Source organism: Neolamprologus brichardi, chromosome 13 (genome assembly GCF_056152115.1).
Source record: "Neolamprologus brichardi isolate AB-2024 chromosome 13, ASM5615211v1, whole genome shotgun sequence".
Taxonomy (NCBI): domain Eukaryota; kingdom Metazoa; phylum Chordata; class Actinopteri; order Cichliformes; family Cichlidae; genus Neolamprologus; species Neolamprologus brichardi.
The window spans coordinates 5,543,461-5,615,549 of NC_142116.1; the positions used below are offsets into that span (position 1 = coordinate 5,543,461).

Here is a 72,089-nt window from a genome sequence, read left to right on the forward strand (position 1 = left end):
TGCGAATCTGCTAAGAAATGTCTAAAAATGTCTGGAACTGTTAAACACACAATCCAATGCTTTTATCAATTTATTATATATATATATATTAGAATAATCACTAATTCAAGTGGTTCATAGTAACTTCAAATTAATACCCAGGCAAAAACAGGGATAAAATCCATTGTGGTGGTATAGACTAAAAATGAACTGTGTTATTTTTATTTTTACAGATAATTGTGTTCATCGTCCTTTCAGCGTCTCTGTATTTGTCTACCCATCTGGTTGTCCATCTGTCATCCACCTATAGTATGTGTGAGCTATGCAAACCTCAATGTGTGAATAAGGATGGATTTTTCACGCTACATTTTTTAACAGTCAGTTTTTCATACCTATTCTGTAACTCTCTCTCTTCTTGCAGGAAACCTCCACCAATGTTAGGTGATAGCTATTTGTTGTTTTTTTAAATCAGCAGACTTTTAAACGGGAGTAATGTTGGATTAAAATGGGCAGCTAATCGTGAGGTCTTGAATGTAAGAGATCTCTATTTTAACTGAAGAGTTGTCACTAGGCTTGTAATATGTCTTAGACCACAAGAGAAGGAGCAGGTTGGCACTATTGCCATTGGAGAATGAAGTTACAAATGTTGGGAAAGAACAAAACTGGTGCTTGGTCAAAATAACATCTTCAAAGTTTGACAGTACAGGACTGTTTTGTAATGTAATATGTCAGTTTGGTGAGCTATCCACATAAACGATCTGTAGAGTTATATTCTGTAAGTTATAACGAGAAGCAGAGTTATAGTCTAACTCGGTTCTTTTTTCCTTCATTTGTATTTATTGATATGGCATCATGTATTTTGCAATGAGCCTAAAAGGACACTACTCCATAGACTCTGAAAATGGTACATCTCCTTTGTAAAAATTTCCACAAAACTGATTGAATTACAGGGGAAGTTCTTTGAAAAGAAACATTGGGAATTTAATGTGTGGAGTCTTTTTAACACACTCCCACATAATGCTAGGTGGTTGTATAATGTTTTTTAATGTAGCGGACAGCCCATGTGAATGTGCAAGGAGACAGAAAAGTGTAAGGAGGAGATGAATTGGATTTGGTCCAAAATCAATGTCAGCCAGTCTCTGTTCTTTCTTATATTTCAAAAATATCTGTGTTTATGTCTCTTCTTTTTTTCCACTTGTTTCTTTTCTCAGTTTCGTCTGTATTCTCTGCCCTTTGTGCTCCATCGTTTGTCTTTTTTCTCATTTCTGATGACAACTGCTGCTCACAATCATACAGGTGGGTTAACATGACAATGTGGCTGAGGGATCAAATATTAAACACCTTAATACTTCTGATGATGAAGTATTTTTTTCTTTTATATTAATTTGAGCAACAGTTCAAAAGATTATTCCTATAACTTGTCTACTATAGAATCACCTTCTGGGATTCTAGTGGTCTTTTTCCCTGCTACAGGGGACACTTGGAGTAATTAAATTAAACTTGAATGAGTACAGAAATCATCAAAACAGTAAATTAAGCAATTATGTTTTTTAAATATGGTTATAGATGTGTTCAAAAGAAGACTATTAAAAAGCATTTTCTGATTAAGCTAAACAGTTGACACATTTAGTTGACTTGAGAGAATAATCAGCTATTTTCTTTTTTTAAACACATGCAATTGTACTAGTGTTCAATTTTTCACATCTGACAATGTAAGTTAACAATGTAAGGCCCTTCTTTTTGAATAGCTGGGATGAATCTTGCAGCACTAAAGCACTTTAAGGTGGTATTTTTATACTTTATGTAGTATCCAATAAGAAACAGGCAGAAATCATCTTAAAAGGAACTTTGATGCCACAAGAGCCACTAACTATTAGTCTTTCTAGCTCAAAGCAAGGTATTAAACCCCCAGCTGCTAAGCTGGGAGCAGATGAGGAAAAGCTCTCTTCTAGGAATCTTGCAAAAAGATTGTAATTTAATGAATGTGAAACAAGGTGTTTCTAAATCAGCATGCATGCTCAGTGAACCTATCTGGGGATACACACAACTTAAATAAGTAATGGTCTTTCTCTCACATCTTATATTTTACCACAGTGATTAGTATGTCAGGCAGATATGCTGCATTTTCTTTAAATGTTATTCAGACTGAGCAGTTTGTGTATTTAAAATACTCAAAAGGTGTAGCTCTGCTTTACACCTGCATATCCATCAGGTACATTTCCACAGTTCTGCATCTGTATTAGTACAGTAGTAGTAGTACAGTAAAATGATACTACTCTGTTTTATAGTTTCTAAGAACCCCTTTTCTTTTTGCACACTTTATGCTATAAATAAAGTTTTTTCTTAAAATAAGATTGAATTTTTAAAAATATACACTTAGCAACCCATAATCATGAAAAATGTGGATTTTGTTTTAGCATTCTGTGGATTTATTGAAAATCAAAACACTTCATAATCTCCAGTGACACTGAGAGAAATGACACCTTTGATTTCCATTACAAGATTTCACTACAAGATTTGCAGACCTGGATTTTAACACTCTATTGTATTCTTCCTGTCACATTCCTTGAGATTGGAAGCGTGTGGCACATGAAAGTCTCACCGTATATGTTTTTTGAGGTTTAAGTTTAAACTTGGGCTGGGACACTCATGGATGGAAAAATTCATCCAAGTCTTGGTCATAAGTTTTTCTTGAAGGACCTCTCTGTGTGTGGATACCTAATTGTTCCCTTGACCTTTGATCAGAACTCCACCTCCCCACTGTTTGCACCGTGCTTCATCTTAGGGATGAACAATGTAACTGAGAATCTTTTCCCCATGTGGCAATGGGTAAACTCCAAGCAGACTGCCATGAGACCTTTACCGTGTGCCGTTCTCGCTTCTTTACCATAAAGAACTAATGTGCACCTGGGGATAAGTTTCAGAGATGCTCAAAGCTCCGATCTGTCCCTCACCACAGTTTCATTGTTAGTGCTACATTTTCTTTAATCTTATTGCATTTTTTCTACTACAATTAAATGTGGGATATTAGAGATGCAGGCATATCTTTCTAAACGATAACACATTCTTTCTGATTTAGTTTGTTCTGTTTGTTTTTCAAAGAGTCAAACTCAAAAATTCCGTTTCCTGATACAACTATACTTCTAAATAATAGACAAGTAATACTGTTACATCTCATTATAAAGAATTACAAGCGTATGAGCAACATTCTATTTCTTATTTCAGATCAGCAAATGTGCCTCAGCTATGAATCAACATCAAACTGCTTTTGACATCAAACTTCCATTTTTTTTAACATTTGTTTAATCACTTTGACCTCTGATACAATTTTGGTGTTATATCAACAACAGTTAGAGTCACTTTGCTTTCACATGTAATCTCTTACACCTGCAAGTCTCTACTTGTCCTATAATATCTCTTTTGGACAATTCTCTGGTTTTTTTAGCCTCCTCTTGTATTTTTCTGGCTTTCAATTTGAACATATGAGGTTTGCCACTGTGGAGCCTAGTGTTGGAGAGACAGCGGTCACAACTTCCTCTGGGGTCTTAACTGAGGTTCAAAAGGTTGGCACAAGCTGGATGACTTATTGGAAATTTTACTGTTTTGGACAGCAATAAGAAGGCAGCTTTTTTTCATTTTTTTTATAGCTCTTTTAACACACTGTTGCACACATGCAAAAACACACACTTGCTCACACATAAAAAGAGTGAGAGAGGGTGAGATGTTGGATCAAACAGACTCATTTGGCCTTGATACTAAAGAGTCCTCTTATCTTAAAACAGCCATTTAGTGTTAATTAATCCTTTTGACTGAAACCTCCCCCTACAACACATTCTCTTTGGTTGTTAGGCTTTTATGCTTAAAGTGCTCACACCACCTCAGAAAGCCAAATTGGGAAAACAAAATCCCAAAATCTGATTGGACCACCACTGCCTTTCCTCTCTGTATCCATCTGGAACACAGACTAGTGTTTATGTCGTTTTGCTTTCGAACTTAAATGAAATAATATATCAGTGATGAAGGGATTTGTGCACTTTCTCTTCAACTTTGCAGCATTATACTTCAAGCTGCCAAGCTGTAAACCTTTAAGATAATTACGCCACAGACAAACACATAAATAGCCAACAGAATTAAGTTTTCCCTGTTGGAACAGCAGTTTATCTACAGCTGAGAAGAAGCAGTTGGATAAGTTCATTAGGAAGTCCAGCTCTGTCCTAGGATGCCCCCTCGCCCCAGTGCAGGTGGTTGGAGACAGAAGAACTTTGGCAAAAGTGACATCACTTGTGGACAATGTCTCCCGCCCCTGGCATGACGCTGTAGAAGAACTCCAGAGCCCCTTTCAACAACAGACTGCTGGATCCTAGGTGCACAAAGCTTTATCGCAGGTCCTTCTTCCCAGCAGCTGTTAGGCTTTATAACCATCACCGCTCCCAACAAACACAATAAGTAGTTTATAGTATAGTAATATTAGTTGTTTATGTCCCTGCTCTTATTTGCACAGTTTTTCCATTTTCTGTTTGTAATAATTTTTTACATGTTTAATAACTTAACAATTGTACAGTATTGTTTTTATTTTTTTAAATCCGCATGTTCCAACTGTCTGTCACTTTCCTCCTGGAATTTCTATTCTATTCTATTCTATTTCCTGGCAGTGCTGCTTCCTTGCTGAAAGCACAAACTGCTCTTCAATAGGTTTCTCTTGCTCTTTCTGTTTTTTTGCTTTTTATACTGTTCACCTTTGCACACCACACCACCCTGTCTGAAAGGCAGTCTTTCTTTTCTAATTTAGCTTTTTCTTCTATAATTGTCATTGCAGCTTTCCTCAAACCCATGCAATCCTTATTGCTTTGACTTAATGTTCTGATGGCCAGCTGGTAAGTTGTTAGACCACTGTTGTTGTCATGATAAAAAGAAATATTTAGCAGTCAATACCCAGAAAAAAAACTACCTTAGTATTTTTTTGTCAATATCACACAGTTTGCACTTATCATCCCTCAAAAAATACAGCTTTGAGTTTGTAGGCTTAAAGTTAATGTTGTGGTTCCAAGGCTGGTAGTGACACAACAGCAAGTGAGTTTGGCTCAGCATCTCTTGATTCTCTCAAAAACGTTAAAGGTTAAAGCATTATAGGAATAAAGACACATACCATATATTTATCTTCCTAATTTACAACTTCCCAAAGCCTTGTATACAATCATAAATAACAATTTGGCTGCCAGTGTTACTCTGTCAATGTCTATTGTAGCATATGTTTTCACTTTGAATATATAAGCTATTTGAAAGTATAAGTAGTTCACCTCCTACTCTACATTTTGGCTTTTCTGCAGCATGTGCTACTGGTTGCCTCTCTGTGTTAGGCTGGTGACCTGTCCAGGGTGTACCCAGAGTACCCTGGACAGATCCCTGGGCCCCTATTGGCCTGGTTCTAAGGCGGGACCCTGGTAACCCTATCCTGGGCAGGGTGTACTGTTCCCTTGGTTGTATACTCATATGTGTATATGGAACACCTCACCCAGGAGGCTCCCTGATTTTTCCTGGGCACCTTCTGCATGAGGTGTTCCGGGCATGTCCCATCAAGAGGAGGCCCCGGGGCAGACCAGGACATGCTGGAGAGATTATATCTCTCGGCTGGCCTGGGAACGCCTTGGTCTTCCCCCAGACAAGCTTGAAGAGGTGGCCGGGGAGAGGGAGGTCTGGGCTTCCCTGCTTAGGCTGCTGCCCCTGCAACCTAGCCCTGGATAAGCGGAAGAAGATGGATGGATGGATAATTTTTTTTTTTTTAAATAGACTGTTGCAAAGTGGTGTGCAAGGAACCTAAATGCTAGACACTGTAGGCAGAATTCTAATCAAGGAGCAAAGTTTTACTGTAATAAAAAAAATAAAAAATACAATAAAACAATGCTAATTTGGGATTAGACATACAAGGGTAATCTGACACAAGTCAAAACTCCTTACACAACTGGGGAGTACAGAGAAGAAAGCAAAACTAATGCAGGATTTGAAAGACAAATAATCTTCAAGGTTAACCTGCAGGACAATTAAAAGAAAAAATAAGGGAATAACTAACACACAGCTGGCAAGAGAACACAGCCGGACCCAAGCACAAACACTGAAAAGACGCAGAGCAAGACTCAAACAAAAATCTCAAAGAAATGACTAAAAATAAGCCTGAACCAAAACACAAAGTGACACAAATTAAGACTAAATAATACCAGAACTCAAACTCACGATATGCTAGACCAAATAAATCAAAACAGGAATCCCAAAATTTGAACACAAATGTTTTAACTTTAAATAGGACACCCATGAACAACAAATATAAACAATGAGTCCAAATATATACACCAAGAATCCAAAACAAGAAAAAAGGACTGAATCTTGGGACAGGTGACAGACTTTAAGATTCTCCAGTGCAGCTGCATGAAGTTTTTCTTTCAGACCTTAATAAAAAGAGAAAAATAAATAAAGCATTGACATAATCAAATACACGAGAAGGGGTGGGAGTGTTCAAAAAATCAGTTTCATACAAACACAAAGATGTAGCGTTCAAATTCTCTCAGTCTGAAGTTAATATGGAGTGACAATCTAATGATTTTTGAGAGTTCCAATGCTTCAGGAGTCTTGTACAACTTCACCCAAAGACTTACCGGCTGCAGGTCTGTCAGTCACAGAAAACGCACAGAGAACCGGTTCTTTAATCTCAATTTCTTGAACCTTGTGCGGTAACATATTTACTGTCTGTGTCCATCCTGCTGAACATCACTCAAAGAAATGCTGGAATTACAAAGCGGAAACAAATGTGCCTTTTAAAAGGGAATATAACAATGGTTTTCAAACAACCTCTACTACAATAACCTTAAAAAAATAGAAAATGAATCTAAGGATGATGCTAATGTGCAGTTTTGGTAGGAAAACACAGTTTTAAGACTGGACAGAATTAAAATGCTCTGTTATTTAGGCATTAAACCCATTTATGATGGAAATTGCACTAGCATATGTTTGCATCATTTTCTTTTCTTTTTCATTTGACTGATGAGCTCCTATTCCAACAGTGATATACAAAAACTGCATAGAAATTTGTCCATGTGTGAATGTTCATGGATTTGTGGCGTTGCAGGTACTTGGCAAACGTTTTGATACTTTGCAGATGTAGATTTGCCAATCTGTGGGGGCTGTGTGGGATCTCAGTTAGTGGTTTTGACAAGCTTAATATTCCATGGGGACAAATTTGGGGGAGACCGTTCCCAGAACTCAATCTATCTGCACTCCCTCTCTTTACCTTTCCCGTTTTCAGTTGTTTTCTTTTTCCATTCCTCCCCAAGGACGGGAAAATGTCATACTAACTAGTAGTGTCATTGGGTGGGTTTGTCTAAACAAGTGGTTCGTTACCCTTTCAACCATGATGCAAAGTCAAAATAATTAGCCTTTCGTCAGTGCAACCCAGTTTAAGTGACCCATGAAACGTCCATGACCTATTTCAGGATCCTGATATATCGTTTTAGAAATGCTGTCATGCAGGGTGTGTATGTAAAGCTTTAAATATAGCCTCCTACCCTGGGAGCAAGTTTAATGAAAACATTCCCTCGCCATGTTATGACCCAACAGAAACAGACTCACTCTTTTCTTTTAGTTACTGAACCATAAAAAATTCCAGTCAGTGTTTTGTCAAAGTCTGAATCGGTACCAAAACTGGGATATGGGAAGATTAAAACCAGCCTTCAAGTTATTGTCTAAAAGTTAATGTCAGAATTCATCCCCTCATGCTATGTTGCAAGACCCCTGGGTTAGCTCATTGAATGCAAGCTAAAGTTTTCCATATGAAACTACTTGGTGAGTCAGCATGCCATAGTAAGCTCAGGATAAAAATCAATTCATTTCAATTATGCTCTCTATTTTCCTCAAGGGGGGTGGATGGATGGATTGAATTCCCAAAGCCAACAGTTAACAAAAACTCCAATGCATTCATAATAGAACATATGGAAAATTAGATCGGCGTCCTTATTTGACCCGTGTGCTCTACAGTCATAGCCTTAGTTACTCCTTAATTAAATCAAGTCACCACCAGAATTATTTTTAATGCTCTGTTGTCAAACTAACATCTTATAAGCCGTGTTAGTTAATTTATTTACACTTCAAGATAAAAAGCTGCTCCTCAGTAACTGACTAAAGTACAAGACTTAACCCACGATCTACAGAGTCTAAATACCTAAACTGAGGTCCTGCAAAACCACTCACATCATATAAGACAATTTTCTTATATGATGTGAGCGTAAAGATTTCAGCTGTTTAAATCATGACGTCTTTGTATTCTGGGAAGAAGGTAATGTCTTATGGCAGATACAATAATGAGTAAGTATATCAGTCCACTTGGAAGTAATTTTAAAGAGATTTTCTCTCTTGCTCTTAATAAACAAATCCAGTAAGTTAACTGAACCTTTGAACATACCTAACGCACAGTGCACAGTCCACTCAAAACCTTACTCATAGACTGAACAGGATTTAAAAAGTTTTGAAAGAATGGTACTTCGTGTAATGTTTGTCTCAAAAGAAAACATATCTATACACCTCGATATATCACGCGGCCACATACAGAAAAAAAACAAAGGTGACTTATTGTCTGTTTTGTTTCCTCAATTGGGGAAAAAAAAATCTTAGTCTAGTTGAAACTACACCTTTATACCTTCTGAAAGTATTTATAACAGGTAAATGATAATTTAATGTGTAATAGTGCAACTGTTGTGTATTTCTGACTATCCTATAGCTTTATATGCTATACTGCTTTAGATTGCACAGCAAGGGTGTCAGTGGAACCATGTGCTTGTTTTCTGTGTGTGTCCTTGGTGGAATGCTGTTGAGAAATCACAGGAAGAGGTGGAAAGGACATATACAGGCATCTAAATGTGGCACTCAGACACATATGGAGCACATATGCAGCCCTGAGTCACTCAGTCCAGCTCATTGCCCAGTGTCAGTCTGTCTCTGTTTCCTGGTTATTTCACCTCACTTTATGATAATTAAGGGGATTATGATGTGTGAATGTGAGATGACATGTCAAGCTGTGTGAATTCTCAGGTAGACTGGAATCAGATTGTGTTTTAGATATTGACAGTATCACCAAATCAGGAATAAAAGCGCTGTTAAGTATAAAAACTAAAATGTTTCACTTCTCACTGTTCTCCTGTTTTGCTTCAATGAGACTTATTCCCATTTTTATTTTATCCATACTACTCCTTTTCCTATTTCTCCTTCTGTTGCCTCTTGTCCTCCTAACCTTGCCAAGAGTAAGTACAGTTTCAGAGACCAAGATTTTTGCTTCAAGCCACAATCATTCTCCTCCTTCCTTATTTAAGACCCTCCTCTACCTCCTTTTAAAGGGTTTTCCCTCAGAACTTCACACTTCTCTTAGCTCCTTGCCTTCCCACCTCCTCCTTCTCCCTGTATCCCCCTCCCCCCAACCCCTGAGACCTTGGACAGTGATGCCGGGTGTATTTAAGAAGGAAGCCGAGGATTTTCCACAAAGCTTCAATCTTGGTCTTTTACAGAGCAGCACCACATGAACACACACCAGGTTGCCAAACCAAGGTTTATAATGGCTTAAAGTGTCCAGAGGAGGCGGAGTGGATGGCGTGTAAGGGGGATGAGAGAAAAAGTAAAATAAGTGATTCAGACAGAAAGGGACCGACAGGATTGTAGGAAAAAATAAATCAGCGTCTGTCTTCTGTTAGGCTTATTTATAGGCTGAATACTTTGAAAATAACATATGTGTTTTATACTGGAATTTCATTTGCTTGCAGGGTATGTTAGTATTCCATGTCCATAAAAAGCAATTAAGAAAAGAAATGGAAAAGAGGTGAATAACTGGCGAATGGATGGAAATTAAAATGAATAGCAGAGAGTAAAAAAAAGGTTAAATAAAGGACAAAGATGGTGAAAGTGAAGAAAAATAGCAGAAGCAAGAAACTCATAAGAAAGAAAGTCCCCTATTTCCTTCACCCCAGGCTGATCCAGCTGAGCCTGAAACCACACAGCCACGTGGCCACCAAAACCTTCCGCTGTGTGCATGTGCATGAGTGTGTGTGTGTGTGTGACTTTTATTTATAGCCTGTTAAAATGCACTATATGTGTGCAGATGTTAATGGACCATTTCTACCTTTACAATTTGTCTAGGGGGACTGATTTTTGTGTGTGTTTGTGCTTTACAAGTGAGAGCTTTTTTTGTGCCTGGATATTATCTTTAAACTTACCTCAGTGCATCCACTTGCTTGTGCATATGTTTTTTGAGTCTTGATATTGTTTAGCAGGTTTCTAGTGATTGTGCTTTCCCATACATTTAGTATGCATTTTATTTGTGTATGTGCATTTCTTTTTTCCTTTATATGTTTTTACTTTTGTGTAACTCGTGTAGCTCTGTATTCCTGCATGTCTCGAGATGTTTCTATCCTACTCTTTTCTACTTTCTCTTTCCCATGACTCCCCAACTGGTCGTGGCAGATGGCTGCCCCCCCCTGAGTTCTGCTGCAGGTCTTTGCTAATAAAAGGAAGTTTGTCTTCCCCACTGTTGCCAAATTTGGGCACAGTCACATGGGATTGTTTTTAGTTCCCTCTAGCCTTGAAATGATTATTGTTGTGATGTATACTAAAAAAATAAGCTTACCAAATTAAAATGTTATTTCCAGTGCCTTTAGCATCCGTTTTCAACATTTTGGGTATTCCTCCAGCACACTATTTTGCTAGATAAGGATGAGTAACAGCCAACAATAGACTGCATAATGAGGCAGCAGGGTTGGCATTTGGCATGACCACATGACTCCTTACTAGGAGACAGGCGTCTGAGTCCTTTTTTGAATTCAACTTGACATCTCATTTATTGTAGGAAAAGGACTTTGTGCAGGTTAAAATAAAGTCTTTTATGATATTATCTACATATTACAGCTCCATGTCTCACAACAGTGATGAAGCAGCAGATCTCATTTGCTTGCGGGATCAAAACATCCAGTTTAGACACTGAAGGTTCTATTGAAGTCTTTCAGACAACCTTGCATATTGAAACTGAAGCTGAAAGGCTACTCAGCTACTCAGCGCATTCAAATATAATGGCTCCCACAAAGCAGCAGCATGTAACAATCTGGCAGAGGGAATTAGTTGGTTTACCTCTGTGTGACACGGTGTGATGGCAGCATTTTGGAATATGTTTCTGGAGCAACTATTACCACATTAAGTATATTTATGTGATTTACGTCTCTAATACTTGGGCATTAAAACAGATGAACATAAACGTGAGTTGAGAAATTATAAACCCCTGAAACTAAGCATCTAATTTAGCAAACCCTCAATCCACAGTTTAGCATCTGTGTTTCTCATATATCTTCTTACGTCTTAGCATCCATTCATTTTTTTTTGTTTTTATTTTTTGTTTTATTTTTTAATCTGATCTTAATCTAGCAAGTTTGTAACTGTTGTTTATATTAAAATGGGAATAAATGCAATTTGATGTAGGTTTGCATTATTTTACTGAAGTAACTAACATTTGTACCCTCCAATCTGGCAAAATCTACTATGAAGATGTACACTACTACAAATTAAAAATATACTATAAAATAAAATGTATACTTATAAAATAAATAACACTCTTATAGCAGCTGTGTGCTTGGTACTCCAGCATTATCCAAGTATATGTTCTTACTGACTATGCTAAATAGTGCGCTTATTTGCTGTGTTTGTGTGCCACAAAGCTTGTGCGTGGAACAAAGGATATGCAAAGACATGGACATTTCCTTCCCATAACATATACAAAACATATACAAATGCAATGAATTCTCTAGATGAAAGACAGCAGGATGATGTAAGATTTTTTAGGTATGTGTGCTTTCTTGTGAAGCGTTCACGTGTCCTGGTAATGCCCTGCCCCCACCGAAGGTCACATACAAATGTGTGCAAATCAAAAACTGCTGCAGCCACTTTGACTCTATGAAATAATGTGCATAACTGGCAAGACCAGAGCAAAATCAAGAAATAAAAATGAAGGAGTCATTCACATTTGACGCAAGATTGAAAATTACCCAGCTCAGCCATCGTTGAGTCTAAAAAACAATTGTACGACTAACCAAAACTATGTAGAAAGCAGTGTGTAACTGTTTTCAAGTGTTGTACATCCCTGTCTGGATGTGAAACACATATAAACTGACAGCAAGCTTGGACAAAGCAAAGCAAAAGCAGCCATCCATCCATACAGCCTCTTCTGCGTATTCAATTCAGTGTTGCAGTTGGGCTGGAGCCCATCCCAGCTTTCACAGAGCAAAGGGCAGGGTGGACCCTAGATAGTTTACTCAGGGCTCGCAAAATCGCTAGCCCGACATCCCGGAGCTAGTGATATCTCCGGTCGGGCGACCAAACTCTATCTCAGCCCCGCCCGTTGGGTTATCATATAGCCCGACAGGCGGGGTTGAGATAGATTTTGGTCCGGGACATCGGGCTAGCAATTTTGCGAGCCCTGTAATACTGTTTTTGGGCACAGAGACAGACAACCATTCATGCTCACATTTAAACTTACGGTCAAATTAGATTCACCAGTTAACCTAAAGTGCACGTCTTTGTGGTTGGCCAGAAAGCCAGAGTACCTGGAGAAAATGCATGCAGACAAAATGCAAACCTAGGACCTTCTTGCTGTGAGATGACAAGTTAAGATACCTTATGACTCTGCTGCACACAAGTGAAGGCAATTTGGTGGATGACACTGACAAGGTGACCGTTGGCTTTGAGGTGCAGGAAGGATACTTGTCGAAAAAACCTGCTGGTTGAGGGAACTCCAGATGTTATCCTGGGAATGCTGCTCTGCGTCACAGAAATCAACAATGCTGTCTTTAAGGATAACACTTAAGCTGGGATGTCTGAGCTTTCCACACCACCCCCAGCTCCAGGACTGGCTGCAGCTACAGGTGCTACAGCGCCCACTCTTACGCCAGCAGCTGCTGCTGTCCGGCAGCACTCAGGAAGGTGCTCAGGAAGCCTGCTTGCCAGTTGACCTGGCTCTGGTCCTGACTGACACATTAGCAGGGAAGATATTGATAATTTGGTTCCAGTAAAGGCTGCACCTGCTGCTCTAACCCCAAGCCCTACTGCACCAGCTGGTACCTATGAAGACATTTCTATCAGAAACATGCACATAATCATTGCTCAGAGGTTGATACAGTCCATGCAAACAATCCCTCACTATTATGTTTCTGAAGATGTCATCATGAACCAAGTCTTTGTATCCCTGCTGTTTGAGATTCAGAGAAGTCACTGATGGCAGATAACAATAGCCCCTTTTCCATTAGTCAGACCAGCCAATAGGTGGCATGCAGTCTGACAATGTCACATTTTAGTACCTGGTACTATGACCTAATGGAAAACCCTGGAAACTGTGGCAAACCCTGCCAAGTTGGTCCGAGTAGGTATTAATGGAAAAGGGACTAATGAGAAATTTAGACATGTCAGTGATACTGCTCTGGGCCCACCAGGTCATGAACAGGGCGGTTGGTGCACAATTGAATTCCCCAAGTACCTGGAGAAAACGCTCACCATGCTGCTTTCATGAGATTTTACTGCAAAGCTAATTGCATATACAAATGTGTATATATATTCTGCATCATTATGTTTGTTTGTTTTTTAATGGCATTATATGGAACAATATCAGTGTATGTTTAATCACGATGTGTATGGTGTGAACAATTTTGAGGTGCTGGAAATCTGACAGTTATGATTCATACTGTGTATGACTTATTCAGTGGAAAAGTGCCATCATTTTTTTGTAGTTCCAAGAAACTTTAAAAAAATTTTCTTCCACTCTGTCTTCATGGTCTATTTATTTTAAAGTTTTACGGACTGAAAGAAAAAAATGTAAAAATGACATTTTGTTCAAAGGAAGCATGTATTGTTGTCTTTTCTATACTTTAGAGAGAAAAAATATGTATTCATAAAAGGAAATATAACAGTTCTTTCAAATGTAACTTTAATGCAGCCATTGGTGCACAGGTAATAGAGTGGCTTGGTGGTCCTACTGTCACCTCACATCAATGAAGTCCCATTTTCAGGTCCCGGTCCAGGTTCTTTGTGGAGTGTGTGGAGTTTGCATGGTCTCCCATAATTGCCCAGATGTATGAATGTGTCTGTCTGTGTTCCTGGGGCTTGAACTGTCTGGAGAGATTTTCTGGCTAGAGTATATTAAGGCTGAATGCCGCTACATTGTGACCCTGAACAAAAGTAAGAAAACGTGTGAGATCGAGATGGACGGCTGCAGACCATTTAGAGAATGACCTGAATATCTTCACTGTCAATAAACTTTGAGAATGCGTTTTGTAAATGTACTGCATAGTCTTCTACAGCCCACTGTCTGAGTATCAGTTAAAATACAATAGGGATACAATAAAAGCTTGTGTTATAGGAAAAATGTAACCTATACTCAAGTTGAAGGATGTTAAACTGAAACTGTGCTTTGTCAAGTAGAAACTAAAGACAAAATAAGACTCTTTCTTATGGGGATGTTTCATCAGTTTGCCGCTTCAACTAAACAACTACCGACAAACCATTAGGCTTGTGATCAGTTAATTTCACAAACTTCTGAGTCCCCAGAGTTAGCAAAGTATAAAATTGGAGTGTGTCAATGTGACCTCAGAATTGAATATAAAAGGAAATATTATTTTTTACTAACTCCTTTCATTGTCACCTTTTAACATCCTCATTTGTGTCCCTTTGCATTGATCTCTGCTTTACTCGAATCAGTTAATCTGCACTACCATTCTTCTGTCTTTAACCATGTCATCCCATTCCATTTAAAATCATTCAGACAGCCAGTCAGTCACCTTACTATCTGGTTGTTTACAGAAAGAAAGGTCGGGGCAAATTGAGGAGAAGTCTGCCCTTGAGAGCTGGAGTGATGGCTGGTGTGAGCTGTATAAGTGAGCACGGGAGAGGAGAAAGTCTGTCAAAGAAATCTTGAATTTACAATAAGGTGTTTCTTTAGCTATTGATTGTCACCTCTGACTGTTTAAAAAGACATTATAGGCAGTGACCCATCTTTTCTAATGGGTTCCTATTTGAACGCCTAATAGATTTATTATATATTAGAATATCTGCAATTTGTGAAGAATATTTATAGAATATTTGGAATTCTTTCACAATCTGAAATAACACATAGAAACAGATTATACAACAGATTTTTTTACTGTCACGCAAGATTGTATAAACTGGGAACAATGGTGTTTGGGTCCTAATATTGGACTGGCATGTGCACATGGCTTGTATTAACAATGTAGGCTTGTGCAGAATGCACCAGAATCAGGCTATAGACTGTGTATAAAAGATAGATGTAGGCATCATGATGTCACCCAGTGAAGTCTTGTTCAAAACTTTGATTTTAGAATTGCAGCCGTTGTAATCTTCCTTTTTTTCTTTGTTTTTTGAGCTAGAAATCATTGTATTCAGAACAAAGTGTGGAGTGCAAGGTACATTAAAAGATTAATCTTATTGCACCACAAAGAGATAGATACATCATAACAAAACAGGATGTTTCTGTACTAGTATTAGAACACTTTCAGTCATTTTTTGGCACGAATAAAAGCACATTAATGGTTATTATATTTCAAATAACTGCATTCAAATTTCTTTCTTAAAAACCAGCACTTCAGGCAGTGTTATGAAGTCCAGATCTGTGAGCCAATAAGCTGAGTTGAAATCAAGCAAAGAACAACTGTCTCCAACTGTCAGTCACAGCAGCCAAAATGACTGGCTGCTGTGACTGAATGACTGAATGCCTTTCTGCATCATTTTGGCCCACGTTACCACTTTCCATGATGAAAAGCTCCCATACCAACACATTACAAAGGTTCTCTATTGGATTGAGATCTAATGACTGTGGAGGCCGTTTGAATACCATGAAGTTATTGTTATAATCAAGACATGAGATGATTTGAGATTTGTGATTATTATGCTGGAAGCAGCCATGAGAAGATGGATACACTGTGGCCATAAAGGGATGGACATGGTTAGCTTTGTGTAACATTGGTAGTGCAATACTAGTAGTGGGCATGTTAGACCTGTTAGTGCTACTTCTAGCCTTCTTTGCATGTAGTACAGGCAGTATAGTTACCTTTAACCACAGTATGAGGACAGAAGGGAAATATGGGCCAGATCAGACAGGAGCCAAGGGTGTATGACAACAGAGGACTTGTACGCAGTAGGTGTAGAAAACACAGTTGCATTTATTGACAATTATTAAAGTTTATCAGGTTGTGCATATTTAGCTAAAGTAGAGCGCGCTTCTTGAAAACAAAATAACATAAAATAAACTCCACAAATGGTCGACCCAAGGATATATAGTCTTTTGTGTCTTTTTTTAAAGTCAATTTCAGTCTGTCAATGTTCAATAGTCACTCAGTGTGTTTGTAACCAGTTGGGTTACAATCTACCAGTTCATCCGGCTCTTTGGGCTGGGCTCACCATCCAGTACTGGAAAAGGGATCCTCGATTCTTCTCAGGTCCTCAAAACCAATCCAAATAAGCAAAAGGAACAAACCTGACCATGTGAAGCAACAAATGCTACACGGGGCTTCACAGTGCTCACGCTGGCTCACGGCCTCTGGAATACAGTTTCATTCTTACTATTTTCACAGAAAATAGGACTTTTACTATCCAGCTAGCTTCATCACCGCACGGGTAAACGGATCTTTCACCGTCTGTGTCTCTGGCGTGTCTGACTGGCACACGAAGGCACACACAGGTGTCTGAGCAGCGCACACAGACTGGGGGACGGTCAGACCAGCCAATGAGCGCCTTGAGGCGACATTTGTTGTGATTTGGCACTATATAAATAAAATTGAATTGAATTGAATTGAATTGATTGGTTGCTCAGTAGATCTAACAAACACACTCTAAAGGACAAAGTCCTGCCCCCACACCATTTATATATTACATATACATACGTACATATTAATTAAACTTATGTTTACATGCTTTTTATCAGTATTTATTATATTTAACTGTGTTTTTATCAATATTTATTCCCATTGTGAGAGTATGAACATTTATACTTTTAATCTCGTTTATAACACTGGGTTACATTTGGCATTTAAATGATTCTCAGCCGATACTAAGGGAAGCAAAGTGTGGAAAGAAAATACACTTTGCACACTGTTACGCCACCAACAACAACCTGAAACATTGATATGAAGCAGGATCCACCATCGGAAACTCATAGGAAAACTCATCATTTATTGTGTAATTTTGGTAAACCTTTGTGAAATATAGCCTCAGTTTTTCTTACTTAGCTTGGTGGAGAGAAGACCTGAGATGCACTTCTACGTACCCCAGGTGCAATGAGACGTGATTTGAGCTGCTGTTATTTATCAGACCTTTGATGTTCATCTGTATACTGCATAGACTCAATTGCCCAGCCCCTCTTTCTTTGGACAATAAACATCAGTCAAACATACAGGAAGACACCTTGGATATGTTGAAAGCTCTTCTCTTCTGTGGGTGTATGTGCGCTATGCATGCATCCTCACAACATACAATGGTAAAGGAGTGAGAAAGAGAGGGATACTTGCAAAGATGCACATACAGATAGACATCAGCATATTACATGGCAATGAGGATTTCCTTGGATCTCTCAACTTAAGAGACGTGAAAATCAGTATGAAAAAGGACTCTGTTTGAATGTAGAGATCATTAGCAAATTATAATCACCAGATGATTGTCACCAGTTGTGAATTTCTTCCTTCTCACAGTATCTGTGCACGTTGGATCACTCAGAGAATAATAGCAGTTGTATAATCTCACCAGGTGATTCACTATTCTTAACTCTTCAGTCTTGCTCTCTTTAATCTGTCTCTTTACTTTATTTTCAACATAGCATCTTCTTGCCATCCTTTTGCTTTTCTTCATTTTCCTGTTTTGTTTATCTGTTTGTTTTTTAATCCCCTGTTTCCATTTTCTTTTCTGTCTTTCTTGTCTTCTCTCTCTCTCTTCTTTCACCCGCAGCAACACATTGCATGAAGGCAAAATCATCAGCAGCAGTCATTTATCAGAATGTGCTTGAGGTATTTAAGCATTTGTCTGTGACAAAAAAAAGAAGAGAGAGATATTAGGATCTTGCTTTAATCACACTTGTTTGTCACATAACAAAAAAAAAAAACAGTTGTCATGAAGTCGGTTTCATATAATGTTGCATTCAAAGTCTTTTTTCCTCATTTCGTGACAGTTATTAGAACTCTTAAGAAAACTGTACCGGAAAACATCAAAAAATGTGAAAAGTCCAAATTTATTAAAAATACTTGTCTTTTTGTTACACTCTTAAAACTGTGATGGCCAGTGTTTTCAAAAACAAACAAAAAGCATAAAGGAGTCCAACAGTCAGCCTCTTTGAAAGTGATCTGGTTGCATCAGAATGAAGGATTGAACTGTGTCAGTAAATAAATGCATCTTGAAACATTACTGACATTCAACCAGCAAGCATAATTAACATTAACCCCACACAGACAGCAGTACTGTGAAAGTAAAGGCTCCAGGATGGATTTTCGAGGTTAGTCCTTTACATACTTAAACAGATTGTCTAAATTGCATTTCCTATAATACTTGTTTATATACACAGATCGGTATTGCTTACTAATATAACAAAAAGTGTGGACATTTAATTTTCCTGTTAACACAGTGGAAATGATTAGATGAGAATATGAACCTCCATTTGTCATTGTAAACAGATTATAAGCCATGCAGTCTTTGCCACTTTCAGCTTCCCCTTACATTGCTGTGCATCCAGGGAGCTAAATCATCACGTCGTCTCACTTATGGAGGCAAATTGGTCAATGTTCAAGTTAACTGTTTCTACTCTGCCGTGTTTATTTATTTATTTTCGGTACATTGTATATGAGATCTTCCTCTTTGGATTCTTTATCTATATATATCCACTTCTTTTTTCAAGATTTTTCATTGAATATCCTTTTTCCCTGCCAAAAAGGGGATTTCTCATTATAACATGATACTTGATCATGTTATAATCACATTGACAAGTTGAGATTTAAATGCAGGCATTGTCCCAGTTCTTCCTTTTTCAGTGTTTTGTTTTTTATTCCCCACAAGTTGAATATCCTAGATAAAATCCAGCATAAAGTTTATAAATTCACTAAAACTTGATCCTATTATTTTCTTAAGTTCTTAAGTTTGTTATCAGTCTTTGCTCAGTTGGCTAAGCCATCTGTTGTATATTCTAACATTGTATTGATGGCAGTATAGTGCTTCCATGTTTCATCCCAGCTTAGTCAAGAAACCCAAGAAAGCCTTTTTCCCATATGTGAAAAGTAAAGCTTATCATGACCGGGATTAGGAAAGCAAATGGAGAATAGCTTCCAGTTGAGAACTTGTACTAAATCATCCAATCCATCTGAAATGTATGCTTCTGTGTTTATCAGTTTCTTTTATCAGTGCTGTCATTTTTTACTGCTGACAATTGTGCAATTATTTCAGCAGAGTTTTTGCAGTATTGAGTCAAATAAAAGCCCTTTCTTCTGCTCAGTTACTGCAGTGTTTTCAGGCTTAAGGATAACAAAATAGCTGTGCTGATAATGAAAACCTTAAAGGCTTTTCAATATTCCCTTCACAGAAAATTCATCAAGAATAAACACGAGAATCTGCAGAATCAATAACGGTACTAGTTTTAATAACATCTTAGAAATTCCATGGTGCAATTAAATGTTTTTCACTCCAACAAAAGAAAATACTCTTAAAAGAATCACTTTGAGACAATAAGTATTCCATTTGTCTTTACTCTTTGCCTGTTGTCTGTTATTTCAGGCTTTGGAATAAGGAAGAGAGATATATGACACTGATTTCCACAGGCAGTTGACAAGAATGCCACAACTTAAGCACCAGGGCATGAAATTACATACTTTATCATATCCTGGTGAGTACGTGTTTTTGCTATGGGTTCCATTTCTTTTGCTGAACGGTCACATTGTTGGTGTGATTTTGGGTAAAATGTTCTAGCAGCTGCAGATTTTTTTGTTTTGTTGATATTTTAGGGTAGTGACTCCTTTCTGGCATACAGTCTTAATCCGAGAGTCTTAGCAGTGCTCGGTTTGTTATTTTTTTTGTTAGGCGGTGCGTGATGTGCATGTGTGGGTGTTGGTGTAACTGTGAAATGTGAGAGCAGCTGCACAGGGAGGTGTGAACTTGTGCATTTGTGCACTGTGCAAGTTGGTGTGTATATGTATGGAGGTGGGTAACAGGCACACATGGCAGGAGTTATTTCTATTTAAACACCACCAGAGGTAGTGACACCTGTGCTGGCTGGAAGCCTAGAGACACATAATGGTTTTTAATGGGACTCCATCCTCAGAGTAGAATTCACGCTAGATGTGGCCTCAATTATTACATCAACAGAAGTTTGCCTCTTTAGCATGTGTCTACCTGTCTGTGGTAGTTTGACTGCTAACACTATCTGACATGTTTTGTTCTTTTGCTTTTTTAAAGTGATGAACAATACACAGAAACTACAAAAGTATTGAAAGAGCAAGCTGTGTGAAAACCAACTGTGCTATCACTACACTTTTTACTTTTTATAAGGTACACCTTTTGGACAGTTTTTAGTTCAGTTCAGTTCATTTTTATTTCAAACATTTCAAACATGTGCCTTCACAATCATTACAAAATATCATTCCATTATTTGTTTGAAAAGGAGTAGGCAGAAGTATTTACTTATTTGTCCCTACCCCCTCAGGTTTTACCTCTCATTCATTTTTTTAGTCTTAAATTAAACAAACAACATATGAAACAAAAGTAAAGCAAAACATTGCTTTACAGTTTCCATTTGTCTTTTTTGAAATGTCGGTTTGTGTTATAGCATAACCTTGTTTATATAACTGGTAAAAAGACATTTTTGATGTGGCACAAAACACACAAACAAACAAATAAACAAACAAAACATTTACCAGAAGTTTATGATGGCTTAGTTATAAAATTAATTAATTAATGTACTTGCTAGATTTGATATTTTACTGTCAAGTTAACTATAAACTTGCAGTTGTATGTCCAGCAGATTTTTTAATCATAGAATTGATTAAATATTGTTTTATCATTGTTACATAATCTCTGATACTTGCTGATATCTTGATTAGCATGTCCATGTCCAAGTCATCCATCATTATACATTTTGCTCAAGCCTGAAGTCATATTGATCAGTCAAAAGACCTGTAATAGCAAGGTTTTGGCCATGCCCTCCATCACATACACAACAAACTTCACACTGAGCAGATAACGACCAAAAGGAAACCGTAGGAATATTTTATGTGACTTGTGACTTGTGTGGGATGGCATTTGTAATCTCAGAATCTAAAGAAAGATGGGTTTTTTTTTTTCAGAGAAAGATCATTTACAAAAAATAAATAAAACTAAAAAGTGAAACACGCGACTGAGCTCTTCTCTCTTTGTATAGTGTGCAGGTTATCCCCACCTGGTATGTACATTTAGGTTTCACACAGTGTAATGAAGTTCAAGAGTCTTTAAAAGGCACCCCATTTGTCCGTTTCAACTTAACTCACATTTTTTTGACTTAAGATACAGGGAACTAGGGCTGTGCGATATGACCAAAATCTCACATCCTGATATAAGAATTCTATCGTCCCGAAAACGATATAAATCACAAAAATTTAACATTTTCTGTAAATTCTGTGAATCTCGGGCAGCTCGACTTGCGGGAAGTGTTTCCAGCTGCGTGTACGGTGTACATTTTAGGACATCGTCAGGTCTCAGGAAAAAGGTTGTCAAGTATCAGACTCACACGAAAAAATGTCAGGTCTCAGACTCACACGAAAAAATGTCAGGTATCAGTCTCACACGAAAAAAATGTCAGGTCTCAGACACACATGAAAAAAATGTCAGGTATCAGACTCACATGGAAAAAAATGTCAGGTCTCAGACTCACACGAAAAAACGTCAGGTCTCAGAGTCACACGAAAAAACGTCAGGTCTCAGACTCACACGAAAAAACGTCAGGTCTCAGACTCACACGAAAAAAATGTCAGGTCTCAGAGTCACACGAAAAAATGTGAGGTATCAGAATCACACGAAAAAATGTCAGGTCTCAGACTCACATGAAAAAAATGTCAGGTATCAGAATCACACGAAAAAATGTCAGGTCTCAGACTCACATTAAAAAACATCAGGTCTCAGAGTCACACGAAAAAATGTCAGGTCTCAGACTCACATGAAAAAACGTCAGGTCTCAGAGTCACACGAAAAAATGTCAGGTCTCAGACTCACACGAAAAAACGTCAGGTCTCAGACTCACACAAAAAAATGTCAGGTCTCAGACTCACACGAAAAAAATGTCAGGTCTCAGAGTCACACGAAAAAATGTGAGGTATCAGAATCACACGAAAAAATGTCAGGTCTCAGACTCACATGAAAAAAATGTCAGGTATCAGAATCACACGAAAAAATGTCAGGTCTCAGACTCACATGAAAAAAATGTCAGGTCTCAGACTCACATGAAAAAATGTCAGGTCTCAGAACACGAGCGATCAGACAGAGAGAAAATCTTCCTGCAGGTGGCGCTGTTGTCACGTCCTACCCGAATTGCTTTCCAAATACGTCATCAACGTGTGACAGTGGGAGAGCGTAAGGTCATTGACCTCACCGGAGTTTTACCGCGGTTCAGGCTCCTAATGACACATGGTAAGTTTAACTTTTTCTCACTTTTGTTCATATTTTTGCCACAGCTGTGTTATATTAAGTTGCGGTTATGTTGTGAAAGTTACATCTCAAAGAAGGAAATCTATTCTTGTCTGGCCAATTGTTCTAGCTAGCGACAGTGGTGTGAAACGTGATTTAAATTTAAACTGTTCAGTAATTGTTTTGTATACGTTTCAGCAAATGGACAAGCTGAAAGCTTACGAGCAGCTGAAAAAAGACCTTGAAAATGGTAATCAAACGCTTTATTAAATGTTTTTGTAATGCTTGCAATTTCCTTTTTTTAACTGCCAAGAACCCTGACAATTTTGTGCTTTAATGGTTTAACATTGTTTGGTATTCCTATTTACTTATCTTAATTAATATACATGTTAAAAGACGTATATAGTTATTACTTTATGATATTGTCGGAGTGCCCTATTTAAAAAACTGACAAAAGATGGATTTTTCACAAAATTAAAAGACTTTATTGCAATTTAAAAGTTAGATAGTCATGTAGGATCTGGCTCCTACTAGCTATAACTCCTCACCCTTTTAAAATTTTATTTGAAGGTGAGATTACCCAAAAAGGCTTTGATAACAACGTAAAAAGGCTCCTGACAGCAGAAAAATCAGGTAGGTGTTGATACTTTTGAACAACATGTAAAATAATCTCCTTTTATTTAACCCTTTAAGACCTACCATAGAACCAAGTCCGCCAGAGCTTATATTATATTTTTACATGCTGTAGTGCCATTTTTGGAAGCATTTGAAGTTGCTATACATCAATACAACCATTACAGCCTAGATTTTAATAATATGTATGAATTAAGTGCATAGTAATTACATAAATTGCAAAAAAGTGCAATAAACTACAAAAAAATTGAAAATCGTTTTTGTTTTTTTAACATATATTTCTAGTTAGAGAAATTTAAGAGGCTTGTCCCTCAAAACTGTAAATACAAAAAAGTTGCACAAAATAGTTTCCCACCACAGGAAATTTATTTTGAGTGTCTTCATAGTTTTATTTTTGAAATGCACCAATTTTTATACACTGCAGGAAAAACGAAAATAAATATTATAGTGCAAAATTGCAAAAAAGCAGCATATGCATCAAAAGAAACTATTTCCAGCAGTGCAATATGAGTCCTAAGCATCCCAGAAACCACACAGAAAGTCATAAAGTCAAACATAACTTTTAAAAACACCAGTATAGGCTCATTGAGGCCCGGACCGTAAAAAACTACATTTCCGCGAAAATGACGTCACTTCCGGTTTCGGGCATGTCATGGCGGACATGTGATAGTTCGCGCTGAGGTCTAATCCAATGTAGGAAGTGTTATGAACAGCTGATCGGATCGGCAAAGCGTGTTTCTGGAATATTATGTTTTTGTTGCTGCAAGCACTTTTTATGCAATTTTTGCAAAGCTATATGTGGAAGGAAACTGTGACCTAGCACAAGCTGATGGCATAAGATGTAAGTACAACTCCTCAGGTTTCATATGCAAAAAAAATTATTGCGCTAGCTTACGTGGTTGTAGAGCTACCGGGATTTAAAAATAGTTACGCAAAACAGAGCGTGCCCGCTCCAACCGGTTTTAAAGGGTTAATATGATATGCTTAGCAGGTTATGATTGACTAACCACTTTATTTATAGATGCAATACATTTTGAAAGCAGATGAGTGTGCAGTAGTCTGTGATTGTAGTAGAATTCTGTAAACCACGTTTCACATCACTGCCCTATTTATATTGCAGATGACACTCCTTCAACAAGTGGCAATGAATTTCTCAGTAAGACAACCCCAATTATTTTTGCTTTTAGATCAGTTGTAATATATAACTTTCTGTGGATCAGTATGATTAACTTTCAACTTCATCCATTACAGGTGCAGCAGAGGCCTTTGGTAAAGCTAAGAAACTACTACAGCCTCAAGTAAAGAAAAGGCAGTTTCCATTGAATGATAAACGTTTGGACCATGGTAAATCATTATTGAAGGTTAGTTAAAAAGTGAAGCTATGTGTATGACTATCAGCAATATATTAAAAAATAACTTTCTAAAAAGGCATATTTTTTCATAAACTTTGCTTTTTTTCCTTTGATGCTAGGTCAGAATGGCTCCCATGGAGTGGAAGCCAAGAACTCTTAGAAAGTGTGGACGGTACCAGAAGTTAATAATGGACGAAGTTCCACCTCGAATCATCCTGCAAGGCCATGAAACCTATGATGATTTAATTACCATTGGCAAAGAACGCTTCTGGCCAGAGCGTACTGAGGGGAGTGAGTTCACTCTTTGCCATTCTGACGGGACCAGGTGGAGTAAGGAGGATTTCCACAAAGAATACAGAACTGTTTCTGATATTACACATCTGTGGAAAAGAAGCCTATACATCGGGCGAAGACAACTGGGTAATAAAGTGATCAATATTGCTACTAACTACTGTCTAGCACTCAAATTTGTATGGTATAAAATAATTTTACTTTTTGTACAGAGATCGTGTGTTTGGATGATCAAAGTTCCATCTCAGGTGTGTGCCTGCCCAAACCAAATTGAATATTTTTGATGTTATGATTGAACATGGTACACTGACTATGTTGGGCATTCAGATATTTTGCAATCAATGTGTTATTTTACAGATGAAGACCCTGTAACTAAAGTGGGTGGTGATGAAAGTTGCAGTTTAGGTGAATGCCTGGACATCTAACTAAATCATTAAAATTGACTTCTTATTTTGTTTGCATTACATTTCCAACCTTTACACACTTGTTTACTATGCTTGGTCATTGCACAGTTACAGTATGTAATATGCATTCTGCAGATGAACTTCCTGAAACCCTCATAGGACATAATGTTGCAGAACAGGTAAAACCATATCTTCTTTTTGAACAGACCAATTAATTTCTTATCATTGTCATAAATGTGGATGTTTTCACAGTGCACCCTGCAAAAAGTATATCTTGGCTGAATGTGTTCATAGGATTTCCATCCAGAAACATCCAGCTCAGCTGAATTTGAAACAGGGAGAGTCAGAAAGAAAAGCCAGTCCAAGCAAAGGAAGGAGGAAAATGTAGGGTCATCTCTAGGTCCAGGTGGAGCAGTGAGCCAAGACATGTTACCACATGCAGTTATTGAGGCAAAAGAAGCTATGGAAAGAGCTGAAGAGCTATCTGAAGGTGCTGGAAATAGTGGGCTTTTGATAGATTTTGCAGAGTCTTTCAACACAACTCCAAAATCGCCATCATGTAAGCATTCTTTCCCATTTAGGGCTAACATCACATCATCAGACAAAATTGTAAATAAAGGTTTTCATTCTTCACTATTTGGTACTCAAGTTCCTGGAGTAAACCTAGATATTACTGATCCAGCAGTTAATCGAAGAATGATTAGCAGTAGCTGTATGTTAATGTATGTTACTTTGTGTTTTTTATCCCCAAGTGTATCTTCCACGTGTTCCATATGTGGAAGAGGATTTAATTACATACAGTGAGGACAATCTACTGGGAGAAGGAACATTTGGCAAGGTATATAGAGGTTCTTTTCATGGTACTCCAGCAGCTGTTAAAAGGATCATGTGTGGCCAACAAGGGATGGAGGACAGCGACATTCATCATGAGATAAATGTTTCACTGTAAGAACTTTGACACACTTTTTTTTGTTTCATTGTCAAAATCGATTGTTCCTCAAGCTGTAACATAATATGCCTCTATTTTGTTTTTTTATTCGGACATGTTTCTGTTTTATTAGGAGACTGTCTCACCCCAACATCGTCAGACTCATGGCAGTTGCCCGCACTGAGTCCTGCTTTTTGTTGGCAGCTGAATACATTCATGGCGCAACCCTGCAGCAAGTGCTTCACACAGACAGCTGCTTGGTGAAGGTATCGATACTCATAATTTTATGTTTAATACATTTAGGTAGATGTGAATAATCTTAATACCCTCATATTAAAAATGAACTTTTTATTGCTGGCATTTGTTTAAATATGTATTTGAAACCATCTTTGTGTACAACATATAAAAAGACTGATTACTTTTTTCTCTCTCATGTTTTCAACCATTTAGAATTACCAAAATGATCTTTAATTGCCAAATGCCAGAAAAGTATGAACTTAGTAAAAGAATAATCTTAACTTTTTAATAATAAGCTTCCTTACTGTTTTGGTAGAATTGCTTTTTTTACTTGGATGAGTTCAGACATTTTAGGTTTTTTTTCTACAATATTCTTAGAATATTTTTCAGGAATTTTGGTCCAGTCCTCTAGACAGGACTGGTGTAACTGAGTCAGATTTGTTGGCCACCTTGCTCACACACACCATTCACCTCTGCTTACAGTTTCGCAAGAGGACTGCAATCAGAGCTTTTTGATGGTCACTTCCAAACATTGACTTTGTTGGTCTTAGGTCCCATTGTAATTTATTATAATTGCAATTGCAATTGCATTTGAATACTAATCCTATTTGAAGTAATACATTTCCAGTGGTAGACATGTTAGATTGTCACACCTGGCTACCCATTGTTTTTTTAATATTATATATTGTCTTGATAGCTTGAAGGGGATGATGCCGGTTTCATATCACTGGACTTATCCATGGCAGTAGAGTACATCCATGCACAGAGAATCATTCACCAGGATATAAAGCCAGCAAATGTCATGGTAAGCCATACTGTATTTTTCTTTTTCTTTACTTTGTTTTTGAAGATCAAAATAAAAATACTATATTATTTCTTTTACTTTATTCTCTTCAGTCTATTAAACACTACATTTGAACAATGAGAAACTGTTCTGGCACATTCATATAAAGGATAAAGGATTTTTTTTTTTTTTTTTTTTAAGTAAGAAGCCTTACATTGTTTCTTTAATAGTCCATTTTGTTCTTTAATATGTTGGTTGTTGCACACCTACAAAATTCCCAAACATGTTGTAATAAGTTTAGGCTTTACAAACTGAAAGTTTCTATTATTTTATTAGTCTGTACCACTTTCTTAATTGGAATGGGGATAAAAAAATGCACAGGACTATAAAACCGTGTTTGATCATTAACCAATCTGTTAATTTTAATGTTGTGTATAATAAACAATCTCAGAATAAATCTGCAGTGATTGGGTGATCTGGGTGCTAAAAGCCTTGAGGGTTTTTTTTTTTTTTTTCAATTATGAGCTGTGGTCTTTGGAATGACAGTTTTGATAACATTAGTGAGATTTTAGACAACCTGGTAAATTCTCAAATGTATACCTTATAGGTTCACCACCCCTCTAAGAAGGCAGTCCTGACAGACTGGGGCATGGCAAACATAAGAGACACTGTGATGCTTCGTCAAGGGAGTAAGTTCACTGCCCAAGCTATTGGTCCAGCTGGCGGCACATATCTTTACATGGCCCCGGAATGCATACTGATGTTTGAAGAGGCCTCGTTCCAGACAGACATGTGGTCCCTCGGAGCCACATATCTGGAGATCCTGACGGGTTCCGCTCCGTGGATTGTTAAAAAACAAAGAGAACTGGCTGCACTAATGGCCACCAAAACCCCACCACATGCCCTATCACATCTCAGTGACAAAAACAGTTTTCTTGGTGGTTTGGTGAGCTATGACCCAGACTCAAGGCCTTCCGCATCTGATGTTGTTAAGTTTCTCAAGTCAGGCCTTGATCTTACGAGCCGATATGGCTACAAGTGGTAATGTTGCTACAGTCTGCAGTTCAAAAGTCTTTCAATGTTAATTATATTCTACATTATTGTTAACAAAAGTTGTGGTAAATGAAACACTGAATCATTATGAAAGATGGCACCTTGTCAATTTTATTGTACATTTTGTTGGTCAGACAGTTTTCAAATTACCTGTTGATTTTAAACATGGATAAATAAAATGTTAACAAACAATGTTGTATGATTTTATTGGTCATTGGAAATGTTTACTGGTACACCTTCCATCCTCTCTCTCTTCAGAAAGATGTATATGTCATTTGCCTCTGCAAATGTAGAAGGTGTAGGAACTGAATTTCTGTTCATTGCAGTTGTGAGCTCTTGGACTAGCATGAGGTATGCAGCAAGGCAACCATCAGGTGTGCAGGGAAACTGGCTGTTTTGTAAAATGTTCTGGCACATGTCTCTGAATTCCTGGTTTGCTACCAGTGAAGGCTCGTCCCTCTCACAGATTAACTGCTTGGCGTAGTCTAAAAGGTCTGGGTCAACTATGTGCAGCACATTGCCATATCCTGCGAATGAAAGACAATATTGAAAAGATGTTCACTTTGAATGTTAAAAATAAATGAATAATCACAAAGCTGTTCTAGAACCTGTATAATAAGCAGTCAGTGTTTACAGATGTTATTGCAGAAACTTAAAGATGGAAATATCACTCAAACATTTAGATTAATTTTTAGTTAAAGGTGCCAATATGAAGCCATTTTTGTATTGACAGCAGAAATTCAGAAATCTCTTATTGTACTACAAGTAGGCTTCTTAGGAAGACAGAAAAGAAAGCACATTATAACAGTTTTACGCTCATTACACTGGCTTCCAGTATATTTTAGAAAATTCATTTTAAAATTTTAGTAATGACTTTCAAAGCTCCAAATTGTGAAGCTCCTGCCTTAATTTCTGATCTTATAGAACCCCACGCTCCCTCTCCCAGCCTGTGATCATCTAATCAATGGCTGTTAGTAGTTCCACCAGAAGACCAGAGGCAATAGATCTTGCAGAGTGGTGGCTCCCAGGTCATGGAATGCTCTGCCTCCATCATTACGTTTCCTTGATTGTATTTATTCTGTATGTTCGATTGTGCTGTTTTATGTTTATCTGTTTTATATTATTGTGAAGGCACTTTGTGGTTTTTATCCTGTGAAGAGTGCTATATCAAAGTAAAAGTAAACTAATGAAAGTTTAAAAAAAAAAAAAAAAGACCCACAGGCTTTCAAATGACATACCAGGAGGTGGTGAGGTAAACAGAAGGTCGGGTTTCCCAAATGGACCTGGTGCATTGCGTTGCTTGCGGATGTCATGGGTGTTCCAAACTGTTTGCTCCGTTTTTAAGTCTCTTTGAAGCAGTGGCAAGTGTGAGTACTGCAAGCAGTTGCTATGAAAAAGGAGAATTAAAAAATGATTATATATGTTCATCTGCTTCTTTGAGGTAGAATAAGTAAAAGCTAAACTTTAATCAGTACTCAAAAAACAAAGGCATTTCTAGACCACATACTTTCATACTGCTGCTTGATCATTTTTCATGTCTAAAAATATTGACTTACATGTGCACAGGATTGTCCAGTTCAAGGATCCCAGACTCCATCATGGCCTAAGCATGTGGTTTTGAAAAAGACATAAGTTGTGAAGGTGAGCATTTCATCAGTGAAAATGTACAGATGTACATAAACACAGATTCTGGCCTTGTGTTTTCAGATAAACTAATCCATCGTATGTTTAGCGAAATTTTGATGGCTAGTCTTTGTTAATAGGTTTTACAGGTGAAAGATTTGCTTTACCTCAAATGTTGTCAGCCATTTCTTAATCCATGTCCTCTTTAAAATACTGTTGAAACATTCAGCTCTCTAAACAACAGAAACATGACATTATCAGTTTTGTTGTCAGGTTGTTACTTTAGAAATAGTCATTTACCAGCTTAAAGACATACCTGGTTGTGCACTGATGTCCCCATTCTGAAGCACCTCCATGCCTGATTCCCAAGATCTCGCATGTGAAATGCCATCTGCATTTGACCCACAACAAGGTTCTCCTTTCCTCTGTCCCCCCGAATCATTTGAGGACAGCCTAAAGACACAAACTGAAGATAATTAGTGAATGATGAAAAAATAAATTTATTACCAAAATGCAATCTTTTTTAACCCCCCTTTTGTTAGTATATTGCATACCACCCTGTTCTTGAACAGCCTCAAAGAAGTATCTGGCCACAAAGTTTTGTTTGCGGTTGGATGTGCCCACCTTTAGCCATAGAACCTTCCTGGAAAATCTGAAAAGAAAGAAACAGAAAAGTGGCCACTCGTACATATGATTTAATCATGTTTTGGCACTATGTTTGGTTTTTGTTACATTCCCCAAGAGTATGCTGGTTTTCCATTGTATTCTGTCTAGGCGTTGTTTCTGGTTCCTCCGGCCATTTTGACTGCCATAGTTGTGTGACTCTTGACTGTGTTCAGACTGACGCGAGAGCTGCCTTTTGTTTTGTAATCCCTTGTATTCTCCTGTTTATATGTTGGTTAGGTAGGTTATCGTAAACTGTGCATTTTATTTTCTTTGGAGTTAAATTCTGTTTACTTTATATCAGGGATGTTTTGTTTGTTGTGTTGGTCTTGGCCCTTCCTGAAATTAACTGCCAGTCTGAAATGGAACTTTAAGACTAGCAGGAAATAAACCTTTTAAAAACTGCCATCTTGAATCCTCCTTCACTATTCATACTTTATCTTGGTCCCTTAGACCAGGCTTGGCCAACTCCAGACCTCGAGGGCCAGTGTCCTGCATGTTTTAGATATCACCCTGGGTAAACACACTTGAATACAATGATTAGTTCATTACCAGGCCTCTGGAGAACTACAAAACATGTTGTGAGGGTAATTTAGCCATTTGAATCAGCTGTGGATCAAGGACACATCTAAAACCTGCAGGACACCGGCCCTCGTGGCCTGGAGTTGCCCATCCCTGCCCTAGACTACTCAGGAGAGATAACACCTCAGATCCTTATCTTGAAGCAACTTTGTACTATCACTGAATATAATAAATTAAGTAGCGAATGCCATATTCAGACCTACCCATCAATCCCCAAATGTATCCACATTCCAAAGAACTTCAGTTTATCATTGCCTATATGAAACAACAAATAAAAATTACAATTTGTTTTGACAGAAGTACCATCAAAACATGACAGGAAGGTTAATTGAAAAGATAAAATAAATACCATCAATGTGCCAGGTGTCATTTGGACCACGGCTGATGTAATTCCGACGGGGAATTTTCTTCTTTCCAGGAGATCTCCTCTGAAGACCACTTGCATCCATATCCCTCATTATATTAGCAACATCATCTCTACAGTAACAATAGATTTTACTCTGAGCTCAACAGTAAAACAAGAGAATACTTAATTATATTAAATACACACTATGGAAACCAACCTGTAACAAGGGCGCACTCCTCTGACATCCCTTACCCGCTTTACCATTGCCCTGATTCCTTGTTCAGGAGACCACTGTTTCATCTCACTCTAAAAAACAAACAAACAATTAATTTAATGTTTTTTTAAATAACTACAGAAAATAACATTTATTGTTTCTACAATAGCTGATAACACAGACTTCAGGAAAATATGTATTTTTTGCACTTATGTTTTAACGCTTACCTCCACTGCTTTGTGGATTTCAGTAAAAGGTCGTTGGGGGCATCTTCGCTTCAACCCTATAAGTTTTAAAACTCGTCTCAGATGCCTCTCACTGTTAAAAGACAACACTGACTTACATTATATTAAAGGAAAACTGCATGGTTTGTAATTTTAGTGAGTTGTCATGGAAACTGTTGAAATGCAGACTTACCTTATTTTATGCCCATATGAATTGAGTACACAGCTGATTTCCCTTTGTTTTAAGCCTTTGTTGAACAATGTTATTATCATCGTATCTTGAAAGGTTAAGTGTAACAACAACAGTCTAATTAATCACCCACCTCTTACACTGAACATAAGTAATTAACCAGTAAATTACTAAATCTTTTTAGGTGGCAATTGTACTAAAAGCACAGTCTATTCAGTGCCCACAAATAAAATATGTGTAGCAAAAAATACACTTCTTTGATATGAAAGAGGTGAACAGTAGTTATAAGTTGTACTTTCGTCATTTATTTTTAATGCTCTTTTTAAAAAAAAATTTTTAAAAAGTATTTTTGGTACAGTCATAAGAACCAGACAGAGTCGGATACTCCTTTCATCATCACCGGATGACATATTGCAGCAAAGTCTAAAAACAACAACAGAAAAAACACATATCGGGATCACAAAATATCTAAACAGTAGCAATATAGGAAACAGCGAGAGAAAGGATGCAGGCTGCTCGTAAGCTTTCAGCTTGTCCATTTGCTGAAACGTATACAAAACAATTACTGAACAGTTTAAATTTAAATCACGTTTCACACCACTGTCGCTAGCTAGAACAATTGGCCAGACAAGAATAGATTTCCTTCTTTGAGATGTAACTTTCACAACATAACCGCAACTTAATATAACACAGCTGTGGCAAAAATATGAACAAAAGTGAGAAAAAGTTAAACTTACCATGTGTCATTAGGAGCCTGAACCGCGGTAAAACTCCGGTGAGGTCAATGACCTTACGCTCTCCCACTGTCACACGTTGATGACGTATTTGGAAAGCAATTCGGGTAGGACGTGACAACAGCGCCACCTGCAGGAAGATTTTCTCTCTGTCTGATCGCTCGTGTTCTGAGACCTGACATTTTTTCATGTGAGTCTGAGACCTGACATTTTTTTCATGTGAGTCTGAGACCTGACATTTTTTCGTGTGACTCTGAGACCTGACGTTTTTTCATGTGAGTCTGAGACCTGACATTTTTTTCATGTGAGTCTGAGACCTGACATTTTTTCGTGTGATTCTGATACCTGACATTTTTTTCATGTGAGTCTGAGACCTGACATTTTTTCGTGTGATTCTGATACCTCACATTTTTTCGTGTGACTCTGAGACCTGACGTTTTTTCATGTGAGTCTGAGACCTGACATTTTTTCGTGTGACTCTGAGACCTGATGTTTTTTAATGTGAGTCTGAGACCTGACATTTTTTCGTGTGATTCTGATACCTGACATTTTTTTCATGTGAGTCTGAGACCTGACATTTTTTCGTGTGATTCTGATACCTCACATTTTTTCGTGTGACTCTGAGACCTGACATTTTTTTCGTGTGAGTCTGAGACCTGACGTTTTTTCGTGTGAGTCTGAGACCTGACGTTTTTTCGTGTGACTCTGAGACCTGACGTTTTTTCGTGTGAGTCTGAGACCTGACATTTTTTTCCATGTGAGTCTGATACCTGACATTTTTTTCATGTGTGTCTGAGACCTGACATTTTTTTCGTGTGAGACTGATACCTGACATTTTTTCGTGTGAGTCTGAGACCTGACATTTTTTCGTGTGAGTCTGATACTTGACAACCTTTTTCCTGAGACCTGACGATGTCCTAAAATGTACACCGTATGCGTGTCATGTAGCTGGAGTCGAGTGTTTTAACCGATGCTTGAAACGATACATTTTTAGACATAAGTTGTAACGGCCGCTGTTTTCTTTGTGAGTATTTATTACACGGCGTGCTGCGGGGAAAAGCCTGTTCTAATGTTTGAGTCTAAGGTTTATTTTTTAGCACCTGGCGGCTTTTTTTTTTACTTCTCATCCGTAAATTAATCTGCTCTTTCACATGATTCAGTTTATTTTGAAAAGTCTCAACAGGATCTTGAGCTTTATTGTGAAAGGTTTATGTGGAACATAAACAAGCGGACACGAGATGGTTTTACCGTCGTTGTTGCTAAACACATAAAAACAGGCGCTTGTCTGTTGGTAGTGTGGTTATATTAAATATAAGAGAAAGAGAGAACTTTAAGAAAGTAATATAGCCACTACAGTGATCATCAAAACGATGAAAAAATATTGCCATAAAGAGTTTATTTTGCGACACCACGAAACAAACGATAGCGTAAAATGAAACAATAGATGTTTTATATTGCCATCCGATATATATCGTTATATCGAACAGCCCTACAGGGACCAGTTCCAAGAAATAGCAATTGTGCTAATGGTTATTTCTGTTATTTTGTCCACCCCCTGCGAGCTCATGCTGGGCTGTTTTCTCTGTATATCTGCTGTGGAACAAACAAGGCATATAATGTGTGTATGGCATTACACAAGGCTTGTAATAAATACACTCTGTCTTATAGTTATTTTTGCCCAAAGCCTGACTTTTGAAGTGTGTATGGAGTTACATGCGGCTGGTAATAAATAGACTTTGGAGATAAGACAACTAAGATTTCTCTTCCCCTCCTCTTCCTCCTTCAGTGATGGAGATGGAGCAAGGAGCAGAGTAAAGTGATTAGGTTTTATTATTTTCTCCAGACTCTGAACTTCTGGTTGATTAAATTAAAACATGTAGTGGCTTGTCTGAGCACAGAAGGGGTCAAAACGAAACAGAACAGAATAACTCTAGGGTATTGGAGGCAGGATGAATGCAGTGTGATAGATAATGTGGTTTGGTGACAAGTGGGCAAATGAACAGAGATAATAATAAATATTATGTCTTGTACTGTCCTGGAAATCTGTATTTTATAGAGTGACTCAATGCAGTCAGATCAATAGTACTGATGTGCTCTGGGGAAAAAAATTACGCAGGGTATAACACAATGGACACAGATCAAATGCAACTGGGAAGCAAACATTACCTATTATATTTTATCTACAAAGGAATACCAGCCAAGAATACTTTAATATCTTTTGAGACTTTAAATGCATTTAATTTACATATTTATATCCAGATATGTACCTATTAGTGTCAAACATGTGACAAACATTACTAAAGCCTAATTTAATAATGCACATGGACTTCTATTCTAGTCTTAGTTTTCTTTTGGAAATAAATAACATACAATAAGACATTGAAATATATCACACAAAAGAAACATTTGATTTGGCAGTTTGAATATGAAGACATGCTGGTGGGTGTTCATTTTGTAACACTGATAATAAGCTAAAAACTATAATTAGAAAATAGATTTCTAAGAAATTTTAATGGACATCATTTCTGATGTCCATTAAAATTTCAAAACCACTCTGAATTGCAAAAGAACATTTTGATGACATGAGTACTAAAAAATGCATATATTTCTTTAATCTCTTGACTTAGTTAAAAGAAATTGCAAAGAAAAAAGACAAAGCCTGAGGACATATTTTCATAGTAGAAAAGTACATATATATATATATATATATATATATATATATATATATATGGAGTTGGGAGAGTCTTTAAAAGCTCAGAACATCGGGGAATATTTATATCACAATGTACATTATTCTACCCTTTTCACTAAGAAAATGCCAGAAAAAATGTGTTTTACTAGTTTAATATATTAAATATATGTATGTTACTTACCTGTTCAAAGGGAGATAATAATTCTTCTGTCAATAACTGCATGCACTACATTTTTGACCATTTAAAAAAATGTGCCGTCCTTTATGTAATTTTCATTTACTAAGAGGTCATATGATGAGTTTGATCTTTTTAACGATTATGTTTTAGTCAATATCCCATTTGTGCAAAATATAGCTTTTTCATGGTATTTTAAAAGCCTGGCTCCCGGCAGAGAAAATATTAAAAACAAACATTAAAATACTCAGATCCACATGGTAGTGTGCAATCAATTCAGACTCCAACTTTTCTTAATGTTAGGTAAGGATATTCTCTCATATTAAGACTGCAGCTGCATGAAACATACCACTAGTCGTGTCACATGGGAATTTAACCTAAGTAAATGTCATCCCTTACCCAGAGACCCAAGCTGATTAAAACTTAAAACCAGCAACTCTCCTGTGACCAAATTCCATTTTCCTAATCAACAGTATAGATGATATTGAGCCCTAAACTTAATAAAGTCATTTTGTGTCCACGAGAGAGAGAGCTGGGTGACAATTTGACAAAAAAAAAAAAAAAAAAAAAGTTTTTGTTGCTGTTTGTTTGTAATTTGTTTTTGACAATTGTGTTTTTTGAGACCCATTATGTCATCATGTCATTTCACATCAAAATTTAACATATTTTTAGGTGTGGTTACTGTAAGCAGGTACTTGTTGACAATTTGGCTTATGGTACCTGGTAAAACTGTGTGATTCACTTCCTCTTCCTTGCCATTTATAGTATAACAGCAATCACCTTAGGAACCATGTGATATATGATGGCTTTCAGATGCTCCACCATTGGAAAGGTCAGCAATACTGGAAACCAGCAGAATATAATATTAGTCACTTGGTTCATGTGCCTACAAACATAAATCATGTATAAATATCATGTACCTTGCATCTGCATTAAGTGCAAGACCATCTATGACTAGCTAGTGTCCTCACACCGAATCGCAGCTTTCAAGACGTTGCACAAAAGTAAAATGATATCTGAATATATACGGAATGAAGAGCACGCAAATACTATCAATGCCTTGTTGAATTATGCTATTATGCTACTACCCATTGACAATATTATTATTCTTGGACTCTACTTGTCGTTAGTAATCCTTATTTGTCTTATACTTACTTATTACTTACTTATATCTTGGTGTGGGCCTCATTTCAATCATTGTTTAGCTCAGGGATAGGCAACCTTTTTGATGACGAGTGCCATCTAAAATTTTCTCAGAAGTCAATGTGCCATATACTTGCATTAGCAATAAATGTAATTAATTAATAAAGAGTTATTTGTACACATCTGCCAGGACCTGGCCAATCCAACACCTTTCATTGTTTATACCATTACGTACGCCCGATGGCCAGTCCAGCTATGGTCGTGCCATCAGTTAACCCTTCGCGTGCCAACTGTGGCACGCGTGCCCAGGGTTGCCGACCCCTAGTTTAGCTCATCTTCTTTTAAACATCAGATTTCTTGTGATTTGACTCCAGTCTGCTGATTTGACACTGGTGTAAGTATCTTCCACTACCAATTTCCCACTTTTTGGACTGCAATTGAGTGTAAGTATGGCCTCGAAGTACCAAGGTCAAAATGACATATAAGCCAAAATGGTTGTCAGTGACCAAGCTAAGATCCTGTGGAACTTGCAGATACAGAAAGGCAAACTGGTGACGGCAAACCAACCAGACACAGCAGTGGTGGACAAACAGAGGAAGAAGATCATAGTGATAGAGGTTCCTATACCAAGTGATAACAAAATTACAAAGAAGGAACACTGAGAGAGGAGCTAAAGAAGATGTGGATGTGAAGGCAACGTTAGTCCCCGTCATAACTGGAACACATGGGACAGTGACTCTTAAACCGGGGGTGGCTCCAGCAGATCCCAGGAACAACATCAGTGATCTTACAATACCTTACAAGATAAAGTGCCTTGAGGCAACTGTTGTTGTGATTTGGCGCTATATAAATGAAATTCAATTGAATCTAATTGAATATCTGTCCAGAAGAGCGCAGTTCTCTGGTAGCGGACCCAAGCTTCGTGAACAAATAAAAACTGCCCGCTGGTGAAGTGGGGTATTTTTCTTAATTATTATTTATTTTTATTTACAGCACCCAATGCACCTATTCCTGTAGTAGCAGAAGTGTACCACAGTGTACCCATCTTCCGATAACTGCTTCAAGCTGGATAATGAATATGACAATGGGTCCAGTATACTAAAATGGCCTCCATAGTCATCAGATCCACTTGAGCACCTTGGGGATATGATGGAACAGAATGCCTCCAGGAACTTGTTTGACTGCATGCCACAAAGGATTTAGCCAGTTGTGAAGGCAAAAGGGGGTCCATCCTTGTACTTGCAAGGTACAACTAATGACATGATTGGTGAGTGTATGTAAAACTAGGGAAAAAAGAAATGGTCCACTTAAAGTTGGATGAAATTTGGGCTAGCCTTAATTCAGTATATAGATCGGTGCTTTCAAGTAACTTAAAATAGCTTTCAATTCAACTGTTTATCACATGATGAGGCAACAAAAGAAAAAAATAATATCCAGTTTTCTATAAAATAATAAAATATAAAGTTTAGCAAATTAATTTTTATCATGTTTTGCCATGAAATCTCTTGGGGATCTTTAGCTTCCAAACATATGATTTTATAAAGTAAATGGCCTTTTGTTTATAGACCCTCTCTTTATAGGCAGTCTTGAAACAAACTTCATACCGTGCAGTCACACTGCTCCACCAGTGGCTAAATTTTGTGTTTTTTGTTTGTCAAGTGAACATTGCAGTCACTGGGAAATGTTAGCCTACCATCACCTCGGCTTCAACCTTTCCCTCACTCAAGCTGTTTTGGTTCCACATAATGACAGCATTTTTGTGACAGTAAACATAACCTCCTGGAATCAAAACCCAAATGGTCACATCTGAAATGTGACATCTCAGAGTGTGTGCTCATAAACAGTTCTTTCCATTTTGTATCAAACTTGAATTCATTTTGAATTCAGCCGAGGGATGGGCATGAATCCACAACTGTACCTTTAGCACACTGCACACGAATGACGAATGACTGTAGAGGCAGAGAGTTTGTTTGAATTAGGAACGAGTGGGATACTTTTTTTCTCCATAAAGGGACATTTGCCGATTTTTAACGCTGAGCGGAAATGAGTCATACTCTAATCTAGGACACATCATTTACACTGGAACCCACCCTCCTACTTACGAGAATCTAAATGTCTATGTGTGTGTCTGTGTTGGGTGGGTGGGTGGGTGTGTGGGGGGGGGGGGGGGGGGGGGGGTAATATGAGTATTTGATTTATTTCCAGCTACCCCAAAGTTCTGTGGCTCACATGCCACAAATATGACATGTTATAAAGCACACTGTCTTATACACACATGCAAACACACACACTTACCCCAATCTCAACAGACTCTGGTGGATGTGAGGGGAGTAGCCTAGAATTAAACTGAATTAAAGACTCTTCCCCCCCCCCCCCCCCCCCCCCCCCCCCCCCCCCCCCCGCATGTCATTTATTCATCGCTTTCTCGTTCCCTTGCTGCTGGGCATGACTGCTGCATAAGGAAATGCTCTAGGGCCTGTGTGTGTGTGTCTTTGTACCAATAGCCGTCGGCATCGTCTCCACAGAATTGAGGCACGCCATCTTTCAAAGCCAAAACAACATGAAAAATATTCTTTAAAAATACTTAGGTAACTGTCATCGCTTTCATACAATGACAGTTCTTTAAACTCGGCTATAAACCAATTACACTCTGTTGCAGTTTGTGTATTGAAACGGCAATAAAATCCCAATTACCAAGGGGAGAGATTACATAGACACGTTTGATGCAAAAATGACAAAAAATGGCTGTCTGCATTATTTGTATGTCAGAGAATTTGTATGTCTGCTCATGTGCATTCAAATGTGTGTGAGTGAGATGGATATAGATCACATTTTCAAGCAGGCAACAGGCACTCTGCTCTCCAGAGTAATCTTGAGTGCTGAGAAGCTTTCACTCAACAGCTTTTTACTAAAGTTAAAAAAGGGCCTACTTTTTGCATTCTGCCGATCAATTTCCGTCTCTGCGATCAATTTTGTGTTCAGCAGATGGAGAGAGTCCAAGTGTGGTTATGAGTTTGTGTGGAAAGAGCACAGGATTGAAGGGGTATTGCTTTTTCCCTGCCAACACACACTGGGTTTGGGAACAAACAGCCTATGGGTGCATTAGAAACGTAGCGTATCGCTAAAAGGATATTTGCAATGACAAAAAATGATGACAATTTTCATTACATAAATTATTCAAAAACAAGAAAGCTTTCATTTGACCACTTGTAGCAGACTGAGATGAAGTTATAACCTCAGCATAGTGTGGTTAGATCAATGTAGAATCCCTTGCCAGTGAGCACATTTACATTACTGTTGTCACATGGTACAAAATGACAAAAACATATTTGCTGGACATACTTTCAAAGACACAATTTTATTCTTAATCAATATGGTCAGTGCATGCAAGGCAAGCAATGTTTGACCACTGGAATCTAAAAAAAATTAATTAATTAATTAAAAATACAAAATGAAAGCAATCTCTCTCTCTTTGCATCTCAAAACAATGTTGCGTCCCATAAAAGATCTCATCTTAGCTACTGGCCTCCATATGCATGTGTGTAGAATGTAGTTTCACTTGTTTTGGATGAGGATGAGGTTAGTGTAATAAATAAATGTTAAATGCAGTTATAGTTATAAGTTCTGCTCTCATAAAAACAGAATTAGAAGCATAAGTGTGACAGAAGAGAAGGTACTGATAGGCTTTTCTTATCTTTTGTAAATGACTTGAACTAACTGTTCCCTCATTATTATAGCCATTTCTGCACATTTGCCCTTGGTCAGACTCTCTTTCACTATATTTTCTGTCCTTCTTTCTCTTCTGCTATTTTGCCATACTGTTCAACTCATTTTGTCCTTTCTTTCTTCCTTTATTTCTTCCAGGCAGTTATTACCAGTCTAATTAATTTCACATGCTGGTCAGGCCTGGTGTCTCTCAGTATCACACACATGCATTAACACACATATATGCAGACACCAAGATCCAGACTCTTTCTCTCTCTCTCTAGTAATTGCACCCAACTGCTCCCAGCCAGAACAATTAAGTTTCCATCAAAGTGAAAACAGAGGCCTCAACAACATTTTAGGCTTTCTGAGGTTCTGGGCAGGCATGCAGAGTACAGATGTAGACATGACACATACTGTCCTTTTTTACTGCATGGATGCAGTAAACTTAAGGGGCTATTGGACAGATCTTTTTCTTTCTTTCTTTTCTTTCAGCTTTGAAGTAAACAGACTGTGTAATATCCCTTTATGCCCATCTAGTCCTTTTAATGGATTTGACCTTGTTTATCAAGAACCCATACTTTTGCACTGTTCTCCACTGCAGGCTAGTTTAAACTTGTGTTTATTTTATTTTGATGTGGAGCTACTTAACCAAGTTTGAAAGACATGATATCATTTTTTTGGCAGTCAACGCACTTGGATAGCAACTGACACACAGTTTTACTACTTTAAGCTATAACTGTATATTTAAGAATTTCAGCCTATGAGAGAAGGTCTGTAAAGTAACCCTGCCCTGCTTTTTGGTAGCTTTAGCTCTACAAATAGATTTACAGGCTTTCATTAAAGCAGCTAGTGGTTATGCAGGGAAGAAGCTCTTGGACAACCAGCTGCATGTGTGTGCGTTTGAACACGAGTATGTTTGTGGGCCTCTGTTACTTTATGTGATTGTGTGTGTGTGTGTGTGTGTGTGTGTGTGTGTGTGTCTGAGGCTAGGCCCTAGATTACTTCCAGAAGTGGAGTTCCATAGCCTGCTGTTTCATTACAGCTACAAAGCAACCGCACCGCTACACAGAGTGCAGAGTTGCAAAAACTTTTTCCCCTGCTTTCCTCATTGCTTGGTCCACCCTTCCTCTTCTTTCTCTTTTATGGTTACAGTTGGAATGGGACTAAACATCTGTGCAAATTGATTTTTTTCTCCATTTTGGGATTTAAGGCAGAAGCAGAGCTGGACTTATCCCATTTCAAACACCTTTTACATAAACCAATATTTCTTCAAGTTGAAACAGCTTTTAAATTGTTGGTCTAAAACGGTTAAGTTTTTTTCAAGTTCAAACTACTTCATAGCTAAAATCTTTTCATCAAGTTCAGACATGTTTTACTTAATGGTGCTACATTCTTATATATCACATCAGGTGCATTAGGTCTGAACTTTTTTTCTTCGTCTCACTACCTGGTGGAATAAAAACTGAAGAAGTAGTTGTGAATTTTTAAAATGGTCATCAACCTTAATTGCAAAATTGATTATTTATTTGATAGTAATTTGAAAGTGCCAAGTACTTTACAAATGTTTTAGGTACTTTGGCGATTTAGATCAAGGAGTCAGTTCTGATTTTGTTTTGCTTTTTTAAGCAAGATAACAACCGAAAATATATTATTGTGAAACAGAAAGTTTTCACAGCACTCTATCCTCTGAAAAGATAAGTATATCATCACTGCTTGCTGCTGGATAAGTCACAGCCAGGTGCTGTTAAACAAATGGACTTGATTAACTGATCATCAACGAGTGTGACCACCTCTATAAAAGCAGATGTTTTGACAGTTTGTTGTTATGGAGTATTCAGGTATGTGTTAATACAATGTCAAAACCTTCCAGAGAAACATCTACATCTCATGTTCTAAAGGCCTTGATAAGTATGTTAAATGTTGAAGTTCAAGTATAGTATAATTATAGTATAATAGCATAGTTATAAAACGACTGAATAAGGTTTGTAAAGGCTAGCAAAGCTGTAGCTGAACAAGACTTCTGGAAGTATAACTCTTGGAAAGTTTCGAGATGTCTGGCGAAAACATATTAGCACAAACACCTCACACCACCTGTCAAGCACGGTAGCAGAGGAGTAATGATTTATGTTTGCTACACAATTTCATTAGCTGATCTCCAAATGCCAGTAATGAGTCTTCCCGAACCTCTATGCTCACTTAAAAATAGACATCATACAAAATAAGCATTCTTCAGTATGAGAAATACCCTACGGCAGCCTAAATTCAACCAATCTTTGTGATTAGATGTCAGTGAAAAAGCTGCTCTCAATAACATTGATAGTAAGAAATAACATGAGTCTTCAGGGTGAATATGTTATGTAACAGAAAAGTCACGAGTTCATAAGCCTAGATAAACTGAGCTTCCAAATGTCAATTTCTGGCAGGTTAGCCCCGTTCTATAACTTGACAGGATTTGTTCCTTAATTATGTTACATATGAAACCCTGGGTACACGTGCCCCTGCTTTAAGAGTTCTTTAAGGTTTATTATTTACTGTTGTGCATATGTTGGTTGTTGCCACGGTTTCTCTGCTGTGTTTTTGTTGTTTTGTTGTTTGTTTTTTCTTCAGCTGGAAGTTTTTGAACCAGATTTTCAGTGGGTTTTTTTTTTCCACTCTCTTTAGCAAATGGTCCACTTGGGAAAGTAAATCTGTTGGTCATTCTGTTGGCCTACAATTCTGTTGTTGTCTTAAGGTTTTTTTAAAAAAAAGATTGCAATGAGTAGTACCCTATTATTTCAAGGCAGAAATGCTAATTGGGACTTTACCCATTTTGCAGAAATCTTTTGTTATTTGGTAATTTTTGCCTTCATAGATATTAAGTGGAATTCAACACTGAAGGACACTGTGCGGCATTATTGTGTATGGGTGCATTTCATTTTCACCACATCACTGATTTTGAGAAGCCACTTCAATTCAGAGTCATCCAGGATGTGAGTTTAGTTTTGATTGAAGTGTAGTCATGTTTCATTTCCAATAAAAGAATGGAAAGAGACCTGAGAATCTAACATGATCAAATTTCATTAATAAAAGAAAGCCGAGACGAGCACTTGAAGTTCATCATAAGAAATTTTTTGGAAGGACATGTTCTTATTTTGTCAAGTGCTATTGTCGAATGAATCCTGGCTGAAAAGAAATTGATTTACAACTGAATGATTCATGCATATAATAGAAGGGAAAAGTTCAAGTTTGCAAGACTGAATGTGAAAAATGTTGAATGTGTAAAAATTGAAATAATAATAAAAGTGTTTGTTATTAATGCCTTCTTAATAACAATAAAAAAGTATCTAAGATACATGTGCTAATGCTAGTATATAACTTTACTTGTCCTCCAGCACTGCTTTCATGCTACAAGACCACATACACACTGGTCAGACTTAATTACTTACTTATTGGACTTGGCAGAAATCTATTGTACTTAACCAGTTACCTTTATTTAACTTTACAAGGAGAAAACGAGCCCTGCATGGTTCAAGATGGTGAAATAAATGAGTGTGTATTTGCCTATTTGGTTGTGAAACATTTAGAGGCCTGACATTGATTCTCCACACTTCAGATTTCCAGATGTGGTGGTTGATTCAAACCAGCACCTAGCAGGTTGTTTCAATAAACACACACACACACACACACACACACACACACACACACACACACACACACACACACACACACACACACAGAGCAGGTTATGGAAGTCATTCTAGGGACAGCACAGTTGGAATTTATTTGGTCTTCTTCCTGCAGTGTTTATTAATACCTTTTGTGTGGGTATTGTGTGGGTGGGTGTATCTATGAATTAATCCACTTCTTGACTCCCTTCAGTTGATCCCACTCATGCATTGCTAAAAGGAAGCATTAGGCATTCATGTAATTTGAATCGCGGATTAGATGAGAAGAGAAGAGGAAAACATGAAACTCTTGGTGTCTCTTGGGATTTTTATTAACATGGGTGAGAATGCCACTAAACTGCAGAAAGCAGAGGGACCCACCTGGATCAAGCCAAGTACATAGGTTTTCAGCACAGAAGGAAACATGAAAGAAAAAAGTGTTTGTATTGTCTTACAGAATCACACATATATATGTAAACTTCACAAGAGCAGATTTTTTCCCCTTATTTTTAGTGTAAAGATTATTTGTGTACCTCTGGTTTCTACAGAGCCCCACAAGCAACTCTGGAGGAAAATAGATGTATTTTTACGAGATCATGAGTTACTTTTACGAGATCGTGAAAATGTTTTGCGAGATTCAGACTTTTTCTTTTTATAGCAGATGACCTTAAAAATATTCTGCAGTAGAACGAAAACTGAAGAAAACTATGAGTGAAGCAGAACAAAGTTACAGAGGTTTTGTTAGAGACACAGCCAAGTGTTTTGCAATGTGGTTTAATTTTAAAAAGTTTAAATTTCTTTGGTATTGAACAGCAGAAATGAGGCTTTCTTGTCCGAGGTTGTTTTTGGAAAAAAAAACAAAAAAAAAAAACAAAAAAAACAGCGGCTGACAGCACTGCACACAACAGTAAACTGGTGCAATAAGCAAGCAAATAATGCAGGAAACAGAGATTTGAGATGGGAAACTGTTCTTGAAGTTCACTGAGAGAGAGAGCTGTGCAGGAAGTGTGATTTTATTGTGGTGGAAGCAAAACAGCAAAAGTCAGACCAAATTAATGACGATGTTTATCAAACTTCAAGCTTAGTTTTGATGTTCTTTTGCTGTTATGAACGTGTTTACTAAGGTCATGAATCAACTGAGCAGCAGGGTCTTTTTAATAGATGTCTACACTGTCTGATTTTTCTTTTTTTTTTGTTGCAACCAAAGGAGTTTGGTTGCACTGTTACCTCTTAAAAGTATTGAGGTACTTCTACTTTGGTTTGGTTTTACAGCCCCATAGCCTTGTGAATCCATCTTTTATATAGTCTTAATTAAAACGAATTTAAAAAATCCAACAGTGTCTTCCAAAGTATATTTAGTTTTACATCTCGATACCCAAAATCTGTTAAACTCATTGTGATATCGCAGAAAAATATAGTTGCGTAAATTTTTTTTTACAACAAAGCAAATATAAATGGTGTTCAAAAACAAAGACTTTAGAAGGCTTAACATCCACACATCAATAATCTTCCCATTAATTAACAGTGGCACAGATTGTCATGCTGCGCTCAAAAAGGACCAAAGCTGGTTTGAAAAAAATACTAATTGCCTGAAACAAAACCTGACTGTATTCAAGAGTGTGACAGGAGAGTGTGTGACTGATAGGAAAACTAAATCTCTTTAAATGAAAATAGACATTTTTTACTTTTGTTCGAGAAAAAGCATCAAGGTTAAAACAATCTAATCTAATCTCTATTTTATGCTTAGACTTCAGGTTGAGTTGTATTATTAAGGTTCTGCTTTATTCTTTGTTTCAAAGGGTCTTTTAGAGTTTCCTTGTTAATATCAATGTAACAAGCAAAACATGTGTCTTTATATATGACCTGATTGGCAAAAGTACAGAGGCCAACCTGAACAAAACCAGCGAAAAAACCAAACCAAAAGTCTAAATGGAGTGAGCCTCCCATTTTCACCCTGACGTCATTAGTTTCAGGACAAGCATTTCGAGCTTCGAGACAAATGTGATTTGCTTAAATTGGTATGGATTGAGGAATGTTGATATATACAGAGCTTTCACTACCACGGGGATCTGGGAGTGGACAAAAAAAAAGGAAGGGCAGAACTTTCAAATATTTGGAAACATTTTAGAGTTTAGCTTTGAGTCGCATTGCTGTGCAGCATACATATAATATTGATAAGACAACGCATATGTGAGAAAATTACCTTTTTATAATGTGACTAGAAAGAATAAAACAAAAATAACTGTCAAGTGGAACTTCCTGGTGTATCAGTTCTAACCAACACGTTCTCACTCCCAAAGCGTAACATTTTACGCTAGGTGACAAATTGTCAACATATTACGTTTTCGCCTACCCACCACGTTCCTAAATGACGACCTCAGAAAAATGAGGAAAAATGAGAACCATGTGGACTCAATCTACACATGTTCGCTCTTTTTCTTCAAATCGCTTAGAAACAGCTATTTAACATCATTAAAGTCCTGGAAAGCTGAGGAAAAAGGTTATGGTTAGGGCTAGGGATAAGGTTAGGTTTAGGGCTGGAATACAGGGCTGGAACGTCTATTACCGCGGGAGCGTCATTGCACTGGTTTTCGGCCATAAACCGCCGCGTACCATAAGAACGCCGAAGGTCTCCTTTTGTGTTCCTCAGGAACGCCGCGGGACGTGACAAAACGTCGGCATGTTACGCCTCGGGAGTGAGAACGGGCTGTTCTAACACTGGTTTTAAACTGATTAGGACCTCTTATTTATTACCAGTAAAACAAATGAGAAGCTCACCGTGCAGAATTAAATTGCTATGTTACCTTTACAAGTGTTGGAAACATGCATGGATATATGAGCCGTGGCAGTACTCATCATTCATCACTATAACAAACGAAAGGTATTTTTAGTCTTCAGTTTCTACTAGTCAGACACTTGTGTCCAATTTATAGAATATCAACGCAGAAAAATATTAGATTCTCTGACTCCTATGAATTAGACTAATGAGGTGAAATCCAATTTATTGTTGATATCCCTTGTTAAAATCAAATCAATCACAAAGGCGACTGCAAGTAAAGGCGTACTCTGACTATCTGAATATACTAATGAACAAAAATATGTCCTTGCTGTTCTTGAAATGTTGTGCTTTTGGCATCAGCCTTCTGTTTACATTGTGATAGAATGTCATATTTTTTTGTGTCAGCACTTTGTTCCGCAGGGAATTAATCATTAAATGTGACAAAGCCCACTGGTGGTGTTTAGAGGTATTGTGAATGGCTACACATGGAATGGTGTTATCCAAACATCATCTAAACATGTATCTTTAAATGTAGCGTGACATGATACTTGTGGGTTGTTGTCATTATTCTAGGGTAGTATTAATTGCTGAACTCAAGTAATATTTTTCAGGTTTAATTGTACTATGTTTATATATTTTCTTATGTCTTCAGGAATAAAACTTATTACACGCAACTCAGTCACAGAAATGTCTTTGGGTAAGAAGAAATCTCATCAGCACAAACAAAAACTATCACAGTGAGCTGAATGCGTGCAGCCACACATATCCTCATTACACCAGACTCTGCTTGCTCTCAGTTTGCATGACTGAAATAGCTGTTTTTTTTTTTCTTTTCTTTCTTTTTTTGTCTCTACAAGGCAGCAGATAGTAGATTTCTTTGTCTTATAATCACTGGGTTGGTTTAATTTTTGGTTTAATGGTTTAATTTTTTACTATATGCTAAATAGACCTTGAAACATTGACATGCCAGACCACAATTTTTGCACCCATAAGCACCTTAGATTTTAACCCTTTAAGACCTACCATAGAACCAAGTCCGCCAGAGCTTATATTATATTTTTACATGCTGTGGAGCCATTTTTGGGAGCATTTCAAGTTGCTATACATCAATACAACCATTACAGCCTAGATTTTAATAATATGTATGAATTAAGTGCATAGTGATTACATAAATTGCAAAAAAGTGCAATAAACTACAAAAAAATTGAAAATCGTTTTTGTTTTTTTAACATATATTTCTAGTTAGAGAAATTTAAGAGGCTTATCCCTCAAAACTGTAAATACAAAAAAGTTGCACAAAATAGTTTCCCACCACAGGAAATTTATTTTGAGTGTCTTCATAGTTTTATTTTTGAAATACACCAATTTTTATATACTGCAGGAAAAACAAAATAAATATTATAGTGCAAATTTGCAAAAAAGCAGCATATGCATCAAAATAAACTATTTCCAGCAGTGCAATATGAGTCCTAAGCATCCCAGAAACGACACAGAAAGTCATAAAGTCAAACATAACTTTTAAAAACACCAGTATAGGCTCATTGAGGCCCAGACGGTAAAAAAACTACATTTCCGCGAAAATGACGTCACTTCCGGTTTCGGGCAGGTCATGGCGGACATGCGATACTTCGTGCTGATGTCTATTCCAATGTAGGAAGTGTTACGAACAGCTGATCGGATCGGCAAAGCGTGTTTCTGGAATATTATGTTTTTGTTGCTGCAAGTGCTTTTTATGCAGTTTTTGCAAAACTATATGTGGAAGGAAACTGTGACCGAGGACAAGCTGATGGCATAAGATGTAAGTACAACTCCTCAGGTTTCATATGCAAAAAAAATTATTGCGCTAGCTCACGTGGTTGCAGAGCTACCGGGATTTAAAAATAGTTACGCAAAACAGAGCGTGCCCGCTCTGACCGGTTTTAAAGGGTTAAAGACATATTTAGAAGAAGCCATTTTTATTCAGGCATATCAAGTTGAAAAATATTGTAAAAAAGACAAATAAACAATGGCATTTTACATTAAGACTACATAAGCCCACATGGAGCGATCTGCTTTGCAGATAGTAGAGATGGCAAATAGGATCCTATTATGATATAGGACAGATTGCTGAAAAAGCAACACTGGGATTCTTCATTACATGTACAGTTTATGCAGGTGTAGACTAAAAGAAGATAAGGTGTCAATGACATCCACTACTATAGTACAGCTGTTTTTTGAGAACCACACACCAACCACTGTTTTTCAAGAGTAGTCTAAGTGTTGAGACCTAAGGGGATTCCCTACAAAATTCCCTATATATCTCTCTATAGTATGGAAGCACACACACACAGACACACACACACACACAAATGGACAAACAATCAATCAACATGATCAAGCAGGGAGGGAATGGGAGCTGACCAGTCATACATCAACCTCTCTGAGCTTGTTAGACAAACCAAAACCCAGCACATACACAGACTGTACAGCTGTGGACACCATGCCAGCATGTTGCCCCTTTGAAATGACAGGCAGGAGCAGAATAAGGCATTGTATTACATGTTCAGGTAACTCAACTGGCAGATTATACACTTAGGTGTAGCTTAAAATAGATCTGAGGCATAATTAACCCTCGTCAGTGATCTGCTTAGGATATACGAGTTTATACACAACTTATAAATAAAGTTTGAAACCTTTTTATTAGGTGAGAAAACAATGTATCCTGACCTCAGTAAATCACATGATTGGCTGGGGCTAGGCCTCACAACGGGTTCACCCGAAACCCTGCCTGATTGTGACCCACACCCGTTTTCACACCTTTGCTCGTGTGATTAGGTAGAGGGTCAATAGGGGGTCCATGACCCTCTTGGGGACACTCCCATAGGGCTTAAAATCTGGGACTTTCCACCAGTTGCTCTTAGAACTGAAGAAGCTTCTTGGACGAGAGGTGAAACATCTTCAAATAAACTTAAAGAAGTTCAGACGCTTTTCTTTCCAAGCTCCTTTAGACTACGATGACCTGGATGACTGAGAACCTTCACAAACTCTGTCTGAGCTACTTTCTGCATGCTGTAGAAATTTGAGACAAAATGTTAAAATAACACTGTACTTAATCCAATCCAGAATTTATGCAGAAAAGTTTGATATCTATATCACCGTGGCAACACTGAAATGTTGAAAATCAGTTTTATACTATTTGAACTTCTAGCCTACACTAGTGATCTTTTCAGGCATTGTTACGAGGCTCTTGCAGTTTTGAGTTTCCATGCAGACATTCAAACTTGTACCAATGTAACAGTTAAAAAAACTTAAACTCAAACAGCCTGTGATGGTTCAGAACAACAGTATTAAAGAAGGAAAGAGGAGACATGAAAAATGAAGTGAAAATAACCTCAGTGACAGATCTGTTGCAAAATAGCTTAAGAATCCTGAACTATTTTGTTTCTTTTTTGGTCACGTTAAATGCCTTAACAAATAAAATGTAAGGTCACCTCTTGAAATAGTCCTCCAACAGCAGAGTGATACTGAGTGTGGACTAGTTTGTGTGTGAATAGAAGTTCTTTTTACCATATCCTAATGGAACAGTCATTCAGAAAGGTGTAAAACAGCATTCTCAAGTTTTGTATTTGATGCTTGATAATTTGGCCTTAAGAGGTTATCGATTGATATTTGGATTGAATGCTATAGTGCAGGCTACATAGCAGCATGTTGCGTGCCATAAAATTCCCTTAGATCTGACAAAAAACAAGAGCGGCAACAAACCCATCAATGGCACTACAAGCCAAATCATTCAGCTCCGTAATTACAACTGAGCCACAACCAGTCCACTGTGGCCTAACAGAGGAGATCGAGAGGAGAGGAGAGAAATGAAGGGAAGAGAGTGGGGAGAAAAGATAGATTTCATGAGTGAGAGTCTCCTGAAGTGCCCAGGGGGATTGTGGTTACAATGTTGTACTCTACATCTGTTTACAGCAGAGAGAAAGACAGACAGATGAGACAAAGAGTTGGAGGGAGAACTGCTGCCTGCTGCATGCTGTCATCTCAGCCATGTAGCCATGTAGTAACTGTACCTCATTATGTTCTATTCTAGTTATCATTGTACACGAGCGGACGCACACGCACGCACACACACACACACACACACAATGCTCTTTCATCTCATTGCCTCTCTCGTGTGATGTGAAAGCATCACATCAGCGAGAGTAAGAGTGGGGGTGGGGGTAAAAGCAAATAATAGAGGGGAGAGAGAGAGAAAAAGAGTCAATGAGAAAGTGAGTGAACTAGAGACAGAGAGAGAACGAGGCTTGGGTTGTGTTCAGGGTGCTGAATGTTAATTAGTTTCTGATTGTTTGTAGCCTATGGCAAAGATTTCCACTTGTTTCTCTCTGTTGCTAGCTGGTGTGTGTGTCTGTGTGTTTGTGTGTTTGTGCAGGCACAGATAGCTTTCAAAGTTTCTGTGTGTGACAGTGAGTTTGACAGTTGTGTCATCAGAGATCCTAACTTGTCTCTTTATGTCTGAGTATGTCAAGTGTCAAATGATCTCGGAAAATGTACGTGTGTCGGTGTGTGTGTGTGTGTGTGTCTGAATACTGTTTCGCAATGTCTTCTTTTTTCTTTAACTCACAGAAAACAAGCTCTTAAAAAATGCAATAACCGGCTCAAGAATCTACTGAATGAAAGCAGCAATGTATATGTGTGTGTTTGTGTGTGTGTGTGTGTGTGCATATTATGTTGGATAGATATCAGAAAAAAGATATTTGCATCAGCATTTTCTCATTCTTGAAATCAGAAACCAAAGCAAAGTTAAATAAATAAATAAACGATGCCTTTTATTCATGTGTCCATGCATAAACATGAGCGAATGGCAGTAGCATATGTATGCAGGATTTCCCTTTAATCCATAATCTGTGTTTAAAGAAGAAAACGGTTCTGTTTTGGATTAAAAGATGATGACTATATGATGACGAGTATATGACTATTCTTGAGAAAGATGGTGGTGATGGATTTTGACCTTGAAGTACAAAATGAAGCTTGGAGCAAATTATTTCCAGTAGCTCTTAGTAGGGATGCTAAAATCGATCTTTTGACCCCTTCATTAACGTTTAAGGTTCATTAAAAAAAGAGGCAGATTCAGAAAGGCAAAACATAGTACTAGTTATCAAGTGATTTAATGTCAGTTAATATGAAAAATAATTCTGTAATACAGTGAGTTTTATCTAAGCCGATGTGGCCTCTGTGACTGGAATCCATTTTTAAATAGCTCTTACCATCTAAAGACCTTTCCACATATAAAGCAATTTACTGATCACCAATTGTTTTTCAGGTTTTAGTGTCTAGGTAGTGGACACTCTGGCTGCATAAGTTGCCATCTTGAATGTTTCCCCAAATCAATATGCTGTCAAGGATACTGTCATTCAACAGTGTCCTTATCTTCCATTGGTAGTTGCTTTGCCTTGAGAGTTGTTTAGCTTGCCACAGCTTGTTTAGCCCTATCAGTAATAACGTGTTGTTATGATGAAATATAGGGTGTCAAATTATTAAAGCTTATATACTGAGCTCCTGTTTTCCCTTCTGTTCAAAAGATATTTCCTTCTTTTAGTTTATCCAGCATTAAGAGTTTTATTTTATATAACCGTTAAACCTGAGTACAATTCTAAAGCAAAACAGCTCTAGCTGACCCTCTCTATATTCTATTTAGGCAATGCATAATGGAAATCTGTAATTTATCAATTACTTTACGTAAAATTACATTTCTCAAATTCAGATCTCTCAGACCTCTCCAGTCCTCAGTCTCAAGTCTATTCTGACTGATGCACCATGGCTCAGCATCTCTTTCCAGGACTGACTCTTGCCACAGCAGCAACCAGTGGATGAGTCATCAAACAATACTCCTATTTATAGTGCTTTGTGTAAAGCTGTAAGTATTTACCTGTGCTACAGCACTTGAAACAGTGTGAGAGATAACAAGGTGAAAGCAAACATCTCCCCACAAATGGTACAGCCACTCTATGTATTGGCAAGCAACAAATAAAGGAAGTGGACAAAACAGGAGCAACACCTCAGGGTAGAAAGCTTCTCTTGCTCTAATCCTACAATAAATCATACATTTGTGACGTTTTTCCTGTTCACTATTAGTTGAAAATGGGTAATCTCTGTATGTACAGTGCAATGAGCGGAAAAAAGTTCAGCGTGCAGACACTGTATCATAGCTTCAATTTAACTGACCGGGTTTTATCTAAATTTAAAATAACAGCATGCGATTACTGTAAAGTTTGCCAGGTGTTGGGAATTTTTCTGCTCATCTGTATCCAGATTAGTTGTTTTCTCCATCTAATCACTGGTTCTAACAGGCAACTGTGGCTAATGTGCAAAATGATGAATAGTCTATTCTTTTTTTTTAATGTTTAAAACATTTTTGTTACAAAATTATAAGAATGATTATTCGTTTTTTTCTGCGTGTAATTTATTCAGCCCATTGTCCTTCTGCACTGATCATCCTGGTAGTTGCAGAGTGAAATTTGAGAGATATATTGTCTATCAAAAAAAAAAAAAAAGGGAAAGTAATAATGTTTCAGCTTGGTGACACTTTCACAGTTCTTGCTGTTTGTCTGGTTTAGATTACTTTTGATTGTCCTTTGATTAATAGAGGTTCCTCTGTGGTGCTCATGCAGCAGCTATCACAGCCTATGAGTGAGTGTTGGGACTTAGCATTTAGACTAGCTCTCTAAATCAACCTGCACTACACATACACTGACTTATGGCACAATAGGTGACATACTGTCAACACACATACCCATCATAGTACTATACTATATATGCACTCAGTGCACATTTGTGTCTTACAGTGTCTACCAATGAGAATGATGCTGATTGATGGTGCATCTGAGGGTGCCCTGTCCATACACACAGATGAGACAAGGGCAGCCTTATACTGTGTAATTCAGGTCATAGGTGGATGCACTAATATAGAGTCATGCAATACATAGAGTCAGTTATGGGGTGTTGACTGATAGGGCACATATACAGTAATGGGAAAAAAAAGGTGTGGGACTGACTGAAACTGAAAAGGAAAGATGAAAGCAAATGGTTACCGTATGGGAACAACACAAGTGCTCCTATAATAAATGATAAAAGAGATAAAACATGGGATTAAAGAATTTTATGGAAAGAAATAAAATGTGAAAAGGTAAAACAAGGATCCTTAGAGATAAAGAAAGGAAAAAGATATAAAAGAAGATCAAATTTGAGGAATGGGGACTGCATCGAGGAATAAAGCACAAAAAGTTGTAAGCTAAGATATAATGCAGAGAGGAAGTGAACAACCAGACAATTAAAGGATGGGATGGTGGGGACAATTATAGATTAAAGGAAGAGGGGATGAAAGCTGACAGAAAATGTCAAAAACATTCTCTGTCAGAAAAAACATGCATTGCACATTAAGTAAAAGATAAAAAGCATGTTGTGCAGAAAAGTACATTTAAATATAGAAAGTTTTAGTTTTATTAATAGGTGAAAGAAACAATATAAATACCACTGGATTCCCCCAAAAATAGAAAATAAAAATAAGAATAAAAAGTTTTGGACTGATTCAGTTTAGTGATATCTGATAATTAGACGGCACCACCGTGGCGAAAAGACTAATTGTTCTCTTCAGATTAAGGGAATAATTGTGTGTGGATACATCATCAAAACATGGCAGAGGCAAATTTGATCAGAGCAGATGTTGAATTAATTGGTTTTGAGGCTGATTGCATTAATGCTCTGAGTCTATTAGTGAGACACACTAGTAATTAACACCCTGCCTCTAACTCACATGTTGGTGATGATGCCTCTCTTACACATGCACCACGCACACACACACACACACACACAGTGGAGAAAACTTTTTACAAGTCATTTTGTGTTGTTTGGAGAAAATAATTTTCTTTGTTTAGCATGCATTATCAGTGTGCTTCCAGTGCCTGAAAATATTAGAGACACATGTGATCATCAAACTCAAATGCATTTGTTCTTAAGTATGTTTACCAAAATGCACAACTGCCTTGTTTGCTGTGCAAGAATGCTTTTTAGACAGTAATTTTGTTTTTCCTTGTGGTACAACTAAATCATGAAACTAAGTGTTCCTTTATCGTGTTGGGAAGCCTGCAACAATCAGCCCGGGATGAGATTTCTTCTGATCTTCACTTTGCTGAACAGTATTTCACTTTAAGAATAAAATGTGGTAACGATGCAGGCTTTAATGAAATGCACAAACCTACTGTTTGTCTAATTTTTGATGAAACTGTTCAAAATTGCAAAGATTAATATATTAAGAGCAATGTCAGAGTGCAAAACATTTACTGCAAAAACAATTTGCAAAGAAACTAACAATATAAGACAATATAAACACAAAAACAAGATAAAAAATTGTCTGAACATTTCCATGTGCACTAGTGGGAAACTAATGGGAAAAGGACGGTTTCATCACCGTTTCATCACATTACTAATAATGACCTGGTTCTTTAGCTCATATCAGTTTAGAACTGTACTGGAGCCACTGGTGTAAAAATTGTTATATTACTTTAATGATACAATAGTACTTGAGTAATACTTTTTGGTAACTTTGGTAAATCTGTCATATTGACCATTGTACATGAGATGGAACTTGAAAACGTGCGTGTCAAAATGTGTGTGGTGGAAGGAGTTAAAATCATGACAAGCCTTTGATAGATGCCATGATATTTTTTTTTTTTGGGGGGGGAGACTTTAACACACAGTGGCCCTTGCCAAAGATAGTGGAATGACCTTATTGTAGTCTGGCTTAATAATGTAATTCCTGGGAAGTATGATGTGGTAAGGGCTGAATATTTTAAGATAATATTTAGAAGATAACCTATTCACCCAACAGGAAAAATCCTAGGCTCACGTGGCTTCCACAGCCACCTGTATGGGCTGTTGAAGCAAATTAAACATCCAGAAGTTAATTTATTACATATCCAGGATGAGAATGTTATGTGGAAACCTAAGATTCCTTATTTTCAGTCACAGTGTGATCATCATAAAATACCACTTTCATTCTGCTGTAAAAATAGAAATGAGAAGTGTGAAGGGATAACAAATGAATGCGGAAAAAAATCTTTCACACGTTGCTTGCTACCTACAAGAAAGGTAAACATAATATAGGTAACACATTCTAAAAGCTTCAGCAATGTGCATATTTTTCTGTCATTGCTCTTTTGTTTATATGTTTTTCTAAATGTGTGCACACAAGTAAATCGAATGCAAGCAGGTCTCTTGGGGAATCACTGCTGTATCTTGCTTAGCTTTCATTATCTCAGAGAACAACAAAAATAGGTATGTTTGAATAATTTAATTAATGGATGTCAATCAAAATGTAATGACACAGTAAGTTAAGCCTGTTGATTATCACGGGTACTGCAGCAGACATTTACTGTATACAATTAGCCAATCCCAAGAGACCAGAAACCATTAATACTAAATAATAAATATGGTCAAGTGAGCTCTCATGGGAGAAAAGAAAAGGAGAAAGAAACAACAGAATCATACAACAAGGTCTCCATCATCATATGATTCCCAGTTTTTTTTTATCAACTTAAGATGTTATTAAGTTTTTCTTCATTTATTTTCTCGCAAGCTGAATAAGTTATTGCTCTAAAGTCATATTAAGTGTAAAACTTTAAAAAAAATGTTTGCCTCTGACTGTTTGACAGAACATGTCAATTGGTGGAAAACTACAATAGTTCTGCATGTTCATCATTGAGTATAAGCTGAAAAATCAATTCTTATTCCCTCTAAAGGATTGCATATTTATATTAGTAATAATGTGCATTTTTTGCAGCTTGTGGACAGGGAAATGGATTCAACTCAGGACAATGTCAAACTAAAAATGGCAGCTCTAGACAGAATTGAAAAGACAGATGTTTGATCATAATTATTTACTGCCTTTACCATCAATTGTCCCATCTGGATTTAGTCAAAGACAAAAGAGACCTTTTGTAAGCAGAGTCCAGGAGGAAATGGCATGTTTCCATTGCAGTTACAAAAATAAAGAGAAAAGTGCTATCTAACTGTCTGGAAAGAAACTTGCTTGTTTTGTTTATCCTTTAAAAATGTGGATTTCTGCCCACTTCAACAAAACATTGCTTTTATGAGAGCAGATAACATAGTTATGTTGCATAAAAAAAACAATACAAGGTCACTGCTGCAGTAGGTGCATTTTAAAAGACCAGGTTAAGCTCAATGTCATAATACTTAGCCTTTAAAATGGCCACAATTTGTTCGCTGTCACAAACAGTGAGCTTTAAAAAGAATTTTTTTTAGCTGAGAGTCACATTTTAATAAGACCAAGTTACAATCTCTGTCAGAGTAGTAATACTTTAAAAAGACAGCTGAAGCTCTCCGTTGCAGTAATTAACAGCTTTGAGAAAGACTTCTTGTCCAAACATTCAGACTTTAAACGAGGCCACATTTAACTGTCATTTAAATGTATCAGTACTGACAAAATGGCATAACGAATATGAGATCTGAAAAGTTGCAGCATCACATACTCAAACCTCACAGACTGACATACAGGGAAGTCGCTTAGTTATGAAAACTGTACATAAGGTGCTTGAAATGTAAAATTTGTATTTGAGTAGTTGTCTATGTTCACTGGGTTGCACAGATTTGTACAGTTGCATCAGTATTTTAAATGACTGCAGCCATATTTCATCCTGATTACCCGACACCCCAGAGAGGATCAAAATGGAGTGTTCAGTGAAGCTATACCAATTTAATGCTGAGAGTCCCATCTGATGCAGCTCTTATTGTCTTGTTGTCTGTAGCCTCCTGATGTAATGTATCAAAGCACTATATTCTGGTTGTTTTTTGTAATGCTTGTAAAAACATAAATGTACATTTGAAAATCTGAAGCCATAGTCTGGACTGTAAACTAACAGTGTCTTGAGCAGAGATGGGCAGTAACACGTTACTTGTAACGCGTTACTGTAATCCGATTACTTTTTTCAAGTAACAAGTAAAGTAAGGGATTACTATTGCAAAAACGGTAATTAGATTACCGTTACTTTCCTGTAGGAACGCTGCGTTACTGCGTTACTAAAACCGTGATTTTCTTGCGAGAATGTCTCATGACAGTGACGTAAGCGAGTGTGATGTTCGTGACAACAGCTGTGTGCAGATCAACAATGGATAATATATCGAGTGCGGGAGAGAGTATGAGCGTGCAGTGTTTAAAGCGTGGAAGTACTGACCTTACTTTGAGTTTGATTCCGTAAAAAGTGACAAAAACATTAGTGTCTGTTGTGCGTGGGAAGAAAACTTCTTTTTACAGCGAAAAAACCCCTAAACTTCCAAGCAAGCACCGAGTAGCTACGACGTAATGAGAAACTCACAGAGAAACTGCGGTATCCTTCCACTGACCGCTGAGGCACACCTGCACCAGGATAAACCTCCGCCTACTCTACTCCTGCTTTACAGGTGAAAATAGAGCAAAAGGACCGCTAGTCTTTGACTTTATTTATTTTCTGCTGTGTTTTACTTGCATCTGAAAGATTGAGTGTAAACACAAAAAAAAAAAAAAAAAAAAAATATATATATATATATATACATATATATATATATATATATATATATATATATATATATATATATGTGCTGGAATGTGCAGAAAATAGGTTTAAATGTTAAACTAATTTCTTCCAGTCAGAGAATGGTGCATATAATTTAATTTTTGCTTGATGCATAAAGTTAAAAGGTTAAAACTAACAAAGCAAGTTTTAAAAAGAGACTTTTCCATTTGATTACATTTTGTATGATGGATTATGTAGAAAAAGTAGAATTGGGCTGAAAGATCTATCGCTTTATCACCTATTCAGGTGTAAATCATGTTTTTAAAAAGTAACTAAGTAACTAAGTAACTAAGTAATTAATTACTTTTGAAAATAAGTAATCAGTAAAGTAACAGGATTACTTTTTTGGGGAAGTAATCAGTAATTAATTACTGATTACTTTTTTCAAGTAACTTGACCAACACTGGTCTTGAGTATTTAAAATTACACATGCCAGTTATTTTCCAATATGACTTGTTGTTCTCAAAATGCAATAAAATGGTGAATTATAGTCAAAGGAAATGTGTATATATTACAATTTTACTTTGACCTCAAATTTTGTTATTTAAAACTGCTAAAGGAAAATGTTCAGCTTGCCGAAAACTGCTACAATTAACCTGAATTTGCAGTGATGCTCAGATGTTTGCAAGCTTAATATTATACAGCAATCATTGCAATCAGCAGCCACTGAACATTTCCTCCTCCAACAGGAGAACACGTTCTGCAGAAAACGCCTGAGAAGTGCAGTCGTATATAAGGCTTCCAAGCACATTTTGGAGCCAAGAGCATTTATTTCAATGCATTTTTCTCTCATATTATGTCCTTGGGAGCTTTCAAACCTGTGCTTAACAAAAATTTTCAAAACCAGCCAACAAACACTGACATTTTCAATCCAGTAACTGTTAACTCTAGGATTGCGTTTCATCAGCTTTTCCTGAAAACTTGGGAAACATGCATGAAACACATGTTTAAACAACAGCAGAATCAGAAGAATCTGATGTCTCTATGAAAAATAATAAAAAAAAAGATCTTTCTCAGACACAGAGCCTATGTATTTTCCCCTAAACAGAACTTAAGTGTAACTGGGAGTCTAAATATGCTCTAAAATCACATACTGTCAGTGTACAATAAGATTCCTTAAATCAGTTTCTTTAACTTGCTTGGTGATTGCATTTTATTGGTAATAACACTGATAATATCTTAAGAAGTGGGATATGTGTTTTAATAAACTTTGGCTTGTTGCAGATGAAAACATTTTATTTCTTTACTTAATTATATAATCTTACATGACAGCCTCATTGTACACTCCTAAATCTTACAGAAAATCTTGAGTGAAACTCTAATCTACCGCTTATTTACGGTGTATTTATAAACTACATGCTTATTTATGCTGCAGCCACAGTGGTGCAGACCATATCCCACAAAAGAAAGAGAATACTGTAACTGTGTGCAATGAACTTCTGATCTTCTTACCTTTAAAACAAGACAAGAAGCAATTCTGCAACCACTCGCAGTCCGTTACCATCATCAGACTTGAATGGGTCAATTACATGGAAATTACACAAAAACTGTTTCTGTTTATATGATAATTAACTGTGATCAGTGAGTGAAAATAACAAATCTGTACCCATTTGAGGCAAATCTACTTCCATATGTTTTAAACTGTCAGTTGGCAACCGGTTGAGTTGAGTTCCCAAAGAGACATGTTGCAAACAAGTTGTGCCTATTAGTGCAGTCTGGTTGTCTGTGTTTCTAAATTAGATTGGAGTTATTTGCAATGATTTGTTTGATTTGTAATAATTTGTATCAGTGATTTCTAATATATTAAAAACATTTAGTTAATCTGTCTGTGAATGTTCTCAGTCATCCAGGTCATCGTAGTCAAAGGAGCTTGCAAAGAAAAGCGTCTGGACTTCTTTAAGTTGCTTGAAGACGTTTCACCTCTCATCTGAGAAGCTTCTTCAGTTCTAAGGTCAAATGGTGGAGAGTCCCAGATATAAACCTAGTGGGAGTTTCCCCCCACAGAGGGACAAAAGGACCCCCTGATGATCCTCTAATAGCCTGAGCCAAGGTGTGAAACCGGGTGTGGGTCCCAATCAGCCAGGGTTTCGAGTGAGCTCATTGTGAAACCTGGCCCCACCTTATCATGCGAATTCCTGAGGTCAGATGGCCCAGGAAGTGAGTGGGCGTTAAGGCGTCTGGGTAGGGAACTCAAAACTGATATAGATGGCAGACAGTTGGTGTCGTACAACATAGAAGAGCCACCTCCACAGGACAAGACTCAGCTGTCCATCTGCATCTTAAGGACAAAGTCACTCTTTTGAGGATGCCAATGTTCACATTTTTGGACAGAGAGGACAGATGGTTTGAAAGAGGAGTGAAAGAAGCCATCTATGTCCATTGTGAGCGACCATCTTTGAACATAGGCGGTGGTTTACGACACCAACCATCTGCTATAATCCAGTTTTGAGTTCCCTCCCCAGACGCCTTAACGCCCACTCACATCCTGGGCCATCTGACCTCAGGAATTCGCATGATAAGGTGGGGCCAGGTTTCACAATGAACTCACCCGAAACTCTGGCTGATTGGGACCCACACCCGGTTTCACACCTTGGCTCAGGCGATTAGAGGATCATCAGGGGGTCCTTTTTTCCCTCTGTGGGGGGATACTCCCACTAGGTTTATATCTGGGACTCCCCACCATTTGACCTTAGAACTGAAGAAGCTTCTCGGATGAGAGGTGAAACATCTTTAAGCAACTTAATGAAGTCCAGATGCTTTTCTTTGCAAGCTCCTTTGACCATTTAGTTAATCTTACTTCAATGTAACTGAGCCATTAGGTTTCAACTACAGTTTATAATGACTTGTGGTAAGTTTTTGTCTTATTGTTCCAACAATGTAATAGTTCATCTGATTGTATTTCATGACTCCAAAGGAAGACTTTGACCATATTTTTTAATTTTTTGGCCATTTAGCCAATAATTCATATTTATTGTGACTCCAGCTGACCATGTCATGTTAATTATACAGAGAGGGACTGACAAACTCCGCCTGACATGGATTTAAAACTCCACAGTGAGGGGGTCTTAAAGTGAAATTGGAAGTAAAAGTTAATGTTATTAATCCAAATTGTCAGCTATAAATACTCATTACATTTTAGAGAGCTACTTGATTGTTTGACCCACTTTGATGATTATGACCCATTGTGCTTAGAAAGGTGTACACCAATTCTTCAGTGTAATGAATGATTACAATGGACTTTCTGCTCTATTTCACCTTTGCTTCTTTCTTTTTTAACTAATGGTTTAAATAATTTGCTGAAACATGGGAATTAATAAGTTTCTGCACCATTTGTTTAAATTTGTCTGTTATCATATCATAAAGGAATAATTTTCAATAATAAAACACTACAATCAGGTTGGGCAAAACTGCTGTTCTTAATTTTTAGATTTAAATATTTTAAATATTTTTTCCAGATTTAATGCTGACTAAAAATCCGGTGGATAATTTCAGATGCTGATAGACAAATCCACATATATCCAACCACATGTCTAACCATTCATTCAGCACTGAATCCTGTTATAGTGAAGATATCACACAGATGAGCTGTACACATGCATTCGTGTCTAAGATAGGCAGAGCTTGAATGTCCGCATCTATAAAGTAGATTATGTCCTGGTACATAAAATCCTGAGCATGTGAGTGTCTATTAATGAAAGAACAAAAGCCATTTGATTCTCATAGGCAAGAAAGCTGACATTATCACCAGACAAGCTATATATAGAGAAGCACACTCATTACTAACAGTATCACAGCTCAAGCTGTCAACCAAGCTTGATGGACAGACGCTACTGCAAAAAACACACCAGAAAGGTAATTACGGGACAGGCGGTGATCCTGATATGAGTGTGCAAGCTTTTACATCAAGCACATGCTTCTGGACAAGCTCTACCTGTCAACATGTCAAGGTGTCCTTGAGCCAGACAATGCACCCCAAATTGCTACCGGTGACTTGACTACAACCTTGCACACTTGGGATCAATGGTCAGTGACTAATGGGGGATTGTATTTGTGCATGTTTGCATAGCTTTTTACCAAGAAAGAGTGAAGGATTATGGGAACAAATACAAGAAAAATGTTCAGTCTGTTTTCATTTTGCGTGACAAAGAGATTTGGATGTGTAGACTAACCTTATGCTTAGATTCGACTGGCAAAATAGTCTACAGGCTGTAGAGGCTATTCAGCTCAGTTAAGTTTTATTTATATAAAGACAAATTACAACAATAGCTGTCTTGGGGTCCTTTATATTATAGGGTACCAATCCAAAAATAACCCTAATAAAATTTGCTTTCTGTAAGCCATCATAGACTTGACAATTTTTCATGTTTTACAATTTGTGTCCCAACAACTTTCCTGACCCTCACTTTTCTGGACATCAAAAATATCAAAAGCAACAGAGTGAGTTTTATTCAATGTATAATCCTTTTACTTAAACTTCTAAATGAATATTTTGGTCAGCAACTGTAATATTATTGCATGTTTTTGTACTGATGGTTAATCATATGTATTTCATCATGTGACTCCATAGGATTTGATGAACTCCCCACACTGATATCAGAACAATATCACACATGTAGTCACTGACAGCATTATGAATAACTCATTCTAAAGAGCTCACTGAATTTAATGTCACTGTTTCAAAAAGCCAGTTATGAAATTTCTTCCTTCCTGGATATTCCACCATCAGCCGTAAGTGATATTTATTACAAAGTGGCACAGTCAAAGTCAGCCACAGAAGGGCAGACAATGTAAAGTTACAAAAAAGGAGTCACTGAGTGCCGAGGTGAAAATCACTAATGCTCTGCTGATCTAATAATTGCAGAGTTCCAAACCTCCTCTCGCATTAACATCTGCACAAAAACTGTGCATATCAGGGACTTCCTGGCATTGGTTTCTATGGCTGAGTACCTCTTGTAGGTGTATAAGTGGTCCAGTGCTTTTGTCCATATATTGCATACATGTTTGATACATTGTTTTTTCAGACAATATAACTTAAGAATGTCACTTGTGGAAAAGAGGCACAAATCACAATGGTTTACTGTTTTGTGAAACTGCTAACTTCACTTCATTTACAGTAAAACGTTCTACTTATTTTCATTTCTGTTGTTATTTTGTTGTATTCTGTTCACACACACAACCACACACATAAACACATTCACCATTACAGATGGCAAACTAATACAGGATAACCCTGCCTCGCTTTCAGTCATAGCTCCTCTGTAGATGGTCTGCTGGGACTGACTGACTGTGAGTACAAATGTGTGTGTGAGACAAAGGAAAGGAAAGTAGGAATAAAGAGAGGGAAGATATTGCTCCATGTGTGTCCTGAGGCTTCTCCTCCCCTCTGAAGTTTTTCCTCTTCTCCCCCTCTCTCTCTTCTCTCCTCCTCCTCTTGCTAAGCTCCCAAACTGTCATCCCCGCACAAAAGCCTATGATTCATTGCCCACACACACACACACACACACACACACGTGGGGTTTCATCTTCACACAAGAAGTGTGAGAGGACTCAACTTGTAGTGAGGAGGGAGAGAACTGGGAGCATGAGCAATACGAATCAGGTTGAGTCGTTTTTTGTTGTAAATGTTTAGATGAATACTATTTAAAGTTTCAGAAAATGTTTTTTCTTCATATTAAAATCATAAACACCAGCTTTTCTGATTAGTAACAAAGTATTTCTTACTCGTCAACAGCATCATGTTTTTGTTGTCAGATTTTCTGGAGAATGCGTAGCAGATTGACACAAAAACCTTAGTACCTCTTTTTTTCTCTTTATGTCAGGGAATTTAACAGTCAAGGTAATTCAGCATTCAGTTTATAACACTGCTACTTACTGCTAGTTACTACAGGAGACTGCATATTGGATGAATGTGATATTTTGCATTGCTTGAACAACTGAAAATGGCAAAAAAAAATCTTCAGTGCTACTTCTATAAAGCTTTTTTGGGGTCTGGTAACAGCAGATGGTCAACGGAGAAATAAAATCTTCAACATATTTACAGAGAGAATAAAAACAAATATGAAATGTACAGCACAAGGTCTCAAGCTTTATTAAAATGATATTTTGAGTCTTAAAATTTCTGCTTTAAGTCAAGTACTTTGTGAGTAATTACCATAGCACTTATCAGTCTTACTCATTTGTGTGACCTGTTGACCTGCATATTTGTCAGAATCAGGCTGCAGTATTCACTGGAAATACTATTACTATATAGCACTTTGACACAGGTTAACTGCATCTGCCAGCTAGATCGAGAAATGTTACTTGTGTCACCAGAGTCATTTAAAAGATAATTAAAGCTTTCGTCCAAAGGAGAATAGGAGTTCACTGCTGCTATCTTCCCATAAACTGATTTAGAGAAGTATATTAGTGTGTTATTAGCAACCCCTTTGGACCTTTCCCCTTTTGGACAAGTCAAAGGCATTTTTTTTATATTATGAGGGGGAAGGATGCTGTATGTTGAGTGGTAAACAATTCCATTCCACACTTTTGTCAAACTGCCTGTCGATTTTCAGTGTGCAAGATTAATGTTGTGAAAGAGCATGTTTTACTCAAAACCAAACCAGTTTTTCGTTCCTTAACTGAATAAAGTCTTATCTTATTTTATCTTAAAAACTTGTGACCTTTGACACTACCACTCCTCCAACCTCTAAATGCAGACTTTCTTGCTCTTTAACGTCTATTGCCACTCCCGGTGCACCGACTTAAAAAGACAGCTTATGCATATCACTGCTATGCCAGCAACATCTGACAGATGGCAAGTTGATGTGATGGGTTGAGAATACATTGTATATGCAGATTATTAACAGTTAATGTCTCTGTACGTTAGGAATTTGTGAAATTGAACTACTTAAATATTCTCTCTCTCACTCTCACACACAATTTTTTCTACTGACATGATGTAGTCCATTACCCTCTACAATAACTACCATCACAACTTCATTACTTACACTAAACCTAATTTTATACTTGATCCAGAAAACAAGGAGAATGCCTCATAGGGGAGCTTGACATGCCCTCACTATATACGTCTAAAAATCAAACTGGTTCTCACAAAGACAGAGGTCCAAGCACACACACTCTCTCTCTCTCTCACTCACTCGCTCGCCCGCCCGCACACACACACACACACACCTACCTGACTTAGAGCAATAAACTGCAGCGTAATTCATCTATAAAATCATAAGTCACTCTGGGCTATGGGTGATGTGATCATTATTAATACAAAATTCAGTGGCACTGATTTATCCAACCGTTGAATTTGTAATATATTAGACTGAAAATAAAGTTCTGGCATCTAGAGCCAGGGATATTTCATTGCTCAATATTGCAAATCAGTTTGCAGGCAGCACACAGTCACTGAATGGCTGATTGACTACAAGAATGAATCACTGATTGGCTGAAATTAAGAACTCATTACTGTGGAAATGCACTTTAAACTCTAGGAAGGAATACATTTCATGATGCCAGTCTGGTTGGTATAGAGCTGTATTCCTTAATTAGGTATGATATATAAATATGAACTTCAGATAGCTTCTTTTAGTTTGTCTGACTAAAGTCAGCTCAAATCTGTGTAGCTGTGTTTCCTTGCTGGCTGTGCAACGATAAAGGATCTCCTGGAAGATGCAAACTCAAAAGATGTTAGCATATAATTCAGGATAAAGTTGAACCTTGCCTCTTGCCCTATAACTGCTGAGTAAGGTTCACAATCACCTGAAAACTAATATACCCGAGACACAACACCAAGAAATCCCACAAAAAGGGAAATAGCTTTTGGAGGTGGTACCCAAAGACCATTACTCCCTTCTGATCCTGTCTGACTGATTTTTCTTTGGTTTTGATGTGTCTTTCAGCAGAGGCTGAAAAGTGTGAAAAATATAACAGAAGAAGGGCTATCACACAAGGAGCACTGTAGAGAGGCATCAATACAGCAGTAGGAACAATATCTGCTCCTTTGTGCAAGGAGGAACGGGAGGACTGCTGCCACAACCCTACAAAATGACCTCCTGTGAGTTACTCGTGTGTATGTTTCTAAGCAAACTCAAACTCCATGAAGCCCAGCACCTTGCAGATCAATCGGTATTCACCAGAGGACACCAGAACTGGCAGGTTAACCACTGCTGTCCTGCTCTCTTCACAGATGAGAGTCGGTTCAAACTGAGCATATGTGACAGGTGTGAAAGTCTGGTGCCACTATGGTAAGTAGTATGCTGCCTCTAACATTGTCTAACGTGATCAGTTTGGCAGTGGGTCAGTGATGCTCTTTGGAGGGTCACACAGACCTCCAATTGCAAGGCAACAGTATACTGACTGTTGTTAGATACCAGGATGAAATTCTCAAATCCACTTTCAGAACTTTGACCTTGGGTTCTTCTGGGCAGGACTTTGGTAGGCAGAGTGTGTACACAGATCCTGGATAACAAAGACACTGATACTTATATGTTTCAGAATCTCTGATTCTGTATTGGTGCATTATCTGTTGATCGATGATGTCATTGATACCCTAATCCAAATCTGGGAAGACAAACCCCATGAGACGATCTGTCAACACATCAGAACATCAACTCTTAGGACTGCATACAAGGACGATTATGATACACACATGCACAGTGCATGTACAGATTTTCAAATTGTGTATGTTGTGCATCAATCTGATCTGCAACTTAAATTTGAGCAAAATACATAATTGTAGACATAAAGTTTTAAAATCTGCAAAAACTGTAATACTGAAAATGAAAAGGTACGCCAGATATTTAAGGTACTGTGGAAATCAGTTAATCCAAAATGCAGTAAGACTTTCACTCCAGTTGTCTGCACTTGGATTCCAAAATCAAATTTCCTTCAAGCCGAAACCTTAAATAACTATACATACATGAACACATATATAGATATATGTACACATGAGTGAAAAGCAGCGGTTGGTGATGAAAAGCTAATCAAGTTGCAAGCGCATTATTGAGACGGTCAGAATGAGAGATAGAGCCTCCTTCAATCTGTCTGATAGGGGCAATCAACTGATGAAACATACAGAAAGATAGAAAGATGTAAGAGCTCTCACTCGCGCTATGATTTTCACACATCTGCCCTATCTTTACGCCCTTCCCTTCCTCTCTCTCTCTACCTCCAGCTGTCCTTGTTCAAGGCTTCTCTCCTCCTCCTAATCATCCCTCTGTCCCTCCTCCCTCCTGCGTGAGGTGAAGGCGAGGAGAGCAAAATGTACGACAGGAGTACCTTGATGAACAGACACAGTCAGATAATGGACTATCCTATTACTGAAACAAGCAGAATGGCATTGTGCTTATGAATGACAGGGGTGACAGCTAGACTGAAGGGAGTGGAGAGTGGGAGGAAAGGAAAAAGAGAGGGAGGAAAAGCAGGGGGATGCTGTAAGAGAAGGAGAGAGAGGAGGTGACATACACAGAATGGAGACAAAAGCAGCGAGCGCTAAGAGAGGAGAGAAAATCAGCATGAATGGGGTAGAAAATAACAGTGGGATGGAGAAAAGGAGAAAATCACATTGAGAGATGGATAATAGTCAGTACACACTAAAGATGACCTCCATTACATCAGGCGGATTTGTATGAGCCCATGTGTGCAATAGAGAGCAGGTGAGATAATAGTAATCTACACCCAGATGGAGTTATATAAAACCTGGTTCCCTTTTGTCTTATAAGCATGCTGGTTTTGTTTGAGTTATAGATAGCCAATAAGTTATACTTTTAATATTAGCGCAAGTTTATGTGTTAAGTTTATTAGAGATCACCATTCAGTGATACACAGTTTCCTCAGGTTTTCTCTGTAAAATCCCTATAGACTCACAAATGTGAATATATATTATAAGCTCTATTAAAGTGACCATATTATGCTTATGGGCTTTGTCCCTTTTATTTGCTATGCTGTATTGCTTTTTTGTGGCTGTTAAATACTGCAACATTACAATGCCCAAAATTCATACCCACAGGGAGTAGTTAAAGAAAATGTGGCTTCTGAACTGTGTGGGCTTGTTAGATGTACAGGTGTTGTCTTTCATTACCTGTCTACTTTACCATATAACAGATTGTACTTCCTTATAAGCAGCGATTAGTGGATTTTTAATATTAAGATATATAGTAAGTGGCATTTTAAAATAAAGTAAACTCAAGCAAGTAGTGCATGTGAAATGCTAACTAGCATCTGCACCTTAAGACTGGATCAACCTCAACACACCACCACTCTGGATTTTAAATCAAACAATAACAACGTGACTGAAATGCAGACTTCCAGCTCTTGCATTCAAGAGTTTAACAAAAGTATTGTGTTAACTTTTTAAGAATTACAGCCATTTTTCCACATAGGCCTCCATTTTCAAAAATAAGTGGACAAACTAGCATAATGCTAAATATAAAGACTGTTTTTTTTTTAATACTTTGATGAAAACTCGGTCCCTGCTATCCTGAACCCATCACCAAATGCTTTGTTTCCACCCTTGAGGCCTTTACTGTAGCCACCTTCAGATGCTGATTGTTGGTCTCTCTGCTTTCAATTTTGCCTTCAGTAACCGAAACAACATGCTCTGCTGGGTTGAGGTCCGGTAAGTGACTTGGCCATTAAAGAATATCCCATTTCTGTCTTAAGAAACTGTGGTGGCTTTTGTAGTATGTTTTGGGCCATTATGCATTTGCTCAGTGAAGTGTAACCGATCAGTTTTGCCGCTACCTGGACATTTCAGAATCCCTTCTGCTACTTGTATCAACAGTTACATCACCAATAAACGCTAGCAGCCATTCATTCCCATGCTATAATGCCTCCACCATATTTAACAGGTGACATAGCTAAATGTCATGAAAATGGGGGACTGTGTATAAAAAATTGTGAACAGTTAATGTAATATTTTTGTTAAACCCACTGAATTAAATCACATCATTATTTGATTTAAATTCCATTGTAGTTGTGGCATAAAGCAACAAAATTACAATAACAACAAAAAAAAGTTTGAAACACCTACCAAATGCAGCAAATGTACTTCACAGCTTGCTTCACTGTTACCCTGTTTTCATCCTTTCAAGTAAGCATGTCATTCAGCATGTTTCCTTGAACTGGTGTACAACCTATGTTGCAAATGTTGCACTCTACGTCCTGGTATGAACCTGCCAATATTCTTTCTTGGACCTCCAAAATTAAATTAAATTAAATCTGAACAATTTAATTTGGACTTCTGCCACTTCTGAAGTGGATCAGATGAACTGTTGCTGAGATAGAACACAGAAACACAGGATGTGCTTTTCAATGCATATACTCACCTGCACCGAGTGGTTTATATGTGCTATTGGGGTAAAATATAATTATAAGCCTGTAAATGAGCATAGTAGTGAAAAAGAACATGTTGTCAAAGTACAGTACGTGCATAGTGAGCATGTTCTTCAACTGAGGTACATTAAAGCAGAATGCGCTGATGTTATTTTAGTTCCTGATTCTCCCTTCCCTTTACCATTTGCTTTTCATTTATATGACTTTCTTCTTCTCATGGCTAAAACTGTATTTTTAGGTTTAGCGCACGCCCTGAAATGTCCCGAAGTTACTCTAAGCATGGTGTGATTTGTGTTTAAAATGCTGTGTGCATGGCGGTGTTTCCTAAAGGAATTAGAATTAATGTATCTTCAAAAACAGCTTATGCTCCTCACAGTCACAGGTCTTAGTCAGCAACTGACTGGTGCAATTCTCTGCTATGTGAGATATTCCTGAGATAATATCTGCACTGTGAGGGCTTATGAATTGTTTCACCTGGAAAATGTCAAGTGTGACCATGTTTTCTTTTGTCAGCAGGAAATGGCTAACCATATCAATCATCTGTCTTTTTGTTAACCTGAAAAGTTCAGTCTTTACCATTTTGACCTTCGTAGGAATCAGCGTGTCCAAAATAAAAAAATCCCTTGCAAACAGAACACGTTATTAGCCTGTTGATAAGTTGTATGATACTGCCCCCTGAAATTGAGTGTTTCACATCGCTGTGGAGCAATTTCAGCCTACTTGTCTTTGCAGAATTGTTTTAATTTAGCCACACTGGAGGATTTTCAACTAGGAAAGACCTGTTTAAGGTAATGCCAAAGCTTCTCGTTCAGATTTAAGTTTGGTGTTAGGATGATCATCCTGCTTCATAACACAAGTGTGCCTGAGCTTCGGGGCACAAACTGATGGGTGCACACTGGTGAAAGCAGAATGCATGGTTCTGTCAGCTACAGCAAGTCGTCCAGGACCTCCACACTACGATTATGCTTGCCTGCTGGTATAATGTTCTTTTTATGGAATGCTGTGTTAGTTTAATGCCAGATGTTATGGAACTGAAAGCTTCTGAAACCACGGATGCCACAACCTCTTACATATCAAAGAATTGTGAATGCTCACCTTAACAAGGCAAGTGAGCCCTGCAGTTCTTTAGATGTTATTCTGTGATCTTCTGTGATGAGTAATCAATCTCTTGAGCTCTTGGAATCATTTTTGTACGTCAGTCACTCCTGGGAAGTTTCCTGGCTATCACCATGGAGTTCCAAAGCTTTCCCGACTAAAAGAAGTCATTGACTTTGTTTCTCATGTGTTCTTGAGGGTTTTTTTGTTTGTTTTGCTTTGATTGACGGGGCGACCGTGGCTCAGGGGGTTGGGTAGCGTATCTGTAACTGGAAGGTCGCCGGTTTGATCCCTGGGCTCCCTGTCCTGGTCGTTGTGTCCTTGGGCAAGACACTTTACCCTACCGCCTACTGGTGTTGGCCAGAGGGGCCAATGGCACGATATGGCAGCCTCGCTTCTGTCAGTCTGCCCCAGGGCAGCTGTGGCTACAACCGTAGCTTGCTTCCACCAGTGTGTGAGTGTGAGAGTGAATGAATAGTGGCATTGTAAAGTGCTTTGGGTGCCTTGAAAAGCGCTATAAAAATCCAATCCAATCCATTATTATTATTGAGAGTTTTTAGCCTACTTCACTTTGTCATACAGGTTCTATTCAACAGATTTCTTAATTCAGCATATTTGACAGAGGCCTGGGCGTGGCTATAGGCTCCAATAAATTTGGTTAATCATAGTTAATTCAAAAGCTGCAGTGTAAGCGTACCTTGGGATTAAATTGTCACATTTTATTTCTAAAATTAATAATTAAATGTCAAGCACAGAAATCTTATGTATTCTTAGTAATGATTTATATTGTCATAGCATGGCCGATTGAACATAACATACAATGTTTTGTGTGGATAAATTGGTGCAGGGTCATGTGTTACCTTTTTTGTTATATGAAGAATTTGTTTTCTCGTGTAAACAAAAACACAGTTGCACTAACAACTGTCTAAATATATTCAGTATCACATTGTTAACAACTTCTTAACTTCTTCTTAGCTTTCAAAATTG

The 72,089-nt window shown here is 37.6% G+C and overlaps 2 protein-coding genes across 5 annotated transcripts; one reads left to right on the forward strand and one right to left on the reverse strand.

Moving 5' to 3' along the window:
• The first annotated feature begins 22,595 nt into the window (after positions 1-22,595).
• LOC148099893 (uncharacterized) lies at positions 22,596-29,167 on the forward strand. Of its 2 annotated transcripts, XM_087850021.1 has the most exons (14): positions 22,596-22,683; positions 22,879-22,930; positions 23,251-23,313; positions 24,434-24,469; positions 24,565-24,674; positions 24,785-25,085; positions 25,169-25,204; positions 25,314-25,361; positions 25,496-25,539; positions 25,655-25,919; positions 26,113-26,305; positions 26,422-26,554; positions 27,223-27,330; positions 27,917-29,167. In XM_087850021.1, the coding sequence occupies exons 1-14, from the start codon at positions 22,681-22,683 to the stop codon at positions 28,352-28,354; spliced, it is 1,830 nt and encodes a 609-aa protein (XP_087706147.1). In that variant the 5' UTR covers positions 22,596-22,680; the 3' UTR covers positions 28,355-29,167. The 2 variants fall into 2 exon arrangements, with proteins under 2 accessions (XP_087706147.1, XP_087706146.1); XM_087850020.1 differs by having other exon boundaries at positions 22,651-22,930.
• On the reverse strand, positions 28,438-33,025 carry LOC148099894 (uncharacterized). Of its 3 annotated transcripts, XM_087850023.1 has the most exons (13): positions 32,942-33,025; positions 32,590-32,627; positions 32,208-32,292; positions 32,018-32,108; positions 31,794-31,882; positions 31,580-31,707; positions 31,434-31,485; positions 30,540-30,637; positions 30,302-30,438; positions 30,153-30,218; positions 29,919-29,965; positions 29,601-29,749; positions 28,438-28,889 (listed from the first exon to the last, which is right to left on the reverse strand). In XM_087850023.1, the coding sequence occupies exons 2-13, from the start codon at positions 32,612-32,614 to the stop codon at positions 28,567-28,569; spliced, it is 1,290 nt and encodes a 429-aa protein (XP_087706149.1). In that variant the 5' UTR covers positions 32,615-32,627; positions 32,942-33,025; the 3' UTR covers positions 28,438-28,566. The 3 variants fall into 3 exon arrangements, with proteins under 3 accessions (XP_087706149.1, XP_087706148.1, XP_087706150.1); XM_087850022.1 differs by lacking the exon at positions 32,942-33,025 and having other exon boundaries at positions 32,590-32,922; XM_087850024.1 differs by lacking the exon at positions 32,942-33,025 and having other exon boundaries at positions 32,018-32,124.
• Positions 33,026-72,089: the final 39,064 nt, after the last annotated feature.

Bases quoted from the DNA above. Each gene is read 5' to 3' on its own strand.
- LOC148099893 (XM_087850020.1), top strand. From the start codon at position 22,681: ATGGTAAGTTTAACTTTTTCTCACTTTTGTTCATATTTTTGCCACAGC. The intron at 23,314-24,433 runs GTAGGTGTTGAT...TTTATATTGCAG, and splicing joins CCTGACAGCAGAAAAATCAG to ATGACACTCCTTCAACAAGT. The intron at 25,086-25,168 runs GTAATAAAGTGA...CTTTTTGTACAG, and splicing joins CATCGGGCGAAGACAACTGG to AGATCGTGTGTTTGGATGAT.
- LOC148099894 (XM_087850022.1), bottom strand. From the start codon at position 32,743: ATGGACAAGCTGAAAGCTTACGAGCAGCCTGCATCCTTTCTCTCGCTG. The intron at 30,219-30,301 runs GTATGTCTTTAA...TCTGTTGTTTAG, and splicing joins GGACATCAGTGCACAACCAG to AGAGCTGAATGTTTCAACAG. The intron at 29,966-30,152 runs GTAAAGCAAATC...CCACATGCTTAG, and splicing joins AATGGCTGACAACATTTGAG to GCCATGATGGAGTCTGGGAT.